Source organism: Mytilus galloprovincialis, chromosome 3 (assembly GCF_965363235.1).
Source record: "Mytilus galloprovincialis chromosome 3, xbMytGall1.hap1.1, whole genome shotgun sequence".
NCBI classification, from domain to species: Eukaryota; Metazoa; Mollusca; class Bivalvia; order Mytilida; family Mytilidae; genus Mytilus; species Mytilus galloprovincialis.
In genome coordinates, this window is record NC_134840.1 from 83,233,661 (window position 1) to 83,305,749 (window position 72,089).

Genomic DNA, 72,089 nt, shown 5'->3' on the forward strand with positions numbered 1-72,089 from the left:
GACAGATTGTAGATCCATGGACGTGAATATGTATATAACATTTTTTTTAGACTGCTTTTAATTTACTGATAACAAAATCAATATTAATACAAATAAAACAATATTCAATTAACTTATCAAAGTGTTGACTTGGAACCTTTTAGAATAAGTTTATCATTGAAGGATCGATAAGTTTACCAGGATTGTTTCTAAATTTCATGCCACAGTAAACAGCATCTCAGTTAAAATAATGATGTGCTACCCTGTTTGAAATAAGTTTAATACAGGTAAAACCAACATAAAACAAAATTTTTATATTTATGGAAGAATTTAGTAAAGGTTTAAAATAATTTGTGGTAACGAAATCCCTGGCTAAATAATTACCAGTAATACAATGGTTCACATTCGTTAAAAACAAAAATGTCACTCACAACAGACACGGCCATAGCGAACGAGTTGTGAAATATAAACACCGTACGATGTTGCCCAAGGAACATCAACATCCAAAAAGGGAAAATTAACATTGTTGGCAGCTTTGTCGACCGGTATAAACACAAACCACTTTCAATTGAAAGTTCTTGAAGTTTATTTCGTATTCTGAAAATAGACGTGTTATCTTCAAATTTCAGAATTATTTTCAAAATGTGATGTTCTATTATCCACAACATTATTTATTAATTATAATAGTGTTTTCAACGGTTAACCGAAAGGTTCGAATATCGAATATCAAAAACGCTAACCGGTTAAACGGTTTTTTTTCAATTTTAAAAGATTTAATATAAATGTATATCGAAAGCATTAAATAATTTTGTTCAATTTGAAAAATATCGACGTGGTAATTAATTTGATAGATTCATTCTTACTGCTCCCAAAGCGACTTTGATTATGTCATACATTTGTGACGTTGTAGTGTTGTTGCTGTTTTAAATAAAGAAACCGAAAAACACGCCACAATGTACGCGTTTGCAGTGGAAACCAACGAAATGTGGTTGATACGGAAATATATGACATACGAAAACATATGACACGACGATATATTTATTGCTATTGTTAATCTTAAAAAAAAACCATAAAACTAATTAGAATTTAGACAACTTGTCAATCAGCTAGTGGGAAGATTATATAATTGCAATACTGCATGCACATTTTGAGAGGCTAATTTCAAACACTTTTGTCAAAAACTCAAAAATAAAAACGTCAGGTGTATCTTTTTTTATTACAGAAATTTAATATCCGTCAATCAGCTACACAATAAATTTGATATTTTTGCTGTGATTATGTAGATTTTTTTTTATTTTGATTAAAATTAATATTTTGAGGTTTTTTGTAAGTGTGATTTGAATATATATAGTCGTTCTTTTTTGTATTTTCTGTAAATAAGTTATATTTTTTATGATTAAACTTTGTTTTTTTATAAAGAACCTATAAAAGTTTACCAAATCCTTCGTATAGGATTTTTTCCGGATAGTGCTGTTTATATAATCTAGTTCCAAAAGGAGAAAGTATGATAGCTAAGTGTGTGGGAAAAATACATTGTATGTCTTTTACACAGAGCAATCAATATGCATGCGAGCGGTTCAAGTTCTATTGAGGTTTCGCAAATCGTTTGGTGCCACAGGTTGGTGCTTCAACTAACTTCTCTTGATATTCTACTTTCCTTGGATGAAAGAGTTGTGTATCATCATCGATGTTACAAGACTTACTGTTATAGCCCACAGTGGGGTATGGGCTTTTCTCATTGTTGAAGGTCGTACGGTGACCTATAGTTGTTAATGTCTGTGCCATTTTGGTCTCTTGTGGACACTTGTCTCATTGGCAATCATACCAGATCTTCTTTTTTATATTACACCAGAAGGCAAAACTGTCTTCAAATTAGAAACAGAGTGCCAAATATGTGATAAATCTTATTCACATGTATATCCTCAAACCTAACACTTTATACGATCTCGCTATCCGTTTCCTCCTTATAGTTTGGATATGAAAACATGCTTTTGTGTAAAGCTAGGTTCACACTGCCGATCAGATCAACTCGGTGATCCCGATTGTCCAAATTCCAATGACCAAACGTAAAACACTGGACACTTTTAATTTGCAAAACACTCATTTGCAAATCCGCCGCCGCCTCAAACAAGAGCTACAATATCATGTATATAACCAAAATGTGCGGAATTACATGGGATTCAATAATTTCATTGGTTTTATACTGTTACTGTCATATTTATTTTGCAATTTGAATTATAAAAACATGGGATTTTCAATATCCCATGGGACAGGGCAAAATCCCATGGGATTTACCATTATCCCATGGGATTTTTTTTGGTCCCATGGGATTATTGTAGTCCCATGGGATATTTGTTGTCCCATGGGACAAAAAAAATCCCATGGGACTATAATTATCCCATGGGATTTTTAATATCCCATGGGATTTTTAATATCCCATGGGACAAAATAAAATCCTATGGGATTAAAATTATAAATATATATATATAAATATAAAGTTATTTGTATGTTACAATGAATGCTGTTTGGTAGTAAAATGTTTTAAATGTATACAAGTTTTTATATATACATATATATAATTTTTTTAAAATTTTGTCACAAACATGTTTTTTATTTGTTTATATGACAATAAATATTATTTTTATTTTGGAATGTATAATAATAATATTTTACAGTCAAAGAATAAAGTCCTTTCACTGAAACAAAATGATGAAATTTCTAAATAAATGAAAAAATATTGTTTTGAAATCTTTGTCTTGTTTATTCTATTATGAAAAATAGAACTGAAAAAATATTTCATATTCTGACTGAATAGTTCACTCTTTTCATGAGGTAAGATTTTCCTTGTTATAGGTTCATTGCAATACTTGTATAGGCAAACAATTTGAATTATATATAACTTTGTGGTGTACATAATAGTATGCTTATAATTGCAAATTTATAATATAAACACTTTTTGTTAAAGTTTTTGCTTTCTTTATTCACAGCTTGCTATGTACAATTATTCAGTCCACTATATAAGAGTGAAGTCAATAAATAATTTCATTCACTAGAATATTCCTGCAATTCTTAGACAAAACATTTTTTCAATCTGTTCTTCAAAGATCTTCCTCTGTACATCTTTATTGAATGGAGAGATTCAAATGAGAAGACAAAGCAAGTTTATTTGGACAACAACATTCTAATATCTTGTTCATTCGTTCCATCTTTCAATTGATAATTACATTGTTGTATTTATATGATCAAGTTCTTGTGCATCAATGATCGTGATGATATGACTCCTTTTTGTTTATAGTCATCATGTTGAAATTTCCTCTTTCAAATAAATGTAGGAAAAAACATGTTCCATTTCAAATTAATAAAAAAGTCGCACTATGGAGAAAAATATCAGCTTTAAGTTTTCCGTTCAGTATTGATCTGTGAATGATGACCATGAAAATCCAGATTTCTGACCTACAAATACACAAACTCAAAAATTATCAGTGAAGAGATCAATAAAATGGCTATTTTATCATGTTTATGATTAATATGATAAACTTTCATTTAAATATTCAAGTACTAAATTACAGAAATCGCTTAAATTTTATAATAGTTTAGTTAAAGTACAGCTTATTTAAAATTATAATAAAAAATATAGGCCACCGATGAGTTAAATAAGATATCACATTTTTAATGCCAAAAAATGGCTTTTTTGCACCAAAGGGAGATAATTTGGAGCTTTTTCAATGATATATGCATTTTAAAAGTCATCTGGGGCCAAACCGAATTGATTGTTTTGAATGATTTGGTGTACCATATGATAAAGATATAAAATAAATTGAGTTATGAAAAAAAAATATTAAAACATTTTTCTGAAATTGTTATACCCTAGAGCCTCCTTAAATGTCATTTGATCTCTATTGGAGAAATGTCTCATTGGATATCAGACTGCTAAGTGTTTCTTATTTTTATATCAACCCAGCCATATTATACCTGTCTAAAATCAGGAGCTTGTACATAGTTCAGTGGTTGATGTTGGTTCATACCCGTCATTTTTATTTTTCATAATTTTTTGTTTTTATAAATTAGTCTGGTATATTTGACGTTTGAATTGATGCTCTGTTTCAAATTTGGTTAGTGTTGACTTTTATAGATTACTATAACATGTATAGGGTATGGGTTTTCTCATTACTTACAGGTCATCAATGGCCTCTAATAAGTAATTACAATGCTTACATCCACTAAATTGAACTCTGATGGATAGTTTTCTCTTTCATCATACCACATCTTATTTTAATAAATATTTAATTATTATTCAAGGACAAAATTTTTTATAACAGTGGACTTACCATTTAGGCTTTGTTGACCTCTGTAAATCTTATTTTGTTGATAATTTCTTCTGTTTATAGTTTCCCCTTTATCTTTCATGTTCTTGCCCTACACATAAAAGGGTAAACATCATTTAATGACAAAAATAACTACTACATGTATTACATAATTAGTAGGCAACTGAAAATTTTGTCTTATTTGTATATAACATCAACTTACTCATCATTCTTGCTGTTCAATATTATCATTATTCTATGAATATGAGGTCACAGTAAAATTAACCTTGGCAGGCAGACATCTTTTTTTATATGATACCTTGTAGTCATTCCATACAACAAGTAGACCTATGCTTAAAAAATCTAAGGCCAAAATTAAAAATATGTTTGTTTCCCCTCCCCCCACACGGGTCAAAAATAAGCGCCCGGGTCAAAAAATTATTTTCCACAAAAAAATCGAAATTATTTTTTTCCTGAAAATAATTTGTTTCCATTTTTGGAAAGTGCTTGAAAGCAGAAGGATTGATAATCTAAATAAATACACTCAAATTGAGCACAAACAACTGATAAGTGGCCTGGACTGGACAAGTCAAACCATTCATGTGACCATGCTATGACAATCACATCCAGTTAAAAAAAAATAGAGGCTCTCAAGAGCCTGTGTCGCTCACCTGTTAATGTGTTTACTGATGTCAGCCATCTTCGTTGGTAGGCGGGGTCATTAGACACTTTTTTTTTTAAATAGATACCCTAGTTTTATGATTGTGGCCAAGTTTGGTTAAATTTGGCCAAGTAATTTTAGAAATGATTTTTATACAAGTTACAAAAATGACGAAAAGTTGATCAATATTGACTATAAAGGGCAATAACTCCTTAAGGGGTCCTCTAACAATTTTGATCATGCTGACTTATTTGTAGATCTTACTTTGCTGAACATTATTGCTGTCTACAGTTTATCTCTATCTATAATAGTATTCAAGATAATAACCAAAAACTGCAAAATTACCTTAAAATCACCAATTTTAGGGCAGCAACCCAACAACAGGTTGTCCAATTCAACTGAAAATTTGTGAGGGGATATATCTTATTCTGATGGACATTTAAATCTTGAAAGATTTGCCCTAAATGTCTTAGTTTCAAAGATATAAAGCAAAACCTGCATTTTACCACTATGTTCTAATTTTAGTCATGTCGGCCATTTTGTTTGGTAGGCTGAGTCATCGGACACATTTTTTTAAACTACAAACCACAATGATAATTGTGGCCAAGTTTGGTTAAATTTGGCAAAGTAGTTTCAGAGAAGAAGATTTTTAAAAAAGTTACAAAAAATTATGAAAAGTTGTTAAAAATTGACTATAAAGGGCAATAACTCCTTAAGGGGTCGACTGACAATTTTGATCATGTTGACTTATTTGTAGGTCTTACTTTGCTGAACAATATTGCTTCTACAGTTTATCTCTATCTATAATAGTATTCAAGATAATAACCAAAAACTGCAAAATTTCCTTAAAATAACCATTTCACAGGCAGGAACCCATCAACAGGTTGTCCGATTCGTCTGAAAATTTCAGGGCAGGTAGATCTTGACCTGATCAACAATTTTACCCCCATGTCAGATTTGCTCTAAATGCTTTGGTTTTTGAGTTATAAGCCAAAAACTGCATTTTACCCCTATGTTCTATTTTTTAGCCATGGTGGCCATCTTGGTTGGTTTGACAGGTCACGCCACACATTTTTTAAACTAGATACCCCAAGGATGATTGTGGCCAAGTTTGGTAGAATTTGGCCAAGTAGTTTCAGAGGAGAAGATTTTTGTAAAAGTTTACAGACGACGGACGCAGGATGACAGACGACGAACGCCAAGTGATGAGAAAAGCTCACTTGACCTTTTAGGTCAGGTGAGCTAAAAAAAAACTGCCTTCCTGGTCTGTTTACAAAGGGTAGACCTGGGGAGGGGAAACAGACATTCTTTTAAATGTGGCCTGATAAAATGACAAAACCAAGAAAACTTATCATTGACCAAAGAACAATAAAATGCGGTCATGGTTTATATATGAATCTGCCATTCAGACATGCACACCTTACAATTGTTTCATATCTACCAAATATAATCTACCTGTAACTTTAAACATATGATAAACTGACAAAACAATGCAGTGTTTCATTGACCAATGAACCATGCATGAAAATGAGGTCAAGTTCATATAAAATATGACAGACAGCTAAGTGCATCTTACAATTATTTCATTCACTAAATAAAGGGGCCTTATTGCTTACAGTATCCGGAAAATTGACCAAACCACAAAAACTAAATATTTTCAAAGTTCCTTATACCCTGCCAATTTGTTATGGTTGTGCCTGTTCCAAGTCAGGATCCGATAATTCAGTGATTGTCGTTTGTTTATGTGTAACATATCTGTTTTTCAATTTTTTTGTACATAAATTAGGTTGTTAGTTTTCAACTTTCAACTTGGCTATCATGTGTAAAATCATACAAGTGTTGGGAAAACAGGAAGTTGTCGAGTGATGAATCTGAAAATGCATCACACGGTATAGCTGACTTATTTAACCCTGAAACCAAATTTCAGAAATCCTTCTATTGTAGTTCCTAAGGAAAATGGGACGAAAAATATTCATCGGATGGACTGACTGACGCAAGGATGGATGGACAGACAGGGGTAAAACAGTATACCCCCCCCCCCCCTTTTTTAAAGTGGGGGCATAATTTTAATACGGGGCTATAAAAACCCATGCAAGATGTCAAAACAAAAAGAAGTAACCTAATTCTTACTTGTTAGGGGCTATTTATTTATTGTCGGTTATACATGTAACAATACAACATATTAAAACAAATAAATCAGTGCATTACCGGTAGGTTTGCGCACATTACCATTACATTTGCGCACAAAAATCATTACGTTTGTGTGCAGCTTTTGATTATATTTGCACGCATTTTTTAACATGTAAATATAAAAAAAAAGATATAGTATGATTGCCTTTTACAGCTGACTATGCGGTATGGGCTTTACCTCGGGCTTTGCTCATTGTTGAAGGCTGTTTGGTGACCTATGGTTGTTAATGTCTGTGTCATTTTGGTCTCTTGTGGACAGTTGTCTCATTGGCAATCATACCATACCTTCTTTATATTGGCTTATGGTTGAAGGCCGTAAAGACCTCTAGTTGTTAATGTCTGTGTCATTTTGGTCTCTTGTGGACAGTTGTCTCATTGGCAATCATACCACATCTTCTTTTTTATATTATGAACAATTTCCTAAAATTAAAAATGAATATATGTAATAAAAAGAAGATATTTCAAAATCTTTTTTCATTTATATTCAATCAATTGTCAACAAATTGTTTGTGACTTTTTGTCCTATTAACTTTGTTACTTTATGCCTGAGTTTGACATATGTGTTTGACTTTTTGTCGGAATGTCCTGTGACTTTCTGTTTTTGCAGAAGTCCAGGGAGTGTTAAAAAATCACATGTGCAAGTTGAGAGTCAACACTTACACAGGGACTAGTCTACACAATACTTTTTCAGAATGTCAGCAAAAAAGAATCACTGGTGACAGGGGAGTGTAACCGATGAATTGATCCTGAATCAGATAAGATTTTCCCGGTACGTCTAAACACCGCTCAGGAGGACCTCCTGGGTGCACACATGCAGGGCATACAAAGTGCACTCATGGCAGACCCTATATAGTCGCCGTCGTATCTGCACACATGATGGATGTATATATTCGTTATAGATCGTCATACACTTCTCATTTTAGAGTTAAATTTGCAAGCAACCTCTTAAGATTCTAAAATAATAATGCTACTAAAAATATATTATTTCCCCCAATTTTCGCAATTTTTTCGCCATATAAAATATTTAGGCGACTGTGCTTTTAGTGAATATAAACGATGACGAGGCCTCACGAATAAATATAAATATGAAATATACTGGAACATCGATTAGCATAGATCGAGCAGCAGAGTAAACTTCCACATAAATCTCGAAGTTATTTACGCCGGATAATATCACATAGACTGTGCTCCTGAATAAAGTTGTCAAATACATTAATTTGTGTTTTTTACTTCTACAAGAAATTTGATTCAAATGCTAATTACGCACCATTTGCTGAGCAGAGAATCATTCTAAGCCAGGAACCGTCTATACTAACTGATAACAGTAAGAATAGAAAGTCTCTGTAAAAAGGCAGTCAATACTAACAGAACTGTATTAACTTAATGATACATGTACATCAAGTTCTAGCACCTCACCAAGCACCCTTGCCTTGCATACTGAGATGGCAAACTGGTGTGTGTCAGTATTTTAATATAAAACTGCGTAGGTTCATATCGTTTGATTCGACGTTTGTTTGGTTATTTTTTAAGGATCGTTGTAAAATTATATCTAAATCTTTGTTAAAATACGATTTTAAATTGTTCAATTCTTTCTATTTCATAATTTTGTCAAAGTCTACTTTTTAAAGTTTTAAATTTTACAGAAAAAATGAATATTCCAATTTGATTTGAAGAAAATCTTTTTGAACTGTCATGACATGGTGTTGCAAAGCTGATTACAGGTAACTATATATATATGTTGTGTACAAGTTATCATTTTGTACAAATTATAATTTGTACAAAAATATTGTACAAATTATAATTTGTATTTTGACTTTGTACAAATTGTAATTTGTACAAAAAGTGCTTGTACAAATTACAATTTGTACAAAAACGGGCACAAAATCACTTATAACTTGTACAATAATTTATCATATGGATTTTTGTGAAAAAAGCATTGATACACATTATTGAATTGCTATTTAATGACCTCACAGTACATCTAAGTTACAAAATTCAAAAGTATTTCTTTATCATTCGTTTAAGCAGGTGATGTAGTGATATATGGAATCGGGTATTGCACAACATTTTTTTACTCTCAAATCGATGACGACCTGTTTTACAGGCAAATTTTAACTGCTTAGACAAATAAATATCCCAGAAAGAAAGCGAGATTAAACCCACCATTTGGTTAGGAATATGACTTTGCTAAAGTCAGGAATATGTCAGTTGTTTTTGTGTCGTTTTTTATCAATTTTTTTTTCAACAAGGATCTTTGTTTTATAAATATCTATGACTGTGCATAAAACCTAACGGAAATCAGTTGAGGCAATACAAACTTTAAAAACACAATACAACTTATGCAGAACAGACAGACAGACTTTTTTTTTATAAGAAAACTAGTTGGTGTAGTATTATAAAATCATCAGACCCAATGGCATTGAACCATTTATCTTTTCACAAACAAAATTGAAGTGGAATAAGTCATGTAAATCCAATCTTTTGATGTTCCAATTACAAATATAAATCATCTCTTTTTACAGAAATCTTTGATTGTTTCCTTGGACTTTTTGAAATAACGAATAAGTGACAACAAATCTTTTGAGATCATTTTCACGATCTTTCACGATCCATAATATCAAATTTTACAAATATACTCGTTTTTGCAAAGTTTCTGAATTTATAAAAAAAATATAAATAACGACAAGAACTAATTATGCAGTACTATTGAATGATACTTTTTTTCTAAAGGAAAAGTGATTTATGTATTAAAAATTTGAAAAAATCGTATTTGTTTACTTTTTTCTCTCAAAAATTTCGAAAATCTATCTGCTTTTGTAGTTGTTTGAAAACGGTGTGTTTTGTTATTAAGATTTAATGTGTGGTCAGTAAATTACAATTCTATCCTGTGAATCAATGCATTTTTCACCAAAATTCATATTTAAAAATGTTGTACAAGTTATAAGTGAATTTTGGTCAAATTTTGTACAAATTGTAATTTGTACAGGCACTTTTTGTACAAATTATAATTTGTACAAAGGCAAAATACAAATTATAATTTGTACAATATTTTTGTACAAATTATAATTTGTACAAAATGATAACTTGTACACAACATATATATAACATACAGTAATTTTCCATTACGACAGTGCGTGTATTCTCGGGTGTGTATAACGTATAGTTTTCTAGAGAACATCATGTCTACGTGTAATACAGATTGATGACATTATACAACATTTCTTTGGTTAAATGTGATAAGGTATCTGTATCCATTCCCTATTTCAACACCACTAATTTTTCGAAGAAAAAAATTATATGAAATTAAGAAGAAAAGTAGCAAATATAAACTTCAGTAATTGCGCATTGAGTAAACATAATTCCAATATTGCATGAACAAATCCGTGAGAAAACGTATATATACATGTATGAATAAAGATGTGTTTTAAAAGACCTATTGGCATTATTTCACACTAGGACCTAAGATAACTAGAACTAAGCAATGGTTGATCCAGAAATTTTCATATGTGGGGACTCATTGACTGCCTTAGAGGGGTCACGTCCAGTCATGCTTCCGTGATTCCGGTACGTCTAAACACTGCTAAGGACTCCTTAGTGCACTAAGGACTATACATGCCACTAAGGACTAGAAGGAGTGCTGTTGTGTGTATTATTTTTACATATTATGTTAGAGATTGATATTTCATGCATAAATTTCAAATTTTATAGAAAAATAATCATAAATAAACAAGATATTCAACATTATTTAGGCACGTGCCCGTTTTTCTTTGATATGCCGAAAATCAATGAACCGTTTGACACGTGCCAAATGACAAAACAATTCATTAAACAATCATAATCTTTTTATTTAAGGTAATATACAATTGTATCTAAAAAAATGTATGCTTAATATTTATAATTAAATGTGTTGTTCTTATGAAAAATGATTACAGAACAAATAATTTTGTTTTTGTTTTACTTCTTTCCCGACAAAGTTATTTGCCACAAGATTTCAAGATTTATTGATAACGCTCAGACACATAAATGTGTAACATGAGGTCAAAGTATAATACATAAACAATTGAATGACGAAATGAGCATGCAGTACTATCTAAACACATAGAAATACAATAATAATGGTAAATATTTTAGAATAAACAAGCAATTTTCTTAATAAAATATGACAATCGTTTGTAGACCTCCATATTACATATGGACAATAATCCTTCCATTTTAATATATTGAGGATTAATAGTATAATATTTAGGTAAGTATTTGTTTCTATAATTAACAATAGAATCATGTTGACATACAAATAAAACATGAAATTCATCACCAATAAATTTATGACATAAAGTACATATTCTCTCTGGTCTAGGTATATTTTGCCAACGGCCTGTCTCAATTGGAATACGTAAGTTCGATGTCCTTAATTTAGTTATCCACCCTCTATTCTGTTCAGATAGTCTGATCAGATATTTTTCTAATCCAAAGTCCTTTTTAAATGACCCATAAAATTGTCCCCGGGATGAATTTTCTATATCGCCAAACCATGAGGTAATAAACTGATCACTCAATATACGATCGAGATAAGTTTTATCACAAAAGCCAATTTGGTTCATGAAAATATATCCTAGACCAGTGTTGTTAAATATTGATTCGACAGAGTCAATCCATTTGAAAACATAATGGCCATGATTCTTCAGTGATAACATCAGCCTGTACAAAGAACTACTGAGTTTACTGCTATTGTTTACAACTTTACACCAATACGAAATCATTCTACATTTAACTCGAATTTGCAGAGGGAATCTTCCCAATTCTCCATACACCATAAAATTGGGTGTAGTATTTCTAACTTTTAAAATTCTTTTGCAAAATTTCAAATGCATCTGTTCAATAATTTTCAAATTCTCAAAACCCCAAACTTCAGAACCATATAAAAGAATGGGTTCTATCATGGAATCAAATAATTTCAGTTGTAAATCTATAGGAATGTTTTCGTTTCTAACAATTCTATGTATAAAATGCATCGATTTATGTGCTTGATCAATTAGTTTCTTTTTGGTATCTAAAAAAGTACCGTTATATTTAAAGATAACACCTAAATAAGAAAATTTTTCGACAATCTCAAGTTCTTTGTCTTGTAATAAAAATTTAAATTTCTTCTTACTTTTTCTCTTTCTAAAAATCATCACCTTTGTTTTATTTAAATTGACTTCTAATTTCCATTTTTCACAGTATGATTGAAAAATATTTAATGATCTCTGCATACCTTCTTCTGTTTCAGATAAAATTACAGTATCATCGGCATATAATATAACAAATAATTCAAAAAATATGTGCAATTCACTTTGAAACTTCTCTTTAACAGTTTCTAGTGGAATCCCATCTAGATTCTTAAAGTAATCTTCTAAGTCATTAAGAAAAATTGAAAACAAAAACGGCGATAAATTCTCCCCCTGTCTTACACCTGCTAAACAGGGAAAAAAATCTGACTGACATTCATTATATTTTACACATGATTTGATTCCTTGGTACATATTAAAAATAACTTTAAAGCACTTCCCTTTAATATTACTCAATTGAAGTTTTTCCCATAAACCAGATCTTGATACAGTATCGAATGCTTTCCGAAAGTCTACAAAAGTACAAAAAAGTTTTTTTCCAAATGAGAAATACAGCTCTATGAGTGCATGAAGCACAAAAATATTGTCTACAGTTGAATACCCCTTTCTAAAGCCAGCCTGATTTTCATGTATAAGTGAAATTTCATTTGCAAAAAAATTCAATCGAGTATTGATAATGGAAGTAAATAATTTCCCTATACAGCTAATTAATGTTATAGCTCTATAGTTATCTGGATCCTTTGGACTACCCTTATTTTTAAAAACTGGTATAATTATTCCTGCTGTCCAAGTTTCAGGAATTATACCTGTATCCAATATCACATTAAATAGTTTAGTGTAAATACAAATAAAAAATGGTGGCGAGTTTTTCAAAAACTCATTCAGTATCTTGTCAGTACCAGATGCTTTACCATGTTTCAGGTGCACGACTTTGATGTGCGCCTACAAAATGACTAATAAGTTAGAGTGTGGTCAGCTTGTTATGTAAGAGATATGAAGACAAAATAAATATATATATTGATAAGTGTTTTGTTTTTATTTTAATTTCGACAAAGATGCGTGTAGAATTTTTTTTTTAAGAATAAAATTGTTTATTATAGTGTCACATATTGATTGAAACAAGACATTCACACAATATTCATATACATACATACTACAAACAATATCCAGCCAAAAAATGACTTATGAGACACTGATCCTTAAAACCAAAATATATACAAAAATATACTATTTAAACTTGTAAGTAATCACATAAAAGTTTTATCTAAATGGAACAAGTAGCTTAAAATATAAATAATTCTTAGTTTAAAAAAAAAAAAAAAAAAGATATGTATTAACTATTATATATATATACAAATGGTTTCACTAAAACAATACGATGGAATTGAGAGAGAGAAAATTATTTGTCGTTCTTGGGGTTTATCCAAACCACTAGTTTTCAACCAGTTTGATATTTGTTTACAAAGGCTTCATACGGTACTTATTTGTTTGTATATTTCGACATTTTATTATTCTTCTAAAAGTAAAAGAAGTTAAAAAAAATCATTTCCCGATTTTAAGTCAGATTAAGTTTCATTTTCAAATATATAAAAGAGACAAATGTTTTAAAAATGTTCCACAGTTTTTAGTACAGTATTCACGAATTATTTTTCAGTATGTGTAAATTTAGAGCTAAAGATCGATATAATTCTGACAGAGAAAGAGAATGCTTCGTATGAATGCCTTGAAAATATGCCTTTACCACATGATGTGTAAATAATTACTTTTTGTAATGCAATATAATCAGAATATTTAAACCTAAATATATCACGCGAAAAAAAGAAAAAGCCGACAGAAATATTTTCAACTATAATTTCTTTAAATCTACTTTTCTTAAAGAAGAACAAGTATCACAGGCACTTGTCTCAGAAAAGGTATATAGGAATTTTTTTTCTGAGACAAATGCCTGTGGCAAGTATGTCAGAAGGAAATCCGATTTGTATTGTTTTTAACAAATTGTCTGCTTAACATATCGTACGAAATAATTTATGAAATAATGACTATGTGCTATGCGCTTTACTCACTGTTGAAGGCCCGAAATATATTACTAAAACGGGTCATATATGAACTTAGTGTGTTGTATGTAGTAAAAATGCATTATCTTATTGGTTTCGTTTTGTCCAGTTATACATTTCTTAAAATGTCTTCATATATGAAAATAAAATTTGAACAGTGCACCATAAGAAACAAACTAAAGTGTTCCAGCTCCAAACCAGTCTATTGTTCAAACGCATGTCCGTCGTCGCCTGTCACCACATTAAAGCACGCTTGCAAGAAAAAATAAACAGAATAGAGATACGGGTACAAAACACATTATAGATAATGTGTCCGACCACCTGAAAAATAAAATTGGTTCAAGAGACAAAGAACGCTACGAAATATTAGATTAATTTTTCGGTACTACCGGGCTTATCACAGCCCAATAACAAGATGAATTTAATGAAAACGCAACAAGCATCTGCCGGTTATCCAAACTTCAACACGTACTTTAAAAAAAATATATATAAATGTGAATTAAATATCTATAAAAATGTGTATTTCAGTCACTTATTAATATGAACATCAAATAAAAATCCGACATTAGATATATTTCTCTGGTGACAAATTTATTATTTACAAGAAATATACACTTGAGAAAATACTTCTTCATTCAGATTTTTTTGTTAATAAAATTTCAACAACAATTCATTTATTAGTATCCAACTTTACCAAAAGGATTCCCGTGTAATCAATTAATATGTAATTTGACACGTGTCAAACGGTTCATGGATTTTCGGCATATCAAAGAAAAACAGGCACGTGTCTAAATAATGTTGAATATCTCCTTAATTTATTATCATTTTTCTATAAAATTTGAAATTTATGCATTAAATTTCAATTTCTACCGTAATATGAAAAGACATTGCATGTAACAGCTCTCCATCTAGTTCTTAGTGGCATGTTATCAGTCCTTAGTGCACTAAGGAGTCCTTAATATAGCAGTGTTTAGACACACCCCCGTGATTCCCTATATAATCTACCATTTGTTTCCCAAGATTTAGGAGGGGGCTGGTACACACATATATATATAAATATACCTCTACGGCGGAGCCAGCCATTTGAAAAGAAGGGGGTCTCAACCCAGGACAAAAGGGGGAGGGGGTGGTTCCAACCATATGTCCCCATTCAAATACATTGATCGTTCAAAAAAAGGGGTGGTTCCAACCCCCGAAACCCTCCCCCTGGATCCGCCACTGATACCTAGTATGCATATAATTAAGAACAGCTTTGAATATATGCATATAAAATAATGGTACGTTTAAAAACCGTTCAGGATCTCCTGGTTGCACACAGGACATTAAGTAACTTAGGACATGTATATATAATAGTAAGAGTTCAGGGTATACATTCGATAACTAACATATTTTATAATTTTGTAATTTTTGTTTTGATAAAATCAGAGACATATAATACATGTATTGAGACATATATAATACATGTGTCTCTGAAAAAATCAAACCATCTTTAAAGAAGTTATTTCAGTTTGAATCGACTGTCTTTTGCATTAGAATTCCAAAACGTTAATGTTATTTAGAAATGCCAAAACCTGCAAGAAAGAAACATTTATATTCGGTGATTTTTACACTAAACGTTTTCGTAATTTGTTTTAAAAATATTAAAAAGTACATGTACATCGTTTTTTCAAGATTTGTATAGTAACTGGTTAAATAAGTCCCCTTGATGAAATTTAAATTGCGAGACGCTAATTAATAAACTATGATCTATGATCTATCGGCATGCGTCGTTATTTGGGATACGTCACGGATGACCGATGGTCATATTCAATACGATATACCAATCATCATTTGAATTTGGACAATTGATCTTTAATAATTAGGACTAATTGGTGATGGCAGAGAATAAGTCGCTGGTGATGGTTAAAAACATATAGAAGTAAACTTTGCAAAAAAAAAGGTTTCCTCGGAAAAAATTATGAAAATATATGAATATGCTAAATAATTTTTTTTTCCGAAATAATAATTAAAGACGTTTAGAAATAACAAATTTTCACAGTTGGGAAATTTTCAATTCAAGTTATTTCATTTTGAAAACGTTGAAAAATATAGATCTTATTATATGTTAAATGTGGGCCGCTTGGAGATCAACTTGTGAAACCCTGCATAATTAGGGTTTGTCTACTTTCGTCTTTTTATATTACCAAACATTCTATAATCAAGGATTTGTACAAGGCCTTGTTATAATGAATATTATCGCCAATATCACCATAATTAAATAAAGAACAGATACAATATTCGCCTAAAGAGTTTGCCATCTAACAATTCAAAATGAAATGTTGAGTCGAAACTGAGGTACCAAATCTATAAAAAGAATCACTATTTTAGTCGAAATTAAACTGTATATAATATTCTTTTTTTCAAAACTCCTGAAATAATTTAACATTAACTATAGAGAGCTTACATATGCAAATCTGTTTAAAAGTATGTGAGCGTAAATAAAATTTGTTTATTACCCCCCCCTTTTTTTCCTTCTATAAAATTTAATTGTAAACGATTTTCGTTCTTAATTTGTGTTTGCTCATTAACTGGGGTTCATGCTGTCAAAAAAAAAATGTCTCCTTGTGTAAAAGTTATTGATAAGAAAAAATTGAAGCTTCCAGAAGAATAACGGTACGTCTAAACACCGCTTGAAGGACCTCCTGATTGCACTCATGGCATACGAAGTGCACTCAGGACCCTTTATAGTCATCGCACACAGGATGGATGCATATATTCTTTATACGCTTCTTATTTTAGAGTTAAACTTGGTAGAATTTGTAATTCTTAGAAAATAATAAGGGCACGTGTCACTGATTACACAACTACTGAGCCATGAATTATCCAATCAACAAAATTAATTTGATTATCTTTATTGTTGTTTTATACATTGTGTTGTTAGTACAGTGTGACCATGCGGGAAGTAATATTGTGACGTCTAGAATGAATATCACGATGTTTTAAGATTTTCGTCTTTTATTAAAATTTCGTTCCATAAATTTTTAAGTTTTATTCTTAATTTTATTATCATGTCCTGGACCAGTAATTAATTCTTTGCACGAGTTTGAAAAGGGAAATAATTATAAATGTTCATACTTTAAAAGAATTTATATTAATTAAAGTTTTGTATATGGAATCCGTTCTAAACGGTAAAAGCCGTGTTTTTCAAACAATCAAACTCATATACATGTAGTTAGATGTTATTTCTCATTTTTATCGAACTTGTCCAGGAATTTTATTTTTGAGTTATACGAATATTTTAAGAAATCCGTTTTTATTAAGTTTTTTTCTCTAATTAAAGTCGTTTTGTCCAGTTTCACAAGCCTGAAACGAATTTCAATGCGAAAATAAATTCTGAAAATGAACTTGTCTCCGTTTTCGTCTCCGTTTTTTGATTGTAGTAGCGAGAAATTTTAAAAAAGAAGATGTGGTATGATTGCTAATGAGACAACTATCCACAAAAGACCAAAATGACACAAACATTAACAGAGAAAGACTATTTCGAAGACAGTTTATTGACACGAAATCCGTTCAAACCACGACTAAGTCTTCGTGCACAGATTTCCGTTAAGGTTAAACTGAATATTGTACATAATTGTCTTCTCTTGTATAATGGTTTGTTGAGAATAAAGATATACAAATGTAATAAAATTTGATATTCAGTCAACATTGTGTTTGTTTAAAAACTTGATTTAGAGAGAGAGATAGAGAAAAGAATCACACTGAAAAACAAAAATCGAACTTGTTACAGAAAAAAAACCGCAACTATAAAATAATTTTCTTTATTCGTGAACTGCAAAACACAACAAATTAATTTACCCGTCATCATGAAAAATAAACTGAAAAAGCACATCGAATGAGATATATGTTTTATTTTTTCTATATGCAAATTCATGTTAAAGGTAAAACTGAACTAAACAATACAATTCCTAAAAAACAATAAAGATAATCCAATCAATTTTGTTGATTGGATAATTCATGGCTCAGTAGTTGTGTAATCAGAGACACGTGCCCTCATTATTTTATAAGAATTAACATATCTATCTAAGTTCGATTCAGGCGCGGATCCAGAGGTGGGAGGGGGGTTCCGGGGGGGTTGGAACCCCCCCTTTTTTTGGCCGATCAATGCATTTGAATGGGGACATGTAGTTGAACCCCCCCTTTTTTTGCCCTGGGTTAGGACCCCCCCTTTTTAAAATGGCTGGATCCGCCCCTGCGATTTCAACTTCTACCAAAATTTAACTCTAAAATAAGAAGCGTATAACGAATATAAACATCCATCATGTGTGCAGATATGATTACGGTAATGGGTCCTGAGTGCACTTTGTATGTCCTGAGTGCACTCAGGAGGTCCTGAGCGGTTGTTTAGACGTACCCGAAGAATAAATCATTTCCTGAACCTAAAATACATTTATCTGTAATTAAAGAAAATTCGCCTAAAACATTCTCTCATATATTTAAACAATTAATTGTAAAATAATTAATTCAACGTCGGACTTTCTGTCTGTTTACTAATACTTTTCTTGTTCAGTTTAGTTTATACCCATAATAGATGAACGGAAATAAGTACTTTTTTTAGGAAAATTTACAATTAGATGAACGGAATTAAGTACTTTTTAGGAAAATTTACAACTCAAATTTTCAAAAACAAAATTCTACACTTTTTACCTGGATGTTTTTCTCTGTCTCGAAGCCGCAACCTTTGACCCCGTATCAAACGTAGCGACCAACACCTCACATGACGTATTCTCGATGTTGAGGTATTGACAATATACAATCACATTTATCAATCACATTTATCAATATACAGCAAGTAAGTAATTTGGTGTTGAATGCCAGTAGATCAGAATTTGTTAATTGAACTTTACCTGTTTAAGGGGCACTAGCTGCCAAATTCATGTTCTTCATCGATTTTAATAAAATTCACATAACGTGTATATAGTGTTGAATTGTTTATTAAAATGTTGCGCACAATCTTGGCTGATATGCATAAAACCATTATATTTCATGACACTGCATGAAAAAGAAATTGACTTATCGCATAATACCAGAACCAGAGACATATATATATTGTATCTAATATCTCTGCCAGAACTAAAAAATAAACTACAGTAAGTCCACATACACATAAGAGGGTATGGATGTGAATTAACAGAATAGAGAACAAAGGACAAAGAAAAATAAGGAATAAAGAATAGAGAAAGAAAGAGAATAATGGAAAAAAGTGTAAGTTATTAAAAATATAACTAAAACAAGAATGTGTCCCCAGTACACGGATGCCCCACTCGCACTATAATTTTCTATGTTCAGTGGACCGTGAAATTGGGGTAAGAACTCTAATTTGACATTAAAATTAGAAAGATCATACCATAAGGAACATATATACTAAGTTTCAGGTTGATTGGACTTTAACTTCATCAAAAACTACCTCGACCAAAAACTTTAACCTGAAACAGGACGAACGAACGGACGAACGAACGGAGGCACAGACCAGAAAACATAATGCCCCTCTACTATCGTAGGTGGGGCATAAAAAGAAGACAGAAAAAAAGACACCCCTCCGAGACGAGCCTTACATGCACTGTTATAACCCAAGGTTAATTTTACGGCGGCTCATTTTATTTTGGCTTAGAAATAAACATAATTGACAAGTTTCCTTCCCCTGCATTCTCGATCCCACATGTAAATAGCACGGTGATTTCAAAAAGACATTGATACATCATTACAACACTTGCCGTCAGTATTTGAATATATTGATTAAGAAGGTATAGAAGATTAATGCACGCACACTATCTTATCCACCACTGGCCTAAATAGTTAGTCCGCAAACAACGAGGGTCATAAAAACCCAGCACTTTGAACACAGCCACCGGCATGGTGTGAATCTGAAAGCTTCCCACTATCCATTTCTACCCATAGAAAACTTTTGCCTTTCATTTATCAAAAATGAAATATGTTGATATTAATGGTATATAAGAATTATTGGGGAATTCAAACCATTCCTATTGTAAGTGATAAAACTAAATTTATATCAGGGTGATTGAAATGAGGAAAAAAAAGGGGGAATCAGGAGTTCAGGGCCCCCTGTTTGGGAAAAGAATTGGTTGATTATATATGGAATCACTGAGTCATGGCAGGAGCAGGCCCCTCTTAGGCAGTCGGTGGGCCCCACTTATGAAAATTCTGGATCCACCACTGTGGTCATGGTGGTCTTCAGTTGTATTATCCTTTAAAAAAAAAATTACACCTGTATAGTGTATATTCTTTAGTGTAAATCAAGGGAAAATACTGTGAACTATCTGTGCATTGGGGCTTATTAAAAGGTATTTTGGGGGGAAGAAAGAAGGGAGGGTGAGTCCATGGGAGGTAATCCCCACCCCTTTCAATTTGAGAATATATATGCTATTATCTTGTAAACGGTCCAGATCCCCATCCCTAAACCATATATATTCTTGAATGGGACGATAAAACAAATCAAATGAAATTAAAAGGAGGTCTTTGGGGGTTACCCCACTCTGTTCAATTTGAGAATGTGCTATTATCTTGTGAACGATCCAGATCCCCACCCCTAAACCATATATATTCTTGTCGGGGACAATAAAATTAATAATGAAATAAAATAAAAGTGAAGTCCCACCCCCTCTAGTTTGAAAACTTGTAAACGGTCAAGATCCCCACCCCTAAACCATATTTATATATTCTTGTATAGAACAATAAAACAAATCAAAGGAAATATAGGGAGAGTCCATGGGGTTCACCCCCACCCCCACATGTTTGAGAAACTTTTAAATGGTTGAGATCCCCTGTCATCCAGTGGTTAGGTGAAAAAATTTCAGGATCCCTGATCCCCACCGTCAAACCATATATATTCTTGTATGAGACAATAAAACAAATCAAATGAATATAGGATCATCCCCTTTGTCTTGGGTTGGGAACCCCCCTTTTTAAAATGGCTGGATCCGCCCCGGCATACCATCTAGCTAGCTATAAAGGCTTTAAAAATATGAAATCAAACAAGGAAATTAACAGTGTAGGCAACTGTTTTGAATTTAAAAAAAAGTCTTTTACATATATATAACAATGTTAAATTTTTTGTGCATTTATTTTTGCTTATCGTATTTTCAATAATAGACAAAATTGCATGATTGAATATTGTAATTTAAGAAAAATCAGCATACATGATATAAAATGGGAAGTGGAAACTGGGAATTTGACAAAGAGACAACAACCCAATCAAAGAGCAGACAACGGCCGAAGGTCACCTATGGGTCTTCAATGCAGTGAGAAAAATTCGGCACTGGTCTTCAGCTCATAAATATGTATCAGAAATGAAAACGAGATACAGCTTTCAGTTGTATTAATAAAAACCTCACAATAAGTTCTGAATATCAGAATATACAGTATTGCAAGATTCTCTCAAAATGTACACATAGAGCTGAAAAACTGTCAGTGACTGTAAAATTAATCATGCTTACATTAAAGTCCATGGAGTCCATCTTAATATGCATACTCTCGTACAAAGGAATATAAGTATGCAATAGACATCAAGTTTTCAAAAATAAGAGTATCTATGCCATTAATTTACGACAAGATCTTAATCAAGTAATAATTTCGGTTTGTTTAAATATTTCGGAGGTTAGTATGACCTCCTCTTTGGTGATGATGTTTTCGTTTTAAAGTTGGGAAAATTGTTTGTACATGTACCAACAAAAATAAAAACACAAATTCAATCTAGAATTATGTTTTTATCATTTTTTTATGTTTAGGTTGTCAGCAAGATGAAAAGGACAAGTATGCAGTTCAAAATTCAAAATGTGGATAAGTTGAGGTTCTAGGTCTTACCTTTGCAGATTTTCATATTTTGCATGAATGAATTCAAAGGTTATATGATGGACAGCAGAGAAAGAAAAAAACAACTTTTCAATTATCCTGCTCCTGGATAAATGTAAAACATCTTGTTTTTCGGTAAGTTTTATGCTCTGTTTTGATAGTGTTAGTGCATTCATCTTTCCAGTCTTTCCTCTAAATTGTAAGTTTTTGGTGAGTGTTCACCATGAATTTCAGTAAGTAACTTGTGGATTTACATGTATATACTCAAAATTTAGTACTAATATTAATGGGATTTTAGCATGACATCCTGCCAAATGCTTGTTAATCATGTTTATGTTCCAGAACAAACAAGTATTTGGACTGTACGCATACAGTCTGCCCAATTTTAAGAAGTTGGTCAAGTTTATTACAAACAAATGTACAGTACAGATCAACATAACTGAAATCTTTAATAGATTAATACAAAAAGTTTAATTGCAGTTAAAATAAAAACACAGGTTTGGTTGAGCTGGTACCAGACAGTACAAGTATACTTAAATGGTCTGACTGTACACATATGGTGGGACTGTAAGTTCTGGACCATAAAAGTAAGATCCGAATACTGATATGGTCTGGAACATTTATACATGTCTTAAAATTAATATCAAACACATTGGTGTTTTTGAACTTGGTAATAAGTTATGTGATAGAACTATAATGTTTTGGGATATCAAAATCAAAAATATCCCATTTTTACTTTTAATAAAGAAGAAGATTATTGATGTATGTTTAAATGTATATTAAAATGAGACAGCAAGCCAACAACACAAAAAAAAAGGATAAAACATGCATATTTTGTTTGTTTCAATGTTATAATTTCCAATATGTTCAAGGTATTATTTTCATTGAAATAAAACACAAATTGAAATCTGTCTGAACTTCAAAAGCTTAAAGAAATATTGTTTATGTTGTCTGCATTTTGTATAATATATTGCAAATTCTTGTGAATAATGGAATGTTATTATAGTTGTCTAAAGTTTTAATTTTTAACATTGATCTTTATACTGTAAAATTCATAAATTATTGCGTGCATTTATTATTGCGATTCTGTCATTTTAGACTTAAATGCGATTTTAAATTTTACGATTTTGAAAAATCCTGTTTAATCCATATAAAATATTTCATAATACGAGTTTAAATTATTGCGTTTACAACTCCGTTGCATTTTTCGCAATAAAAAAAAACTTGCATTAATTCCGAATTTACAGTATATATATATATTATGTATATAACTTGGGAAAATACCCAAATTTTATAAAGAAGAATAAATTAATTGATTGTTATGTTATATGGTATTAGAATAGGAAGATGTGGTATATTGCTAATTTGACAACCCTCCATCAGAGACCAAAGGATGTAGGCCGTTAGCAACTGATGACACTGGACAACCTTTAACAATCAGTAAAATCCATACCGCATAGCTATTTTTATTGAAAATCATATTATTGCTACATGTATGAAAACAATTTTGTATAATCCATTACTTTAGATTTTATTGGTTCTTTTTCAGAAGGATTGATATTCACCACCTAAAATAAATGGAGAAAACATAGAAACAAGACCAGAATAAATTCAAAGAAAAAAGTTGGATCAGTTATTATTTTCATCACTCAGTCAATGATTTGAAGTTCTTTTAAATTCAAAAAAATATTGAAACCACAATAATGTCAAAGTTCTGTGCTGAATGTCCAAAAAGTGGACTATACCATCAAACAATGCTGGATGATAAGAAACTATTAATGTTTTTTGTTGAGGGATATTGTGAAAAAAATAGATTTACTTAAATAGCTACTAGTATGTTAAGCCTAACAATAGAGTTTTTATTGATTTCAAATGGCAAATAATTGTGTTTCAAGAAAGTATTCTATAATTCATGAATAAACATATATTGATACTTACATTATCTGCTTTGTTGTTTAAAAGTTTAGTTTTGAACAGTTAAAGAACAATATGCTAAATTAACATTTCCCAAGAAAAAAAGATATTCAATTAAAAAGATTCATCTTATAATAATTTACTACCAAATAGAATACATTGTAACATACACATTACTGTTTATTTATATCTATATATTTACAATTAGAATCCCATAGGATTTTAATTTGTCCCATGGGATATTAAAAATCCCATGGGATAATAAAAATCCCATGGGATTTTTTTTGTCCCATGGGACAACAAATATCCCATGGGACTACAATAATCCCATGGGACAAAAAAAAATCCCATGGGATAATGGTAAATCCCATGGGATTTTGCCCTGTCCCATGGGATATTGAAAATCCCATGTTTTTATAATTCAAATTGCAAAATAAATATGAAAGTAACTGTAGAAAACCAATGAAATTATTGAATCCCATGTAATTCTGCACATTTTGGTTATATACATGATATTGTAGCTCTTGTTTGAGGCGGCGGCGGATTTGCAAATGAGTGTTTTGCAAATTAAAAGTGTCCAGTGTTGTAACCAAATTATTTATCGAGCCTGTTTTCGACTTCTACCCGACCGTACATGAACTTGAGTCGACCATTCACGACTCCTTGATGACACCAGCACGACTCAAACCCGACTACTAATAAAATACATATTAGATGATTCCGAAAAATTCACGATCTTTACTCGAATAGCTAGACCAAATCAACTAAACTCGATCTCAGGCTGATCTCGGCCAGACCAGATCGACTTGATCGAATAGGGGTCGTAGTGATAGTCGGGCATTGGTCAGGTATGTACAGTTTCAGCATTAAAACGTCTGATTTTTTTATATCACCTGCTGCAGCGGAAGGGGCATTAAGTGTTTCCCTTGTCAATCCGTAAGTACGTATACGTACGTCCCAACAATTAGTTTGGAACCGGTTCACTCGATAGACTCAAATTTTTATTAGTCTTAACTTCAAGGTTAATAGAGCAAATTTATTTGATAATTGATTTTTACTTTTTTTTTACTTTACACCGAGCTCATGAAGGTCATTATATCTGATTTTATTGCTGTGTCCACAATTGTTATTCTACGTATTTCACCTGTATCGGTGTGGACAATTCCATGTTTATATCACATGACATTTCGCGGGAAATTCTTCTATTGAGACCGTACGAAGAGATGTAAATTTGGATTAATGCATATATGTATTGTGAAATATATTGTTCTCTGTGTATATATTTTTGATGAATTGATGATCACATTTTCTACAACATAGTTAGATGTCAGGTTTGTACACATTTAGTCTCTACTCTTAGTCTAGAGAGGGGGTAGGAGGGGTCCTGATCCCGAAATCCCGGGCTTAAAAACACCAGATCTCGAAATCCCGGGCTTAAAAACACGAAATCCCGAGGTCCCGAAATTCGAAAAAAGAATTCCCGGATCCCGAAAGGGTCAATCCCGAAATCCCGAGCTTAAAAACACCCGATCCCGGAGTCCCGATAAAGGTCATATCCCCCTCAGTCTATATTCAAACCTGAAGCCAGTGGGTCAGTGAAGGGATACATGTGCTGCATAAATCACATATCAGGACATTTCAACCAACAAAAAACTATTGAATATTTTATCAGCTGACATATCTATTTTTATTTCATCTAATGTCAGTCATACTATCACATTAAACTGACAAAATCAGCGGTAACCGTGTATTCGTGAATTCTATCACCTGCTATGGACGATTCTCTATAACAATTAACATTGTATTTTAGGGGTTGTTTACATTTTGAGTCGTATGATAAATGTATGTTGGACGATTCAATATAACATTGTATTTTAGGGGTTGTTTACATTTTGAGTTGTATGATAAACGTATGTTTGTGTGTGTTTCTAAATGAAAACAGCTCAATTTTATGATACTTCATTGATGGTCATTGAAATTAAAATTTATTATACAGAAACGTGACACGCAGTTTATTTACTCTTTGAGTCTGTCTAAATGACCTACATGTACATTACATCCATGAAAATGGTATATCCCAATTTAGGGAGCTACCATTTGATTTTTATGGGGGGGGGGGGGGGGGGGGGCTAGGATGAAATTTGAAAAAAATAGGCAGGACAGGAGTTTTGAGTAAAAAAAAAGGCAGGATGAGACACTTTGCAAAAAAAAAAGGCAGGAGGACAATTTAGTTAAAAAAAAGTCAGGATAAACTAATAAAAAAAAGGCAGGACCGAATAGAGTGAAAAATAAAAAGGCAGGACAGAGATTACAACTAAAAAAAAATGCAGGACAACATTTTTCATCCTAGCCCCCCCATAAAAATCAAATGGTAGCTCCCTTACTCATGGCATTCACGTGGGAATTCCGCAGATACCATACTGCCATATCGAATTTACCAATAACAAAACAAATATGTACAAGTCATGTATAATCACAGAAGTTTGAAATTCTAGCAATGACGGTGTAAAGATATGACAAACTCACTATCAAAGTAGAATCAAGAAATAGGGAGGTACACCCGAAGGTACATCGATCCCAACCCCAGCCTTATTTTTATCTAGAAAAGGATGGGGTGGGGGTGGGGCTTAAGGCCGTTCTACGTTGACGAATTTCATTCATATTCACATTGATAAATTACATGCGAGTATACGTCAATGAGGACCCAACATGCCCAATGTCAGACAAAGAAAACAAAACGACATATAGGACATATAGAGGGCAAAAATCAGTCTTTCAACAATGGACAAAATAAAGACGTAAAGCTAACTGTTTTGAGAGTATTATAATTTGGACTTTGTTAGATATTTTTCAACAAATTTATAGTTGTTTTTTTGTTGTGAAAATATTGACCTAGAACTGTCTTTACATCTCTCTCAGACAATCGAAGTTTCAGTTGGTATAACATGTATAAATCTTTTCGGTCCCAATTTGCAGTTTTGTTCATTTGTTTTGGACATTTCCATATAATGCAGCATGTCAGGCCAAATATATCGGCGTTTGGATCTTTGTATATGGCCATAAACCTGACGTCAATTCGAGAAGCTAAAAATTGGACGTCGATTAGAAGGGCCAAAAAAATGATGTCAAATTACCCTGAACAAAAATGTATAGATGTACCGATTCAATTCAATAGTCTGTTCTCAAATGCCTGAGATACACTTCAATATTTATTATTCATTGAAAATACAATGAATATATGTGGAATCATCTTTTAGAAAAGTTGTTCTTATGGTAAAGACCCCCCCCCCCCCCCCCCAACACACACACACACCCTTTATTTTAAAGCATCAAAATATTCCTCATTTTTTAGGGGGGATACTTTTCATGTCGGGACAGTTTTCCTCATATTTGAAGGCTGTATGGTTGCCTGTAATGGCAATGTCATCTGAACCTCTGTTGATACATGTAGTTGTCTCATCAGGCTCATTGGCAATCATATTGGATATTAGGCCAAAAAAATATATGTCTGTCTACGGTTACCCGACCCACCCTATTTTGAGTGCCGACCCCTATTAGTTATTTTATCTGTCATAACGCGAAAAATAAACTGAACTCATGTCAAAAGTAAAGATAGTGTTGCTTATTTCAATAAGTCCCCTGACTTAAAACAGACATATATTTTTTGTTGGCCTTGCTTTTTGTAATTTTTATAAGTATCCACCTTAAAGAAAAGTTGTTTAGAATGAAATGAATCCCCTCCAGATCCTCCTTAATTAGTTAAAAAGGCTTTATTTACTTCTTACCTTCTTTAGAACTTTGTTTTTTGGGGGTGTGGTGGGGGAGAGGTTGAACCTGTTGTTAATTTGAGCTTGTCTCACAGAAAACCATGCAAAAGTGTCCAGGAGTGATTATCACAGAAAGTCATGAAATTTGGTACAGACAATGCTTAGGCCATGCCAATATCACTTGTAAAATTTTTTGCTTGAATTTTTTTGGATTGCGGAGTTTTGCAGCGCCATCTATTTTTCACCATTTTTTACGGGAAAATTGGCAAATTTTAGTCTTTTTTAATCATTTTCAATGAAAAAATAAGCAATTATAGGCAGGATTAATATCCTTTTTTACCAATTCATGTGAAAAAACATTATAAAAGGAAGAAAAAAACAACAATTAATATATATTTATTTCTATGGCAGTCCAATTTCTCTATTCATAGTACTGGTGTACAGTGAATTGGCTATTTCAGCCAAATAAGCACCTGACAAAAATGCTAAAATGGTGAAAAGGTGAAGCTGTAATTAAAAGTTAACTGTATCAAAATAAACCTCTCTGATAAGTTAAAGAAATAAAAAAAATCCACCCACGGCAAATAATTAGAAATATCGGTAGTTTGTTTCTTAGTACAGCTAGTCCTCTATATATTTCAATCTGTATTTGTATACTATTTTCAGTGTATAAACTCATTCTTTTTCTAAATAAAGCAATAACTACTGGTTTAGATTTTACAAATAAAGTGTTTTATTAATACAAATGTTGTTTTCTGTAATTTAAAGCAATATTATACTGCAAACATAAAATCAAAGTGCTAAAAGCACTCATGGAAAGCTTTATAAAAAAAATAAAAATGACAAATTATTGATACAACATTAAAATCTACCAGGTGAATGCTAGTTTTCTACCACATTTCAATACAATTGATTAATTCAAATCAGAAAAATCCTGTGAACAAATAATCAAAGTACACAAAGAACTTTAAGAATGTATTTTTATATATTTGTATTGTTTCAGCTTTAACACTAATTTATCTGCATGATCTGATTGTTTGCACTCGAACCATTTTTGGATGAGAATCTGAAATGTTTATAAGCTTAATATAAAATACCATCTTTTATATAGGTATAATTCCATTAAATTATTTGTGAATTATTTGAAATAAAGGTAGATAACTCCTATTTGCAATGTGACTAAAGAAAATACACTATATTTTTATATAAGTAAATTCCAAATCATAATTTCAGTAAACATTATCAAATGATCAACCTTGCTAATGAAAATAAGACTTCTGAAAATTTACAAAAAAAGAAATCAGAAACTACTACAATATAAAACATCAGTCAGGATATTAATAACATAAATGAGTAAAACATTTAAGAATTGAATGCTTCTTTTTGTAAATTTATTGGGGTGTAAAAGCGTTGACCAAAGTACATTTTGTATGAGGCGCGGAAGCGCTTCATACTAAAAATGTGCGCACGGTCAACGCTTTTACAACCCTATAAAGTTACAAAAAGAAGCATTCAATACTTATAATTACATTTTTGAGCTATGATCATGAAAACACGAATTTTATAAATTTTATATTTTATTCACCTGTGCACTTTATTGTGGGACCATGTGTTATCAAGTACAGATGGACAACTTTAAATACAACACAGTTGTATCTACACAGTAATGCAAAATAAAACAAAACTTTCAATTCAAGTCATTATTCCAATGTGAAAAAGAAAATTATGAGAAATGATGTTATCTTCTTTGACACCAACTAGTCAAACTCAGATAATCTTTTACATTAAAAATTGCAAAAAAAAAGAGAATAAAAAATATATAATATAAGACTTATAGTACTTGCAGTATAAGTAAGAGGAATATTAGTTCAGGAACAAAATAGGCTAAACTCATCAATTCTTTATTGTGCTCCTTTTCCAGATATTAAATTAAAAAAAAAGTCTGACTCATACATTAACTTTATATTTGCATTTTTAGTACATGTATGATTTGGGTCTAAAAAGCAAAAGAAAATAAATTCAGAATCTGCTCAAACAATGTCAAAAATGATTTTTATATGGGATACCTTTTAAAAAAAATTAAAAAAACAAAAGAGTTAGAAAACTTTACACAAATTCCTAAACCTGTCCTAAGTCATGTAAGAACATCATTAAAGTAATAAACCTATGAAATATCTACAGTTCTGTATATATACTGAGACACTATGATTATGATTGTATGTTAATAGCTAAGAAAACATTGTCAACCATATTGTTCATATTTTCATTGTAGTCATCTGTTTCTAAAGCTGTCACAATTTCATTAAGTTTCTCGTCATCTTCCATTGTAACTTCTTCAAGCACACAGTCATTTCGAGAAACTGATTGTTTTTTAGATGGAGGAGGTGTAGTGTCATGATCAGATAACTTTGATTTTCTAGACAAATAGGATGCAATGAATCCTTTAATTTGTGTGCTGCTCAACCATTCTTCTTTTTTGAAAAGTTTTTCCCCATTTTCATTGCAAGCTTTCTTTATTTCTTCAGATAAAGAACCACAATCTGGACGTTTTCCAGTTTTGTCACAAGCTTCACAAATTTGAATTAAGTAATCTTTTACTTGAAGTGAGAATCGGGTTGATTTTCTCTTGTTTTTTATAGCCCATCCCATTCTGTCCTCTGAATTACTGTTAATATTAAGTTCAGTATCTGATGTAAGTGTTGACACTAATAAATTATTAGATTCCCTGAGTGTTTCACATTTTGAGGCATACATATTTACAGCTTCGTCCATACTTGTACACGAATTTGTGACATATGAATGATTTCCAATTGCTAAATGTCTTTCAAGATTGAAACACTTGGCAAATATCTTCTGACATGAAGGATCTGGACATGAAAAGAATGAATCAGTTTCAGAAATGTGGTCATTTCCAACTGTTTCAGAAACTTCGTTGGCAACACATTCATTAGTGGTGTTTTCATCGACATGGTGCTGGTGAAGTGAAACAGTTCCTACTTCATGTGCTCCAGGAAAAGGATCATTTATCTGAAAAACATGAAACATTTGTAGCTGCATTTTTAGGAAAACAGATTCATGCAACTGCATATGAACAAAAAAAAACCTGCAACTCTGTGGAGCCTGAAGAGCTTATCTAATGACTTCAGATAAGTGTGGCCTTCTTTTTTATCCAAAAAATTACCAGTAGTTTCAGAAGTGAATAATTTTGTTGATGGACCATTTGTTTTATCTTTTGAATGGTTTATCACTTATAACTTTTGGGGCCCTTTATATAGCTTGCTGTTCAGTGTGAGCCAAGGCTCAGTGTCGAAGGGTGTAACTTGACCTACAATGTATAATGATTTACTTTTATAAATTGTTACTTGGATTGAGAGTTGTCTCATTAGCACTCAAACCACATCTTTCTATATCTAAGACATCAACCTGGTCTTTTGAACGAGATGAGCCATAAGAGGATAAGAATATTATTTTTTAATTAACTATACTTATTTGTGTTGTTAGAAACAGTTGTCTGTTTTATATATAGCCTATATACATGATATATACAAGAAATCTATTAAAAGTAAACATTCATCAACTTCTTAAATTTGCAGCTTGCTTAATTCTGAAGGATAGAATTTTTTATAGCTGCCTGTGGTATGGGTTTTGCTCATTGATGAAGGCTTTACAGTGACATATATATAGTTTTTAACTTCTATGTAATCTAATATATATCAGTAATTAACAGGACTCTAAATTACCTTCAGGTTGTAAACTCTTTCTACTTCAAGGTTTTTATCTGTAAGTGTTCCATTACCTATCTTCTTTCCACTACCAACATTGTATGCTTTCTTCACAATAATTCCATCATCCAAAAAGGTGAAATTGTTGAAAGTACTGATTCCTGGAATCTTAGTTCTTATCTTAGGTTCTACTTCTTGATTTACAGAAACTATACAGGCTTGTGTCCCTTTTACACCTCCGTGACTTTCCAATGCTGTTTTCATATCATTAGTATTTAAAATGTCATGTCCTTCATTGGCATACTTAAATATATGCAGTCTACAACTGCCGGTCTTACTGTCACACAAATCTTTTCCGGCCTGAGCCTCACTGAAGTTGTACTGCTTGATTTTGATAGGAAAGTCTTTGTTACATTGTTGTATGAATGAAATAAGATTTGTGCAATGGTAGCAAGCAGCATTGTCACTTTTCAGGAATAATTCTTCTAATAAGGGTTTGTCACTTTTGAATTCATGAAGAAGGTGAACAAGTATATTAGCAATAGAGAACCAACCCTGTGATCCATCCTCTAAAATATGCACATAACAAAAAAGATCAAGTTTTTCTCTGTCTATTGGTGAACGAAGAACAAGGCATGAAAAATGCCAACTGATGCCTTTTTTACCAAAAAAATCTGACTGTGTTTCTCTATAGATGAATGGCAAAAATTTCATACCCCAGTCCATTATAAGCAGTCCTTGATTGTCCTTAAGATCACTTAAAACATCATTCCTGGCTCCATCTTGGTGAACTGTTCTCAATAGATGTCTTTTCCATTCCAATACATATCGAGCTCCATTTTCAAGTTCATAACTTATTTCATCAGATAATGTTTGTGGAATCTCTAAATTACTGAATGCCGTTTCAACAATGTCCACACAAGAGTCTACAAGTTGACATTTTTTGCAGGAAGTGGTGTGTGAATGATTACATTGTGCAGCAAAGTTCAGATCGGCAGAGTCACTTAGAGCGAAAGGTGTACAATGATCTGCACATTGATCATCCATTCTCAGATGTAGTTTATACTCAAACTTGAGGAACTGGTTGACAAGTTGAAGTTAGTTTATTGACATCTTCATTTCGCAATCCATATGCCTCTAATTTTGTGACAACCTTGGTCAAGTTATCAATGGCACCCATACCAGCAGCAGAGGTATTGTCCAGTCCCTGAAGTGCCTTTTGCTTAGATGCATTGCAAACTTTTAGGATTCTATATAATGAAGCTTTGCTGGAAGAAGAAAATCCAGTTTCAAGGCAGTATGTCTGATAACTGTTAATAATCCTAGCATGTATTAAATTTCTCACCACTTTTGGGACGGTTAACTTATCATTTGTTGACAGCTTCAGGACAGTCTGGCCGAATCCAACAATACTGGAAAATAATGGATTAAGTATATAATCAATGAAATGAGAAATCTTTGGTCTTGTTAATTTCATTCTATATATCTTTGGTGGATTGATGATGTTACCAGGGCCTGTTATCATAGCATGCTTTCTTGCAGCATCAATACGTGAAACTGTGACTCCTGGTATCATATTCCGAAGTTCTGATTTTGTGAAACTATTCACTATCAGAGATAAAATCTGTGTTTGTGTCCTGCTATTGGCAGCGTTGTTGTAAGCTTCAATGATACATTTATTTGTGGAATCAATTTCAACCTTATTTGTTTCGATGGAATTCAACAATATAGTTTCTTGTCCAGGAGCTATTATATTCAAAATAAGGAAGATTGCCTCTTGTGCTTTCTTTTGATAATACGACTTAGAGCTTTTACTAATGGTGGACCATGACAGACACAGCTGATGTTTTAGTGGTTCATAATCTTTTGACAGAATTTTCATAGCTGAGTTAAGCCTATCTTTAGGTGTCAATTGTGTATCCATCCAGTCTTGGCTGCTTGCTTGTGTGTAGTCTGATTGCTGAGATGGCTGAGAAAACTGGGACGAAAACTCATTTAAACCACCACCTGAAAGTAGGTTTAAAAGTGTAAATACATATTTGGTAAAGTCAATTAATTGACCGTGTATGTGTTTGTCAATTGCAAAGAATTGATGTAAATTAGCTCTGAGCTCTTCTAATCTTATAAAACCATGAAAATAGGTCAAGGTCAGATAAGCCATGTCAGGCAGCCATGTACAGCTTACAATCCTTCCATACAACAAATACAGTAATTCAGGGCAGATAGATCTTGACCAGATAAACAATTTAACCCCTTGTCAGATTTGCTCTAAATGCTTTGGTTTTTGAGTTATAAGCCAAAAACTGCATTTTACCCCTATGTTCTATTTTTAGCCGTAGTGGCCATCTTGGTTGGTTTGCCCGGTCACAAAACACAATTTTTAAACTAGATAGCCTAATAATGATTCTGGCTAGGTTTGGTAAAATTTGGCCCAGTAGTTTCAGAGGAGAAGTTTTTGTAAAAGTTAACTAAGATTTATGAAAAATGGTTAAAAATTGACTATAAAGGGCAATAACTCCTAAAGGGGTCAACTGACCATTTTGGTCCTGTTGACTTATTTGTAAATCTTACTTTGCTGAACATTTTTGCTCTTTACAGTTTATCTCTATCCATAATAATATTCAAGATAATATCCAAAAACAGCAAAATTTCCTTAAAATTACCAATTCAGGGGCAGCAACCCAACATCTTAAAATTACAGGGCAGATAGATCTTGACCAGATAAACAATTTTACCAATTGTCAGATTTGCTCTAAATGCTTTGGTTTTTGAGTAATAACCAAACACTGCATTTAACCTCCATGTTCTATTTTTAGCCATGGCGGCCATCTTGGTTGGTTGGCCGGGTCAAAAAACACAATTTTTAAACTAGATACATCAATGATGATTGTGGCCAAGTTTGGATTAATTTGGCCCGGTAGTTTCAGAGGAGAAGATTTTTGTAAAAGATCATGGAGATTTACGAAAAAAGGTTAAAAATAGACTATAAAGGGCAATAACTCCTAAAGGGGTCAACTGACCATTTTGGTTATGTTGACCTATTTGTAAATCTTACTTTGCTGAACATTATTGCTGTTTACAGTTTATCTCCATCTATAATAATATTCAAGATAATAACCAAAAACAGTAAAATTTCCTTTAAATTAACAATTTAGGGGCAGCAACCCAACAATGGGTTGTCTGATTCATCTAAAAATTTCAGGGCAGATAGATCTTGACCTGATAATCAATTTTACCCCCATGGTTTTTGAGTTATAAGCCAAAAACTGCATTTTACCCCTATGTTCTATTTTTAGCCATGGCGGCCATCTTGGTTGGTTAGCCAGGTCAAAAAGATACATCAATGATGATTGTGGCCAAGTTTGGTTTAATTTGGCCCAGTTACGACGACGGACGCCGGATGCCGGACGCCAAGTGATGAGAAAAGCTCACTTAGCCTTTTAGGCCAGGTGAGCTAAAAAGACATATGGTTGTATCATTTTCTGGCTTTGATGAATACCTATAAACGTCATTGCACTTTTTCTGCTCTTTGGTCCGGTTGTCTCTTAGATGCATTCATTCTCAAAATATTCATCGAAATATAAACCGAAAGGGGATATAACATGTTTTTTTTTAAAGTGATGTTGTGTAAAGAGCTCATAAATAAAGATACTATCAATGTAAACTTATGATTAGAAAACTTATTTGTGATATTTTCCAAATCAAATAACTTGTGTGATATTGCATTTTCTCTAATTCTTTGTTAATTTATCCCTTTTGCACCCATTGTATAAAAAAAATTTAATCAACATATGGTACGTTTCATTTCAGTACTTCATTGGTTAAAATTCGATTGTGACGTCGTATTTTCTTGCTTTCCTCTGATTTTCCTATTGTGACGGCATGAAAAAAGGCGACCATGCCTGACGATGTCACATAAAAGAACACATCTTTTTGCAGATCATTCGAAAAGAAGAAATAAGTTTGCCTGCATAATGTTAGAAAATCATTAGAGAAACAGATTCCACCACCAAATCTTGTGTAATACGATATTTATCCACTCTCGACAGTGAAATTATCAAATGAATAAATATCGTATTACACTGGATGAAGTGGTAGAATTTATGTTTCTCAGTCAGACAGAAGGAAAATGTGAAATGGTATAACCTTATGTCACTGAAATTGCCCATGAAAATATTGATGAAAAAATCATCAATAAAATTTAAAACTGAAGGAAATTTCATGGGGGCTATTCGAGAAAAAAATGTAAGGGGGGGTTGGAAGGCACATTGTTTAAATAATACATGGGTGATGGGTATCAGAGCAACTTTTCACACTATAATGCACTATAATTCTCAATTACAAGTGGCGGGTGCTGACAAAAACTGCCTTCCAAACCGACCCCCCCCCCCACATTTTTTACGGGAATAGCCCAGACTACATCTAATCAGCAGGCTGTGGATCGATACTTCAGGCAATGTGCAAGGACAAATATATAAGTACCTTGAGAAGAAATACATGCATCATTTCCTAATTCCATATCTTGACATTCATTGTCTTCTTCTGCTAAAAAAATTAACTCAGATGAAATTATTTCTTTACATACAATTACTGCAATGAATACTGTTTTTCAAGGTACATATTAAGATCATGCATTTGTCATTTCAAATATTGTATTATTTTTCATTGAAAGTTGTTAAAATAATTGGAGAATTGTCCCAAAGGAAACAAATGATTCCATTCTTGCATACAACATTATAAAGGGACATAACTCGAGAACTGTAAAAAGTGATGCTACGAAAATTTGTACTAGATCTGAGTTTTGTGGTAATAAGTAATGTTTATAGGTTTCATTTTGTTTGGTTGGAGCAAACTTAAGAAATAGAACTGAAACTATTTTCTTTTCAATTTTTCCATCAATAAAGGGGCATAACCTTCTATACAGTTTCTAAAGCGCATACAAATAAATTGTACATATATTGTATATGTTTTAGATAAAAAATTGTACATATATTGTATATGTATGTTGAAACCACACACATTAACAAATATATATATATGTATACAATATATGTATGTGGTTGGTAATATAAAATCTATTTGTATGAGCTTAAGAAACAGAACTAAAAATGAGGCTCCGCCAATGTACTTATATTGTGTTTATCCTGAAAATACTCCCAACGCTTGAAACCTGTTATCAAAAATAAATCGTTGTCTCCTATTTCTCAAAGAAATCAACGGAGTTGTAATAAAGACAGTGAAGAGATCCCGAAATGGAAAACAAAAAATTATTTGTATACCTGTTATTTGTATAACAGTTTGCCTATTGCAGGATAAATACTAATATATATATTTGGTGTCACAATATCTCAGTAGCATAAATTTGAATCCCGACGAGGGAAAAACAAAAAAATCGCAAAAGCAAATATACATATCTAACATTGTTGGGTTGATGTTTAGATGAACATAAAAAGTAACTTACCAGTTAGGCAACCTGTTCTTATATCTTTTAAATCAACTGAACTTTCTTGGACTTGGTAAAAGATTTCTATAAAAGAAAATATTGATACATTAAGTTTTATAACTTTTTAAATATAGAATGAAAAATGAGTTGAGATGCATGGCGGCAAATATGGGCCTTTTCTGGCACATAACAATGATTAATTATACAAAGTGGTGTGTTAATGTTGAAAAGGATTACAATGAAAAAGCAATAATGCGTTTATTTCCCTGCATATGATTGATTTATTTATTGTTGGGTGTTTAACGTCCAGTGACAACTATTTTATGCATGTTCAGGACGAGAACAAGTAAACAATAGATACAATAGCTAGGTAGGTCTAGGTATATCATTAGAGGCCCACGGGTATGATGGTGGGGGAAATTTGGACTGACACTGGAAAATGAGGGTAAACTGAATAAAAACAGAAAGTTTGCCTTGCAACAGACCACCCCTTAAAGAATTGTTGCAAGGGTTATTAACTTGCAAAGAGCATCCATCAGATTTAACATCCCCATTCTGTTCAGACGCCCTGCAAATGATACACATGTACGTGTACATTCTGTTGTTGGTGTGTACATGTAGTTTGAACTGACAAATCTTGTTTTTGTTTAATGTTTTCCTTTAACTACAATTCAATTTTTATACTAGGTCCAGCCAGTTAGATATATGAGTATTCAAAAAAGACTGCAATGTGACAGCAACCAAACAATTTTTTAAAATGACTTCTAGTGGTTGACATAGTCTTCAACTAAGAAAAAGCCTGGAATATTCATCTTGATCTATTTATCTTGCAAATTCAGTCAAACATTAAATTAATTATTGTTTTTATTATAAGCAGAGTATAGAAATAAAAAGTAATCTTTATCCTACTTCAATGTTGAGCAAAAGGTAATGCTAATGTCCATGCCAAAGATCATTTCAGGAACTCTTAAAAAAAGTAATAGTTTTTGTATTGATTTAGATTCTACATTCTCAAAGTGTTGATTTTTTATTTCTGTTTTATGCTATAGAAATGACATATAAAAAGTGCCATTTCATTTACAAAGACCTTAGTAAATAAATAATCTGAAAGTTCAAACATACCTATTTCTTTCTCAAAATTTATGTCTACACTACATAAATCTTTTCTCAGCTCTGTGACACACTTCTTGCATAATCCTGAAACAAAAAAGAGTGAATAAATGAATTTACTTTCAATTTATTTCTAGGTCCTGCCAATCATAGCCCCCACCTATTTTTTATTTATCTTTTTACTTGTCTATTATCAAGATCTATACAGCAAAAAAAGAGCTTTTAGCTTACTCTCATTTTTTTCATGATATTAGCCATTCTACTGACATTTATATGTACATGTATATAAAAAAAATATATTCAACCAAAATATTTAAAAATTTCTGTCTGTCCAAATGATTTTTTGGCAGTCAGACAGAGTTTGTGATACACTGAAAGGGGGAGTCAAGCCAACACTAAGAATGATACATGACGTCCTTGAAAAAATCAATGCATTTAAAAATATTTATTAACATATTTATTACACAACATATTTATTACAAAATGCATTGTTATGCGTTTACTTTTCTACATTGGCTAGAGGTATAGGGGGAGGGTTGAGATCTCATAAACATGTTTAACCCTGCCACAATTTTTGCGCCTGTCCCAAGTCAGGAGCCTTTGTTAGTCTTGTATGATTTTTAATTTTAGTTTCTTGTGTATAATTCGGAGTTTAGTATGACGTCCATTATCACTGTACTAGTATACATATTTTATAGGGGCCAGCAGAAGGACACCTACGGGTGTGCGGGAATTCTCGCTACATTGAAGACCCATTGGTGGCCTTCGGCTGTTGTTGCTTTGACACATTCCCCATTTCCTTTCTCAATTTTAAATGACTACATTTTCTTTTCAATACTTTTAAAGTTTAGAAATGACAACTACATACATGTATCATGCATGTGTATAATTAGTCCAAATAATTATGATGTCTCGGAAGTTTTTTTTATTTTTTGGCAATGAGATAGTCATGGGATTAGTCTTATTTGTAATTTTTAAACACTCTGTAGGCTAATCCCTACTACAGAATGAGTTTAATGTTCACAAATATTATAATAAATAATGATTCATATTTCATGCTTACCTGATCCTACTGGGATGGTCTGTCGTGTTTTCAGCCAGTACTGTTTGGAGAGTGATAAAGTTGTACCACGATCAGGTTTTGCCTTGCTTTTCTCATTGTGGTTGGGATAGCAACAGCTATGTTTGTTCCTCCTCCAGTGTATGCCTAATGCATCACGATGTGCTTGACAAATGTTTAGTTTTAAGGTTGTGTGGTCTATTGAAAAAATCCCACTTCTGTATAAAATCAGTAGTGCCTCAGGAATATCATAAAATTGCAAGCATTTGTCCGGAATTTTTTCAGAGCATTGATAGCTTGAAAGATGGTTTGAGGTATCTCTTGAACAATTATACAAACGGATAAATGTAGTGTTGGCTGAACAATCAGAATTACCCAAAACAGCAAAACTGCAAGTGTCTAGTGCAGATGCCATAATCCATAACAAATACCTTTTACCTTTTATCCTTTCTGTGAAGGAGATTTCCATTAGGGGAAATAACTCTTATTGAACAATATGTAAATTGTATCAAATATTATTTTATTTATGAAATTTGCATTTGAAAACATTTTTTGAGAAATATAATATTTTATTTATGCAAGATTAAACATTTTCATTGCAGTTATCAATAATTTCTGCCTAATTTTACTTGTAATCGATATTTAAAAAAAGGGGGGAAGTGCCTTAATAGCCATATTTTAATTGAAAAATTCCGTTGTTTCTACTGATTTGCCATGGGTGGATTTTTTATATTTTGTTAAACTAAGAACAATGTTTAAAATAAAGATAATTTCATGAATTTCTAGCTTCACCTTTTCTGGAACCAGTGACCCAAACTTTATTGAAAAACAGCATATGCAGAAGTAGGTTTCATATATAGCATTTTATAAAACAGTCAAAAGAGCAAAACATCTCATAAAAGTATAAAACATGATCTATTATAGTTGTTATTATAATATTATCAAGTTTTAACCCAACACAATGTGCATAACATTTTGTAGATGCTCTTCAACTGAATTGTTTTTATGGTAGAAAATCAAGCCATTTCAGTCAAATATGCAAAATAGGCTGTTACTAAATATAGACACAAATTCACGGAATCTAAAATGGTTTTTATTATTTCTAATGTACTTAACATCTTAAAAATCTAAATTGACCAGACAAGTTTTGACCATCCACCTGGGCGATTTTTTGAATTTTGCATGGTTTTCTGTGAGACGAGCTCATAAGTTGTAAATCAGGCCTTTACTTTTTCTCAATTTAATTGTTGCGTATTTTACATGTCTGGACTGTATTCTTTCTCTTTTTTGAAGGCTGTATAGATGCCTATATTTACTTTGTTATTTGAACCTCTGTGGATAGTCGTTTCATTGGCAATCATACCACATATATATATATATATAATACTTTGTTCTATATGGATTGCAGACCTGAAGAAGATGTGTATGCTGCAAACTTCAAATAGCCTACTACAACTTTTTTTACCATGGAACAATTGATCAGAATTGAACTATACATGTATACATTAATAATTGATTTCATCCCAGTCCTCATGTACTTGACCACTATAGCTATTAATCAACAGAACAAATGCAAATACTTATAGTTTTGATGCCATGAAAGTTGTTTTTTTTTTATAAATCTCTAATCTTTATATCAATATACATGATATATTAACTGTATCCCAATATGAACATGTTGGACTCTTCTACAGCAGAATATATATACAGTATAACGTTTTCTCATTTGTATAGGCCTGTTTACAGGATGTAAAATGGAATACTGTTGTTTGTCTGTCTGTCCGTCCGTTGTCAATTATGCCAGACATTAACTTTAAAAGGCTTTGATAAAATTGCATAAAACTTTGATGAATTGTTTATATCTATCGACGTGAGCTCCCTTTCTTTTTTTTTACTAATTTTAGAATTTATGTTTCCAAGTCCTAAATAAGGGGGGATATTCCAGTTTTCAAACTTTTAACTCAAAAATGCTTTCAGCAGTTCTCATGAAACATTGGTGAATTGTTGATATCTAGTAATGTAAGCTGATGCCTTTAGATAGAATCTTACAAATTTTACATTTCCAAGTTGTGGTTGTTTAATATATTAAAAAGGGGGAATTTTCAAGTTTCTGATAATGTTATCAACAATTCTTATTAAACTTTGGTGCATTGTTTATATCTATTGATGTAAACTCCCTGTTTGATTTTCATAAATTTCTAATATGACATTGTCAGAGATGTAACTTTATTCTTAGTACATGTGACAAGCTTATCAAGCACTCATGGCCCAGCTGGTTATTGAAAGTAGAATGCCTATGGATGACTTTTAATTTCTGGCATCCATTTTATTTGAATTTTAAGGAATAGTTGTTATTTATGTAAACAAATCCCACATTGATGTATAACATGTACAGTAATCAGACATCAACCCAAGCCAACCTGGATGTAATTGAAAGACATCTAGAGGTCAATACACAGTTTTAAACAAAAGACAAAATAATGAAAAATATCGCAAAGTTTTCAGAAGAATTATTATGAAATGTATTAGCAATGTTTAGAATATATCGTTTAAAATTTAGGTTCCACCTATCATTTTAAAACTGGTATTTCGTTGCGGCTAGTCTATCAGAGGGATATTTCATCGATATGGAATCTTATTTAAATTTATCATGAAGTCAGATTTGAACATGGACTTGGGAAATGAAGGTGGAGTAAAGCCCGAATGTCACTTTTAGTCTTATATATGTTTGTCAATTTTACTCTTATATACATGTATGTTTACATATATTATTGATTCAGTGGTGATGGTAAATAGAAACTCGCAAGTCTAAGACAAAATTTCATAGTTTTGAATGTTTCTTCATCAGTTAACTAAAATTAGGTGGAGATATGTTCTTATTTCCAACAGAGGGGCACTCAACCTATATCAATTTGTGCATGAAGTGATTGATAGTTGATAGATACTGAATGCTTTTACCACAAATTTGTGAAAGTTTTAACCGGTATTTATACTTTAAACATGTTAAATACAATAATAAAATTTATGTCTTTCACTTCAGGACTTCTGATCCAACCATGTATACGTAGTATGGCATGTTATTGAGATATGGTTTTTGTCGATGGATGGATATGAAGGACCTGTATATACATAGTACAAAGTATATCACTGGATTGAGCTCTTTGTCCAAGTGTATTATGAAAGTGCTTTGCTTTGAGCTCAGTTCATTGTTATGTAAATCATTCATTGGGAAATAAAGATTTGACAGACAACTCTCATGTACAAGGAATTATCAAAGTTTTATCCATTTTATGTACAATGTAAGTATAAATAGGGAGATAATAACATTTTATTTAGATTTGAATCAAACATTTTTGTCTGTTAGCCAAATTTATTTAAAAAACACAAATTTACCAAACAACGCTACTCTAGCTACTAGCTACTAGCAATATGATGCCTGATTGTTATGTTACACTTTATTTTATACATCTATACTGCCTACATGACACCTTAGTCCTGAGTGTAAATGGTCATCCAGTATGTTAAAAAAATTTATAAGGCCTATTTGCCCTAATTGAATTCTAAAACTATATTTCATTGTACATGTTCATGATGTTCAACATTTATCATTCATTTGTTTATTTCTCAATTTTTGTGAATTAACAGCAATTATCAATTACTAAAATACACTTTCATACCACAACAAAACTGTCTTACTGTATTGGTATTACCTATATTTGTATCCATATCACAAAATGAATTGAAAAGAGAATATTTTTGCAATACTTTTTTCATATTGAATACTATAACTTTTTAGATCTTTAGACATTATGAGATGACTTCTGTAGCAGTTATATTTTTTATGAGTCTTTGAATATAAAAAAGTAGATGTGGTATGATTGCCAATGAGACAACTATCCACAACAGACCAAAATGACACAGACATTAACAACTGCATGCTCACAAAGGTTCTTTTAATGATATCATTTTCATACTGGCCATTTTTTTTTTGATTTGACCTGCTTTAGAGGAAATACTTTCATATAATTGATATAAAATAAAACAGAAGTTTACTCTCTAGCTCATCTAGCCCCAAGCATCATGTCAGGCATTGTCATTACTAATGTCTTCTAAACTGAGTATATTTAATTCCTAAAACAAGAAAATATCTTCTAATCTGAGAAACAATTTCGACATTAAAACGAAATCTTTTACTTATGATCATGATGATCCTCCTCAAAGTTATATAAATAGAACCATACAAATAGTAAGCAAATACATGTTCTCGGATACCATCTCCCATATAAAAAAAATCACATCATGAAAAAATGAACCCGTTATGGTTCCTCTCCTAGCTTCAAAATGTATCCAAAATCAAAGATGTGGAACATATTCTATCATAATCATTTGACAATTAATGCAATTAGGGTCTCTTCCATGCCTGTTTTGAACATAAAAAAACTAAATATTAAATAAACAACACTACTAATGCTCAGGTTGGTTGTCATATTGTGCAACACAGTTAATAATATGGGAAAAACATAGAACTTCTTATGTCATACAAAACACTGTCAAACATCCAAACATACTATCCACACTGATCTGTGTCCACACTTGTAATATTTATCATATATTATATGTTATAATCTGTACATAATTTACACATGTCACTATGATAAATAGTTAACTTACTTTCTTACTTACTTATAATCCTGGTACCTTAGATAATCATTATCGTTCTTGGGTAAAGACTCTTTATGGCGTTATATGCATTATCTGTGTCCCATATGGACACATTCTACTTTTATTTTGTTAGATTCAGTATGTCTGAGAATGTCTAAGAATGTCTGACAAAAATTATACAATACAAAAATCTACATAGAAATAAAGCAGTTGGGTTATTTGGCAATGTTGTTAGAGTTCAAATATACAGATTAATAGATGTGACGGAGCTTGAAGAGAACGTAGTAGACGAACAACAAGTGATAGAAAGCAAAGGGTGCTAAGAATCAAGATGATGCAGTGGCTGAGACGGCGACCACTGTGTGGGCAGTATAAATTGTAATCACAAAAATACTGAACTTACTTTCTTTCAAATTAAGCCTACTGTTTGTGTCATATATGTGCATATATATTTAATCAGTATTTTCCATAGATATGATACCCAGTTATTGAATGGTTCAATATATGTGTTTTTGGTGTATCCATGACAACAACCTGCTTGTTTTTACAAATAGAATTGCAAAAAAGGGGGTAAAGATGTCACATGTTTTCCCAAAATTTTGCTTTAAAAAGAATTTCAATCACCCGGAGGGTCATACCTTTTCTGAAACTGTGTATTTATATTTATCACGAATTCAAATTAAAATCATTTGTCTTTCGTCTCATTTTTGTCTAAGGGAGCTACCATTTGATTTTTATGGGGGGGGGGGGGGGGGGGGGCTAGGATGAAATTTGAAAAAATAGGCAGGACAGGAGTTTTGAGTTAAAAAAAAAGGCAGGATGAGACACTTGCAAAAAAAAAAAGTCAGGACGACGATTTAGGTACAAAAAAGTCAGGATAAACTAAAATAAAAAAAAAGCAGGACCGAACAGAGTGAAAAATAAAATGGCAGGACAGAGATTACAGCTAAAAAATAATGCAGGACAAAATTTTTCATCCTAGCCCCCCCATAAAAATCAAATGGTAGCTCCCTAATGAAATTGCGTCAAAAATCGTATGAAAAAAGATTTTGTAAACATTTGACCGTACGGTGACATATAGTTGTTAATTTATGGGTCATTTGGTCTCCTGTGGAGAGTTGTCTCATTGTCAATTATACCACATCTTCTTATCTTTGTACTACAAAATTTTCATGACATACGGAAAATTCGGACAGTCAAATAAAAATGGCCTATTACATTTGTAAACAGGTAAAATATATGGATGTTCTTAAAAACTAAATTTGAAGGCTAAATTATTCATCAGCTGTCTAATAATGAATTTTGTTGTACAATAAATTTAATATTGGAAAAATCCTCTGGGGCTACTTCCCGTCTAGAACACCTGAGATCATCCTATGTTTTATTTGGTTTTTAGTTTGCTATGATGTGTTTTGAAACTGCTGTTTGTCTTCTGGTCGGCTTACGTTTTTCGCTATGGCTGTGTCGGTCTGTTTTCGACATATGAGTTTAATTGTTCCTTTGGTATCTGTTGTCTCTCTTTTAAAATGTTACACCTCTAGCAAAAGTATAGACGCGTACTGTACATGGAGGAACTTGTGTATAGTTACGAAATAAATAGTGACAATATAATTTTGCAGAAGCAAAGTTATAAAATTTAATCAGAACTGCACACATTTTTAAAGAATCGTGTGTGGCCGAGTAGAGATTGAAGAGTGGTCAATTGTGGTCACGTAGAGATCGGAGAACAGGTTGGCGTTGATCGGGGAATGATCGGATATAATTCGAGCAAAGATCGAAATAATCGAGTACTGATCGGTAAACTATTTGTATTCCGACCAAACTCTACACGATCTTTCCCGATTTATTCGACCGATACACGACAAATTCACGATCTGTTCTCGAGTAACTGTTTTCTCAATCCTTAAGCTAGGTTCACACTGCCGATCAGATCAACTCGATCAAGCCCGATCAAGACAAATTACGTGATCGGGTGACTGGTCTGACTCAATCGACACTGATGATCGGGATAGTCTACCCTACTCGTCATCGATCCGACTATCTACCCGAGAGTTTTTTACATGTCAAAAAAAAATCGAGTAAGGACCAAGAAGCAAGTCACTCGAGAAGAGATCGAGAATTCGTCGAGTGGTGGTCGAATTTATCGGGAAAGGATCGTGTAGAGATAATAATAATAACAAGAGGCTCTCAAGAGCCTGAATCGCTCACCTGAATTTTTTTGGTTTAATCTCTCATCAATGATTATTTTGGCCTTTCAATTTATTTAAATGTTCTTTGAATCGTCCTATTTTCTTCAAAAGCAAAAAAAAATCATTTTCTCCTATGTTCTATTTTAGCCATAGGAGCTATGTTTCTTGACATACAAGGAAATGAAATATAAAATTTATACTAGATACTCTGAAACTCTGAAACTCATTTAGCCTAAGTTTGGTTCATCTGAAAATTTCAGGGCTGATAGATATTGACCTAATGAACATTTTTACTCCATGTCAGATTTGCTCTTAATGCTTTCGTTTTTGAGATATAAGCCAAAAACTGCATTTGACCCCTATGTTCTATTTTAAGTAACGGCGGCCATGTTTTTTGACGGATCAAAAATCAAAGCACACACTTTGTGCAGGATAATCTAAGGAACAACCATGCTAAGTTTTAACCAAATCCATTCAGTAGTTTCAGAGGAGAAGATTTTTTAAAGTTAGCAAATATGATGAACAAATTGTGAAAAATTGTCATTAAAGGACAATAACCCCTTAAGGGGTCAATTGACAATTTTGGTCATATTAACTTATTTGTAGATCTTACTTTGCTGATCTTTTTTGCTGTTTACAGTTTATCTTTATCTATAATAATATTCAAGATAATGACCAAAAACTGCAAAATTTCCTTAAAATTACCAATTAAGTGGCAGCAACCCAACAATTGGATGTTTGATTCATCTGAAAATTTCAGGGCTGATAGATATTGACCTAATGAACATTTTTACTCCATGTCAGATTTGCTCTTAATGCTTTCGTTTTTGAGATATAAGCCAAAAACTGCATTTGACCCCTATGTTCTATTTTAAGTAACGGCGGCCATGTTTTTTGACGGATCAAAAATCAAAGCACACACTTTGTGCAGGATAATCTAAGGAACAACCATGCTAAGTTTTAACCAAATCCATTCAGTAGTTTCAGAGGAGAAGATTTTTTAAAGTTAGCAAATATGATGAACAAATTGTGAAAAATTGTCATTAAAGGACAATAACCCCTTAAGGGGTCAATTGACAATTTTGGTCATATTAACTTATTTGTAGATCTTACTTTGCTGATCTTTTTTGCTGTTTACAGTTTATCTTTATCTATAATAATATTCAAGATAATGACCAAAAACTGCAAAATTTCCTTAAAATTACCAATTAAGTGGCAGCAACCCAACAATGGTTTGTTTGATTCATCTGAAAATTTCAGGGCTGATAGATCTTGACCTAATGAACATTTTTACCCCAGTCAGATTTGCTCTAAATGCTTTCGTTTTTGAGATATAAGCCAAAAACTGCATTTGACCCCTATGTTCTATTTTAAGTAACGGCGGCCATGTTTTTTGACGGATCAAAAATCGAAGCGCACATTTTGTGCAGGATATACTAAGAAACAATCATGTTAAGTTTCATTCAAATCCATTCAGTAGTTTCAGAGGAGAAGATGTTTGAAAAATTGTTAACGACGACAGACGACGACGACGACGACGGACGCCAAGGGATGAGAAAAGCTCACATGGCCTTTTAGGCCAGGTGAGCTAATAATAATAATAATTATAATAATAATAATAATAAAATCTTTATTTAGAGAGAGTAACTCATTTGGATTACACCAATTTTCAATAAGGCTCTCTTAATACAATAATAATTACATTAAAAATAAACAATGCATCAATAATAATGATAAATAAAGATTATATAAAATTCAAAATAAAATAAACAAATACGAAATGGCTTAATTTACAGTACAAATATGATGGTAATGTTAAAAGAACATAGATTTGTATTTATGTTTAAATTCTGATACTGTATTTGATTTTTTGATTGAATTAGGAAGAGCATTCCACACTTTTGGTCCAGTGTACGAGAAACTAGACTTATACAACTCTGTATTTGGTTTTGAAATTATAAAATTATCTGAGCATGAAAATGTCGTATTATATTTTTGGTTTGCAGAAGCTGATAAAATAAGACTGGACATGCATTCTGGAGCTAAGCCATGTTTTGCCTTTTACATTAGTAATGATTTGTGATAAAGTATTCTTTGTGTGATTGGCACAATGTTACATTCGTGAAATAATTCTTTTTAAGGTTTGGTGTAATCAGGTTCGTCTAAAATCATTCTTGCTGCCCTTTTTTGCAGTTTTAGTAAACTATCTAATAGAAAGTTATTACAGTTTCCCCATATTGAACAACAATAATCTAAGTGAGGTAAAACATAAGCGTCATAGTACATTTGTCTAGCTTTGTGATTTAAATATATCTTTGTTCTTGTTAGTAAAGCTAAAGAAGAGTTAACTTTTTTTTATTATATAATTGACATGAGAAGACCAAGATAGTGATGCATGTATAAAACACCTAAAACCTTTTCACATGTACTTTCTATAATTTGTTGTCCACTTAAAGCAAAATTAATGTTTTCATTTGATGTAACGGAAAGCTTTTGTTTAGATCCAATGCATATAACTTTCGTTTTAGATACATTTACAGCCATTTTATTGTCATCACACCAGTGAAAAATATCTTGTAAAACCGTATTAAGTTTTTGACTGATGCAACTTTGTTTTGTTCAATGACTGATATGGTGCTAGCATCAGCAAATGAATCGGTGTTATGATTAGGATTAGACAAAGGAAGATTATTAATAAAAGTTAAAAACAACACCGGTCCTAATACGGATCCTTGAGGTACACCCGTTTTTTGTTTTTGTACATCTGATAATGTATTTGAAAAAGATACTTTTTGATATCTGTCAGCCAAATATGACGTAAACCAGCGTAATGAGGTATAAGCAAATTTGTATTTGTTTAATTTTTGAATAAGTAGTTCATGATTGAGAAGATCAAAGGCTTTTGCTAGATCTAGAAAAACTGCTCCAACAAGATCGCCATCATCAATGGCTTTAAGCCACTTATCTAATAACGCTGTTAACGCAGTTTGACAAGAATGGTTTGTACGAAAGCCTGACAATGCATTCTATACAATAACTTGTATTTATTAAGATATTTTACTAAGTGTGTTTTCACATGTTTTTCAAGGATTTTAGAAATGAGTGGTAAAATTACAATTGGTCTGTAATTAAAAACATCTTGTTTTGAGCCTTTGTTCTTATAAACTGGTATGACTTTTGCAAGTTTAAATGAAGATGGAAAAATACATTTTTTGATACTTAAATTAAAAATATGACAAAGTGGTAGTGAAATAGCATGAGAATACATCTTTACAAATTTTGCACTTATAGTATCAAGGCCTGTTGCTTTTGATTCATCTAGTGCTTTTAGTTTTAAACACACAAAATCATAACTCATAAGTGGTATCGAAAAGTACATGTTATCTGGTACATGACACGATATAAAATCCTCAAGTTTGTTAAAACAACTACTAGGATTGTTGATGTTTTGATCTATATGAAATAAGCATTAAAAACATCAGCAATGCCTTTTGGTTCTAAAATTTCCTTTTTGTTACAATCACTTATGATTTTTATACTGGTATAATTATCGGTACCGCTGACAGTATGTAGGTGCTTCCATAATTTACTGCTGTTGCCCTTTTGTGTTCTATGACATTTGTTTGGTATAATAATTTTGTTTAGAGTTTTCAATGAGATATTTCACTTTATATCTCCAGAGTCTATAACTGTACATATCTTTTTCTTAATATGATAAATATGATAGAAATGTTTGTACTAGTATAAACAAAGAAGATGTAGTACAATTGCCAACGAGACAGCTCTTCACAGAACACCAAATGACATAGAAATGATAAATAACAACTATAGGTCAAATTACTGTCAATTTTGGTTTTCATTCGAACCTTCTCTACGTAATTTTACACAAAAATTTCACAGACAAATATATTTTTCATTTGGAGCGAATTTCGTTCTTACACTTACGATACAAACAGTACAGCGAGCACACGTTTTGATCATTTGTTTCTAACATACTTTTGCAAAGTTTGCATAAACTTTGACAAACTATACACTCGCTGCTAATGCGTCTTCTGTTTGTCGTTTTTCGTTTTGTTAGTTCAAACGATGCATTTCTTTCTAACTTTAACATTAAATCAATTATCTAAACGTGTTCTTTCTTGTCAAAACTCAAAATATTGTCTAAAATTACTCAAAAAAAGACCAATACAACTACCATTACAGTGTCCACTATGAGAAAGTTTTTGTAAGCATTGGGGTCCTCTTTGTTAAGTTAGTGTAAGTCTCTCATACTGTCCACATGTGGTCGGCGTGTCAGCCACTGCCTCACTTAGATTTCTCGGCGCCCGTTGCTGTCTACACCTGCTTGTTCGTCTACTTTTTTTTTCACTCTCCAAGCTCCGTTACAGCTATTTACCTGTCTCTCTGAGCTCTTACCACCTTGCCCACAAATCTAATTGCTTTATTTCTATATAGATATTCAAAATGTATGATTTTTCTCGGACCTTCTACTGAATATAACCAAATATACGGAAAATGTGTCCATGGGACACTGATAATACCCCAGCTAGCATATATAACATTATAAAGGGTCATTACTCAAGAACGGCAACCTAAATTTGCATTTGAACTGTGTTTTATGGAAATAAGCATTGTGTATACGGCGTTTCATAAAATTAGCAAACTAAAATTAGAGAACTGAAACCAATATTGTGGGACGTACGCACATACGTACGGACGGACAAGGGTAACACGTAATGCGACGGGGATTAAAAGTTTAGGACGTTTTTATACTAAAATTGTGCATACTCGACCAATTCCCAATTATCCCTACGACCCATATACGATCAGGTCGATCTGGTCTGGTCGAGATTAGACTGAGATCGTGAAAAAATTGATTTGGTCTAGCTAGTCGAGTAAAGATCGTGTAAAGATCGTGAATTGATCAGAATTATCGAGTAAGCATTCATTTTGTTGTAGGGATGGAGTCCTGATGGGTTCGTGAATTGTCGAGTTAAGGTCGTGAACAGTCGGATGGCGGTCGGGTAGAAGTCGTAAACAGGCCCGATCAAGAATTTGGTTGAGCTTGGTCGTGGAAATTTGGACAATCGGGTTCATCGAGTTGATCTGATCGGCAGTGTGAACCTAGCTTAACTCGAATGTTTTTGAAATGTCAAAAACTCTCGGGTAGAAAGTCAGACCAATGACGACCAAGGTAGACCACCCCGAACATTCTTGTCGATTGAATCAGACCAGTCTCCCGATTGCTTAATTTCTCTTGATCGTGATTGACTGAGTTGGTCTGATCGGCAGTGTGAACCTAGATCAATCACGGCTGATGACTAATTTAGCCTTCAAAAGTAGTTTTTAAGAATATCATGATTATATTCTACCTGTTTTAAAGGACTATGTTTTATTTGACTGTCAAGACATTTGTGTAGAACGAGGATGTGATGTAATTGGCAATAATACAACTCCCCGCAGGACGCCAAATGACACAGAAATAAACAACTATATGTCTCGGTACGGTCGAATGTTTTCAAACACTTTTTTCACACGAACTTTTGACGCAATTTCACCCAGAAATTAGACGAAAGACTAATGGTTTTTATTTGAATTCTTGATAGATATAATTATGTAAATAGTTTTAGAATAAGCATCAGTTCATAATAAACTCATCATAGATACCAGGATTAAAATTGTATATATACGCCAGAAGTGCGTTTCGTCTACAAAAGGCTCATCAGTGACGCTCGAATCAAAAAAAGTTAAAAGGGCCAAATAAAGTACGAAGTTGAAGAGCATTGAAGAAATTAATGATTACTAGCTTAAAACAATAATACCGAGAACGTAAGTGTAGCTGCATTAAAAATTTATAAAACAATTTTATTTATTTATTAATAGTTTCCTTATTTAATCCCCTTTCAATATATACTAGTGTTATGGAAAGCTAATTATTCTGAAACTGAGTAGCTAACTTCCTTAACTAGCCCAATTTGAGCCAAAAGCAGCACCCGTACCTTGTTGAATAATTTTATGGCGAACGTACCTAAATAATGGCAAGAAGACAATTTACGGCTTAAACTACAGTAACGTACAATAGTTTGAAAAGCCATAACGGTTAAACAAAATTAAAAGTCCATCAAATGCCTAAAACTGATCTTAGAAAACCAGAGTATTTTTGAATTTCAAATTTAATCAATTCCATTTTTTTTTTATTTCACAAAAATAATTCAATTTTAGTAACGAAACTAGATTACAGCACATATTCTGCCTCCTAAGCTCGTGGATAGATAAAACATATATATGTAGGTAAAAAAAACCATAAGAAGATGTGATATGATTGCCAATTAGACAATAAATTATACTCTCCAAATGAAACCGAATGACAAATAAATCAACAAATATATGTCACCAATGAGTAAAACCCCATACATGTCCTGCATAGTCAGCAATTTATTCATTCAAGTTCAATATGACAGGAGCTGACAGATCATGATACTTCACATATATTTTGTGAAAGCTATAATGAAAAACAAAACCCTTATAACTAACATTGTCAACTACTACATAAAATATAAAATTTAACGATTGAAACGCTAAGATGGAAAAAATATAATTAGCAAACATAGACAATACAATAACTAAACTATATAACTTGACAAGCTTACTGTATGAAATGGATAAAACGGGAAAAAGCTGACAAAAAATCTTTGGACTCTTTTTTTAATTCAGTAATGAAGATAGTTGATATACGTATTCAACATTTTAAAGAACATTTTACTTTTATTAACAATAACCACAAAAAACCGATTTCTCGTATCAAACATAAACTAAAAGAACTAGCCAAGAAATTTGTTTTTGTCCCAGCCGATAAAGCTGCTAATAATATTATTATTGTTTGACGTAAATTTTACATTGAGGTTCTGAAAAAAGAAATCACCAATTCACCAACATTCCAACTGACTCCATTTTCAGAAAACGACATCTGTAACAAACATAAACTTTTAGCTACCGCTTTACAAGCAGAGCCAAATACATTGAAAGTCCCAACTATGTACTGGTTTCCGAAGCTACACAAAACACCTTACAAATATAGATTTATTTCGTCTTCAAGCCATTGTTCCACTACTAAATTGTCTATTCTTCTTACCAGCACACTTGGTACAATTAAAAACATCATAATAAATTGTTCAAATAAGGCCTTCGAAAATAGTGGAATTAATTACTTTTGGAGTGTCAAGAACTCGTTGGAAGTACTTGATAAATTGCATGCTTATATTGGTGATTTTAAATCTGTTCAAAGTTTTGATTTGTCTACCCTGTATATTACATTGACTCACATTCTCATTAAGAAAAAATTCACACACCTAATTAAATGGGCATTTAAAAAGTCAGAATGTGAATATATATGTTCAAACTCTTTTAGGTTATTTTTTAGTAGCAATAAACAAAAAAACTATGTCAATTGGACATGCTTTGATACTATATATGCCCTTGAATTTTTACTAGATAACATTTTTGTTCGCTTTGGGGATTCTGTATATCGTCAGATTATCGGAATTCCAATGGGGACTAACTGTGCACCACTTATTGCGGACCTGTTTTTGTATTGCTATGAGTTACAATTTATGACAAAAATAAGCAAAGACCCATCGAAACAACATCTGATAAACAAGTTTAATAATACTTTTAGATATTTTGATGATATTTTGGCTCTCAATAATGACGACTTCAGTATGTATATTAAAGACATTTATCCTGTTGAACTTACTTTAAATAAAGCTAATACTAACAATGACCACTGCCCTTTCCTCGATCTTGATATCTATATCACTAACGGAAAGCTGAATACTAAAATTTATGATAAAATAGATGATTTTTCATTTCCTATCGTTAATTATCCATTTTTAGATGGTGACGTTCCCTTGTCACCATCTTACGGTGTTTACATATCTCAACTTGTACGATTCATTCGTGTATGTAACAATGTTTTAGATTTTAACGAGAGAAATTTATGTATTACTGAAAAATTATTACACCAGGGTTTTCGATATCACAAACTAGTCAAAACATTTACTAAATTTTATCATCGTTATAAGGACATCATTCGTAAATATAGCTCAACATGCAGACTTCTTATACGTTCAGGTATTTCACATCCAATTTTTTTATGGAAATATTCTTTATAAAGCACAAAGATGTCAGTATTCACCTCAAAAAATAACAAACCTTTGAATAGACTTATTAAGAAGGGATATAGTTACGATACTGTTGTCAGGTCATTAAAGATTGCATATTTTGGCGTTAATATTGATTCACTTATAGGGTCTTTGCATCGGAACTAAACACATTTATCCAAAATCAGTTGTTGGCATGACACGGGTTATGTTCTTCTCATATATGTTATGATGGTATGATACTAAACCCTTAACGGGAAGCATTGTGCCTGATGTTCATATGATGAAATCATAATCTTTCAGTCAGTTTAATTGAAGTCTTGAGCTGGCATGTCAGTTAACTGCTAGTAGTCTGTTGTTATTTATGTATTATTGTCATTTTGTTTATTTTGTTTGGTTACATCTTCTGACATCAGACTCGGACTTCTCTTGAACTGAATTTTAATGTGCGTATTGTTATGCGTTTACTTTTCTACATTGGCTAGAGGTATAGGGGAGGGTTGAGATCTCACAAACATGTTTAACCCCGCCGCATTTTTGCGCCTGTCCCAAGTCAGGAGCCTCTGGCCTTTGTTAGTCTTGTATTATTTTAATTTTAGTTTCTTGTGTACAATTTGGAAATTAGTATGGCGTTCATTATCACTGAACTAGTATATATTTGTTTAGGGGCCAGTTGAAGGATGCCTCCGGGTGCGGGAATTTCTCGCTACACTGAAGATCTGTTGGTGACCTTCTGCTGTTGTTTTTTTCTATGGTCGGGTTGTTGTCTCTTTGGCATACACTACAAACCATTAAAAGTCTGAAATGGCCTATATCTGTACTCGACTGTACTGATTTTTACTCGACCAGTCTGAATTCGTCTGAGATTTACTTGATAGTACTCGACTGTAGTCTGAACCATACTTAACAGTCTGAATGTGTACTTAACCATTTTATACGAGTCTGAACCGTACTCGACCTAGTCTGAACCGTACTCGACCTAGTCTGAACCATACTCGACCAAGTGTTAACCAACCTAGACCTATTCTTTGTATCTATCAACTGAATTTTATCAATTTAGGAATTCTTTTAATAAAAATGAAATTTGAACAGCAACTTGAAATTAAAAATGTATTCAATACAGTATTGAAATCAAAATTTCACAATAATCAATCATAATATAACTTCAACTCAATATTAATCAACACTTACATAATGATGTATATGTATATGTATATTTTATAAATATTTCGGAAGTATTTTATGGTAACTGGACTATTTTCACCATTAACTTAAGCCTAGTATAGATATATGGTGTCAGTTGAGTTCAGGTAATAATGCAGTGAATGTTTTTATTAAGATATATATAAAATAGTATATAAAACAACTTAATAAATTTAAAAAAAATGAGAGCTTAATTGTTTTGTTTTATTAAACCAAGAATTTAATATAATCATGATAACAGAATTTCCATAGCAATCCTTGATAACCTTTTTAAAAAAGGAAATGTATTCCAAAGTAACAGTAAAAAAATATTTCAATTAATTTAAGTATTTTTTTTTGTCAAATTAACATGGCATATATAAAGCACTTTAATATGTTCTTATTACCTCAGTACATGTGTGTTTTACAGGTAAAAAGAAAACCCTATTTTCTAAAATTCGTGTATTACTTATCTAGTACATACATGTATATTCGAAAGGCCTTGTTATTTAATTTAAACAGGATGTTGCAATTTTGAATCAATGTTATTTAGAATTTAATACCTCTGGCCAGGTGTGATCTTATTTATGAGTTTGCCCCCAAGCAGAGGTTATACTTTATATTTCACCACTAATCAGAAAAACACTTTTATTTATTTATTTAATTTTATCCCTTTTTTATATAAGCTATATATAATATATTTTGTTTTTATCCTAAATATAATCAGAGATATATTTCTTTTATAAGGTTATTTTTTTTATAAATTTTGTTGGCTGTTGTTATATATATATATAAGTTAAAAAGAAATTTATTTTAACAGTTTTTTGGTCTAGTATGGTTCAGACTGGTCGAGTATTGTTCAGACCTTTGGTTAAGTATGGTTTAGACTGGAAAAATAGGTCAAGTACATGTCGAGAATGGGTTAAGACTGTTTCAGACTGGTCGAGTAATAGTTCAGACTATTTTCAACGGCAAAGATAAGGGTCAAGTACGATTCAGTACAGTCAAGTATGGTTCAGACTGGGGTCGAGTAATGTCAAGTAAAAGTCAGACCAATTCAGACTGGTCGAGTAAAAATCAGTACAGTCGAGTACAGATATAGGCCATTTCAGACTTTAATGGTTTGTAGTGATATTCCCCATTTCCATTCTCAATTTTATTTATATAGTTGTATAAAAGTTTATATTGTCTTCATAAAAAAATACTTATAAAAATACTGATATAAAACTATTCGAGATAATACTACACAAAGGCATAATAACTTATAACGTAATTCAACAAGGGAACTTGTAAATTGAAATGCTCATTCTTAATTTGTTCAAAATTCTTTCAAACTAGTCGAACTGTCTATAATTAAAAAAAAAAAAAAAACTCACACACAACAACAAATCAGATTGCACATAAAGAGGGATAACTCTAATTATGATATTGGCATTACATATATTCTATCAAGGGCGCATTTTGAAAGAACTTATAATTTTATATATATCTAAATCAATTTAATTATTAAAATTCAGTACTTAGGCCACACCAAATTAATTCCTTGTTCGACGGACCCGCCCGCACCTTTTTTTTTCAAAGCAGATTTAAAAAAAAAATTTTATATTCCCGCATCCGGAAATGTAATCGTGTCCATTTCCCGCGCCGTTTTTTTTTGTAAATATTATAAACAGATATTTGCACTTGTTTTTAAATGTATAATTTAATTACGATTTATAACTATGTTTTTTTTATGTTTATATTTGTAATTCTTCACTGTCTGTATTAAATGTTGTATTTGTGTTTGCTTGACCCATATGGGTGTATTTTGCAAATAAAAATTATTATAATCACAATCTAACATGTATTTATAAAGATTTAAACATATAAGCATCCAAGTACACTGTGTCAATGTCTGTGATAATATTTGATTCAGCATGAAACCCATTTATCCCAAATGGGAGTGCTCCGATATAAATAGAAAACAGAAGAAAATACCTGTACAGAACAAAACATTGGTTTCCTTCCCCCTACTTATATTCCCTATCAAAATATGTTCGTTGTTAGAAATAAACTTCAAAGAACTTCAAAAAGGAATGCCTTCAACTGCAATATGCTGGCGATACAAAACTACCCATACTCCCTGCATGTTTATGCACCTGTCCTGATTGATTCAGGGGCCTATCGTCCAGCAGTTAGATATCGTTCGTTGATGTTCATAAATATTATTTGGTATTTTCCCGTTTGTATATATATAAATTAGATCGTTGGTTATCCTGTTCGAATTGTGTACACTTATAATTTTGGGGTCCCTTGTAGCTTGCTGTTTGGTCTGGGTCAAAGCTCTGCCGTACGTACTATGACCTGTATTTGCTATTATCCCTCAGAAGGGCACATATGGGGGCATTTTACTGTTGTAAAAAAGAAACTTGAAGAAATACCAAGGATTTGCATAGTGTTACTATACAAATCCTTTGAAGAACTTAAAAAAATTAACTAAAAGAGAGGAGAAATACATCATATTTAAATAATTTTAAACAACATTACTATATTCTTAAAGAGAATTATTTATGATATTATTTATTTTGAATAATATTAAAGTAAATGTGTTAACATGGCCTGAGTCCAGGAATATTACAATAGTCTTGGGCATGTTTTGACTATTTAATACCAGATAGATATATAGTTCTTTGGGCAAATATGAGCTCTTTTGTACTTAAAAGTTTTATTTACAAAAAAAATATATTGTAACTTATATTGACCCCTCATAAAAAGGATATTTATAAAATAAAGAGGTTGTTCCCAACCTGATTATGACTTGGATGGAGAATTGTTTCATTAATTGGCACACATACATATACCAAATCTAATTATTCAATTATTTATTGGTGAACAGGGAAAAATACTTCATAAATTAAAGAAAATTTAACGTCAAAGTACAAGTGATAAATTAAGTTTTAATATTGTCAAAACCTACTATTTTATGTTTACAAAAAAAAAATATAATCGCTCGCCTTTACTTTTCAAGCTTCGCTTCAAAAATTTGCAAAATAAATATTTTTTTATTAAAATTTTCAAATCGCTCGCTCGCCCCAATTTTTGGAGTCCAAAAATCCGTAGAACAAGAAATTAAATTGGTGTGGCCTTACAATAATTATCGAAAAATGCAAATTTCACTTAAAGATGCATTACTCTAGTAGAAATCACAAAAACGATAGTTAACGGAATTTCAGTTGTTTACGTAGTAATGAATTCGAAAGTACACAGAATAGACAGTCAGGATTCTATTTCGTCAAAATTCTCCCCACATAACGCCAGTTCATTTTTACAATCGTTAAAATGGAAACCATAGTAGGTTGCATTTCTGTAAATATTGACAATGCAATTTTCCATAGGAACTCCTTTTACGGCTAAAACTGTACCACTTTTACTAAGAAGTTTTGAAAAAAATCTTATCCTAGAATTGAAAGTTCATATGCACCACAATTTTTTTCAAAGGTTAAAATATAGGGCTGTGCGGCATATTTTCAACGTATATATGCCCTGAACTTCTCAGAGTTTAAACTAACACTAATTTTCTTGACTACCCCTACCTTGAATGAAATAAAATTGAGAAAGGAAATGGTGAATGTGTCAAAGCGACAACAACCCGACCACAGAGCAGACAACAGCCGAAGGCCACCAATGGGTCTTCAATGTAGCGAGAATTCCTGCACCCGTAGGTGTCCTTCAGCTGGCCCCTAAAAAATATGTATACTAGTACAGTGATAATGGACGTCATACTAAATCCGAATTATACACAAGAAACTAAAATTAAAAATCATACAAGACTAACAAAGGCCAGAGGATCCTGACGTGGGACAGACGCAAAATTGCGGCGGGGTTAAACATGTTTATGAGATTTCAACCCTCCCCTATACCTCTAGCCAATGTAGAAAAGTAAACGCATAACAATACGCACATTAAAATTCAGTTAAAGAGAAGTCCGAGTCGTCCGATGTCAAAAGATGAGGTTACCACAGACTAATGTATCTACTAGCTAATGCGCATCAGTTAATGTACTTGTCTGCATTCAGTCAACTTAAAACTGTTGTCTGATCGGTTGTAAGGTAGAATTTTCGAAAATTTATTAACATTTAAAAAATATTCTTAATCAATATTTCGTTGAAGGGCAGACTAAACATTTCAAGGGGGTGGAAGACTATGAACCATAGATATCACACACAAAAAATAAGTCTTTTTCGAAGAAATGCATTTTCAAGAACCAACTTAAAAGTCGTCGTCAAGTACTTTTAGTAAAAATTTGCTATTCGAACACACCTACTACATTTTCAATATTATAGGTTGCATTTCTGAAAATATTGACAATGCAATTTCCCATAGGAACTCCTTTTACGACTTAAACTGTACCACTTTTACTATGAAGTTTTGATAAAAATCTTATCCTAGAATTGAAAGTTCATATGCACTACAATTTTTTTCAAAGGCAACTTAACTACCCCTATCTCGAATGAAGGTTTACCACAGATTTCAATGTAAACAATATGCACATTTATATTTACTTGTAACATTCCCAAGTTATGTCTCTATGAGATGGAACACAGAGAGAATAACTGGAAACCATTATGTAAACAAAATTAATTTTCTATGAATATTCTAAATCTCCCCAAAAGAGGTGTGGTTTGAGAAACAGCTGTATTTACAAAGTGCAACCTATAAAGTCAACCTAAAGCCTTGATATATAAAAATTATAGAATCTGAAGCGGGATAATGCATCAAATACGTTTGCTTTTTACGTTTTTTCAAACCAAATATTCAACTCAAACACACCCTATCATAAAACGGTGCTATCGATTTTACTTTTCGATGCAATTATCACCTTTTTTTTTTTTAATTTCTTGAGTCACATAATGGAAAGGCAGAAACGAAAATAAGGGAAAAAAAAGATTAATATGTTCTCCGTCCGTGGTTTTTTTTTTAAATTGGAGGTTATGCATTTTTTAGATCCATCTAAATAGACACCTATGTTGTTGACTTGATATCTAACTGTTCTGATTAATTATGTAATAGATGAATTGTGAACTTATGCAAATGGTGTTTAACATTTTTGATTCGAGCGTCACTGATCTGTTGTAGACGAAACGTGCGTCTGGCGTAAATATAAAATTTTATTCCTGGTATCTATGATGAGTTTATTTATGATAAAATACTTCATTATTTATCCGAACACTGTCATTTTATTTGTTTCTATTAACTTTTATATTTTGTGTTTCTTTAGTAAACATTACTTTAAAACCTGATGTTCTTAACGAAAAAGACACAGGAAAGATAAAGATTGATTTAGTACACAGCATCATATTTTTATTCTGTAATATTTGCAAATTGACATTGCAAACCTCAACCACCTATTTTGTAAATAATCTTGAACTTCTTCCAAATTGTGAAATATTTACTAGGCAGCTAAATGCATGTCCAACATGCATGTACATTGAGCTTTACAAGTTTCTAATCATGATTAGCTAAACTTGATAAAGCTAGTTTGTCTAGCAAAATATTGCGTTTATTTTTATCGTTTTGTAAAAATTTAAACATTCTAATATTTACATACTAAATAGTGTGTAAAAATTGCATTGTTAGGTCATCTTTATGTTCAGTATATTTGTGATTTTACTTTGTATAAGATAAAATTGCCAATGAGAAAGCTATCCACCAAAGTTCAAAGGAAGTGGATATAAATACAGACAACAGTAGTATATTATTATCTTGATTATTATTGAGTAGTGTTATTTACATAAAAACACCAAACACACTCTGTATATATAGATGTACAATGCTCGTTATGAATAAGAGAGTACATAGTCAGAGAACCTTTTTGATATATAATTTATATGTGTCAATTAATTCCAAAAAGAACGTTACTCTAAATATTCATTAATACAATGTACTCGAACATTCACGGAAAAAAAGTGAATACTGGCCAGCCTTTTGGAAACTATCCAAGTTGAAGTTGAAAATAAGTGTCTTGAATAATAGATTAATAATTATCAATCATCTTTTTATCTTGTTCAAATTCAAAATATTTTTTAAATAAACCGACTTTTGCTTCGTTTAAGGAGGGGTCAAGGGGGGTCCCAATAACAGCAAAGCAACAAATTGATTTGGCTCATAACAGATAACAAGGAATTAAAATGGGCAAAAACAGATAACAGTAAATGAAATATTAAAATAATATGGTCTTTGACAAATCAGTATCTTTTATTACGGATATAATCCTTTGTAATGCATTCCATTTTCTATGACTATGTTTTTAGTATTAATTCATGTATCTAGAATGTGTTTAAATTACTACTCAATATATTATAATATTTTTTATACGCGCGTTAACGGAACGTATTATGGTATACTGTTGTCCGTCTGTTGTCAACACGTCGGATATTAACTCAAAAACTCTTTAACCAATTTGCATTAAACTTTGGGAAATTGTTTATATCTATTGACGTGAGCTCCCTTTTTTTTTCTTTTTTTTTTTTAATAAATTGTAGATTTTAAGTTTCTGGTTTTTATTCAATTAAACTGGTGGTTTTTTTTCAGTTTTCTGATAATATCTCAAAAATGCTTTCACAAAGCAAGGAAATTTGGTGAATTGTTTATATCTATTAACCTGAGGTCACTTTCAATTTATATAAATTTTAGGTTTTACGTTTCCGAGTTAACGGGTTTTATTATTTAAACTGAAGGGGGGATTTTCCAGTTTTCAGACATTAACACAAAAATGTTTTCAGCAGTTCTCATGAAACTTTGCTGAAATGTTTATATCTATTGTTGTAAACTCCCTTTCGATTTTTATTAATTTTCGATTTTATGTTATTGAGATAAGGGGTTTTATTCATTAGAAAAAGGTGGTATTATCTCGTTTTCAAAAATAACTCAAAAATGCTTTCAGCAGTTCTCATGAAACGTTCGTCATGTTATTGTTTATATATATTGACTGAAGCTCCCTTTGTTGCTAATAAAAAAAATGACCTAAAAGAGTTTGAATATTCTGACTTTTTCTAAATGACCATCTAATGAGGTGTGTGAATTTTTCTTAATAAGACTATGATGCAAAGTGGTATATAGGGTAGAAAAATCAAAAGCACCAATTATAAGCATGCAATTTATCAAGTACTTCGAACGAATTTTGACACTCCAAAAGCAATTTATTCCACTATATTTAAAGGCCTTAATTTGAACAATTTTTTATCAGGTTTTTGATTGTACCAAGTGTACTAGTAAATATAATACATAGTTTAGTAGGGAAACAATGACTTGAAACGAAATAAATCTTTGTTTGTAATGAGTTATGTCACCGTCACTCACCCCCTGCCGCATATGGCAGAATTTGTTTCATTTAAGCGAGATAACTCGTACAGATTAAAAGGGAGTTAACTCTACACAAAAACACTGGGTCGGTTCGTTTCTGGTATCCGGAACATACCCGGATCATCCGGAGCAACAGGTTTTACGTTCGTTTCTAAAAAAAATATAAACCGGAATAATCCGGAATGCACCGTTTGAACTGAAGCGACGATTCATGTCCAAGATGGCGGAAAAGTTGTAAGTGTGGGAAAATTTGACTGAGAAAATAAGAATAAATCGGAATAATTTGTAAATAATTCATTTTACATGTATCTGAAGTAAAATTTATTGAATTACATGTAAAACCAAAGAACGAAAATATATTTAACAATAGAATCTTGATTGTGTTGGGTGCATGTTGCATTAAAACATGATCAAACATGATCATACTGAGCAGTGGTGGATCCATGGGGGGGGGGGGGGGGGGGGTAGCACCCCCTTTATTTTGGCCAATCAATGCATTTGTATCGGGACATATGTTTTGCTCTCCCCTTTGTCCTGGGTAAGCACCCCCACCCCCTATTTTATGCACATTGATAATAAAAACAACAAAAAGTAAAAAAAATATAAAATACCAAAATAAGTAAAAAGAAATCATTAGAATAATAATGTAAATAGAAAATATCGCCTCCAGAGGTTATATATTAAAGGACTAGCAACCCCCCCCCCTTTTGAAAATTGCTGGATCCGCCCTAGACCAAATAATTATGACGTCTTGCAAGGCTTTTTTATAACTTTTTTATGACATAAAAATATAAAAAAGCCTTGCAAGACGTCATAATTATTTGGACTAGATCCGCCCCTGCTGAGGATCACACATACATGTGCTGAGTTAAAGCATAAATTTGTGGACTTACACCCACATACCTTTAATTGGGAAAGCATATACTGTAATTTAATTGCATGACATCTTGTTTTTGTACACAAATTATCACAAAGACTTTTCAATTTTCTTCTTCTTTTTACAGCCCCTTAGAACTGCAATTAAATTGTGGATCCGCCCTTCTCTAAACAATTTAAATTTTAAAAAGAACCTTTTCTTTGAATTCCAGAGTTCTTCCAAAGTTGCCGGCCAGGAGAGAAACTGCAATCATTTCTGTTGTCAAAGATGGAGAAATATTCCGAAAATTCATAGTAAGAACAGACATAGTAACGTTGCTAAAGTTAGAAAGCGGAGGTAAGTTGGTGATGCTTGAAACAAATTGGTTAAATTATTATATACAAAATAACCAAACGAATACACACCTTAAGAATATATTTTTAAATGAGCAACCGTGGCCCCACTAAAAACCAATAATGTAATTACTAGGTTCTGTAAAGATGATGCCACAAACGTGGCCACAAATGGATTTTATAATAAGATTTTTGTCCTTGATGAAATCATCAATTTTTCTCTGGAGCCATCAGGTGCAAAATAGAACTTGTGCAATATAGGAATATTTTTACCTTGCTTTTTATGGGGAATCAATATTGCTATACAATAAATATATACCACTTGCTTACATACATGTCCGAAATACGACTGCAGTGTGCTTGCATTTTATTTGTTTATCGGTTTTTGTACTTTTAGATGGTCAGCGTTGTCATCAAAATATTTAGCGTCATTAACTTCAATGATTTAAAATGTGTTTGAACTTTGCAGATGAAGAGGCTATGTCCCGATTTTTGGAAGAAAGGGATTATGTCGATGGTCAGGTAACTGTTAGTATCCTGAGAGTGGAATCTAGCCAAGCTACGGATATGCCTAGTATGAGCACTCAAGCCAGCACAAGTGCCACTAGCCAAGCCAGCACAAGTGCCACTAGCCAAGCCAGCACAAGTGCCACTAGCCTAGCCAGCACAAGTGCCAAACAGATACCATCGACAAGCTCAACATGGTCTAAAGATTCTGAAAAATTTTTGCTTGATTTGTATGATAAATACGAGAAGAGTAAATCCTTCATAAAAAATAAATGGGTGAGAATATCCCAAGAGATTGCGGAAAAACTCTCAATACAAGTTACTCCAGAGCAGTGTAGGATCAAAATAAGAAGTATGAAGGATAGATTTGAAAGAATGAAAAAGAAACTAAAAACAAGTGGCGAGAGTAACATTGAAATCCCAACAGAATTTACAGTGTTTGAAAGCCAACATGATGTACAACCAAAATATCTGTTGGATTCCAGTAAGCCTAAAAAAGGTACTTTTTTTTATTATGATATCATTTATATACAGAATCAACCTTGAGTTTCACACAGAGTTGGGTTGTATTTCATATATACATGTATTGATTATTTAGAGGTAAATTAATATAATATATTCATTTTATAATCTTTTGTCGTAAATTAATTTGTATATGTATTGATATTTAGAATTGCACCAACATAGGTATTATGACTTCTTTAAAAAAAAGATGCAGCAATTAAATCGAAATAGAATTCTTGAAAAATGATTCAAAACGTTGAACTGCTTATTGCTTGGAAATAAGTATCTTATTCTTGTTTTGCAGCTGAAAGTTCCAGTGAAGAGGAAGAAACTAGTAACCCAACGCCTTCCAAGAGAAAAATGAAAGTGTCTACTTCATGTCCTGAACCTCAAGGTAATAAAACTGTAAAACAAATGACTTTTTACCATTTTACCTTACAACAAAAAACCTACTATTATGGTTACATTAAAACACGTCATGTAATGACTTTTGAAAATGTATTTAGTATTTTGAATTAGAACATGAATTCTTGAAAAATAATTATTTTTTACCAGTTTACTTTACAACAAATAAACTAAACTATTATGGGTACATTTAAACACATGCAATGACTTCCAAACGTTGGACTAAAACGTGCTAGCTAAAAATTATATTTGCAAAATTGTAATCCAATATTAGTGGCATAACACACAACACTTCTTACAGAATAGATGTCAAATTCCTATGTGAAAATGCTGTAGAAATGAAATTATTATACACACCTTCTTTCAAAATGTCTGGCTACAACTTAGAATAAGGTTTTATGTAGGCAAACATCTGTAATTGGATTAAAAATTAAAAAAAAAATATAGAAATTTGTATATTTCAGTTGACCTCATGACGCCTTTCACTAAGAATTCCTGGAGGGGGTATCTTTTACATCAGTCGTGTAACATTGCTGGTCATTCATGCCGAAATAGCATTGTAAAAAGCATAAACCAAAGGGATATGGGAGGTTTTTTAGGAAATCCTTTTGGATTTATTAGAGTTGCTTACCTGACTAGGTTTCCAACCACTACGCCAAGATACCAAACATGTGACAAGATGACGAAACAAATCGAGTTTAAATTTCATTCAGGATGTCAAAATGGATGCTAAAGGGTAGGGACTACATGCATGTACATTAAATTATATACAGCAAAAAAAAATCAGAATTACATGTATTATACAACACAAATTTAGACGTTTTGATTCAAACAACAAAAATAATAATACCAGAAAAATATGAAATTATGAAAATTATGATAAATATATTAACAGCATCCTTACTTTCTATGATAACAACCACTTTTGTGACTAGTCAATTTACACGACTGAAATAAGTACATTACCATATGATTGGAATCGATGTAATTTTGAAAATATATTTATAAAATCTATGATTATTTTATTCTTAATAGCTAAAGAAAAGAAGAAAAAGAAGACAACTGATCGTTTCGAGTTATTGGCTGAGGCATCAGAAAGGCGACACAAGGAAAAAATGGAATGCTTCAAAAGTCTTATAGATGTCATGAAAGACATTGCAAAAAAGTAGATCCAGATGTAACTCTGTATCAGATCTCATTTCTTGTTGACACTTTTTTTATGTTTAATTGTTTCCACACAGATATGTGTTTTATTTGTTTTATTGTTACAGAGTATACCTGAAGAATATACTTATTATTAAATATACACAAACTGATGATTTTATTTGATTTTTATGAAATTCTTGAATCCAGCATTTCAGCATCAAGACAAACATATGTTGCATCTTTTTTTTTTGGTTTCCTATTTGAATTTTTGAACACTGGTAATTTTGGGCCTTTATAGCTTGCTGTTTAGTGTGAGCAAACTTGAAAGCTTTGTGCTTAAGACCCTACTGTAACCTAAATTTGCTTATTCATCCGAACTCATACCATATCTTCTTCAGTATTTTTATTGAATAAGAATGGAAACGGGGAATATGTCAAAGAGACAACATCCCGGCTAAAACATACAAAACAACTCAAGGCCACTAAAACCAATAAAATCTACATAATGTACTTTAATCATGGGTGTATTTGTTTGAATAACATTTCAAAGTTGAAATAATGTTTATTGTCATTTATTAGCTGTTGACTCTGTTTAATTCGATAGTTAGATTGTTTCTCTTCAAGATACCTTCTCCATTGTCTGCATTCACTGGAAAGTTCTCCCCTAAATTTGCGTCCAATTCATCAATTTCTGCATCAATAAATTCAGCAATGTCTTCATCACTTTGTAGGCAGATATTATGGAGAACACAGCAGGCTGAAATTATTTTACAAATACACTTGATATCTCTAATGCTAACGTATTTCAAACGACGAAAACGTCCTTTTAACAAAGCAAAGGCTCTTTCAATTACCTGTCTTTTGGATGACAGAAATTTGTTGAAATTATATTGCTCTCTTGTTAAATTTCCATTGTCGCGAAATGGTGTTATAAGCCACCTCATTAGTGCGTAAGCCGCATCGCCTAGAATGTGATATTGTCCTTGCCTGCAGAGTTCATCTCCAATTTCAGATAAATGAGAATGCTTAAACGCCTTAGCGTCATGGCATCTTCCTGGCATACCTACACAAATGTTAACGAAACTAAGATCGTCTTTGCATACGGCCTGTAAAATTACAGAGTGAAATTTTTTTCTATTATAGTATGAATTGGGACATTCCAATGGCTGCTCAATCGGAATGTGGCTTCCATCGATTGCCCCTATAATGTTTTGAAATTCGTATGTCCCCATTTCATTAAACTTTATTGCGACAGAATCCAATTCTTCAGGCCACTGAACAAATCTGGGGAGAAGATCATTTATTGCGTTAACAACCTTTTCTCTGTACTTGGTAAATGTTGAAACAGTTATATTAAACCGATCGCTTATTCCTAAAATAGTTTCTTGTGATGCTAAATATCGCAAAACGATCATTACTTTTTTCTCCAATGGTATTTCTTGTCGTCCCCCTCGATATGTTCTTTTTGCCAATTGTTCATTAGCTCCTAACAGTTGACATACAAGTTCAAAAGACTGAAGTGAAATCCTAAAAAATTTCTTGAACATATCTGGGAAATATCTTGGAACTGTCCACTCGAAAAAGTCCTGTGTTTTATGACGATCCTTTCGATCACTGAAATTAAGAAAATAAAGATGTATATTTTCTGATACATACAATTTAATATTCAAAATATCCAATAGGAAAACGATTAAGTTGAACAGTGAAGAATTGATATGCTTGATAAATGTATTTGATATTATTTTTAGTACAATTGTTTATTCTGAGAATGCTGGCTTTATAAACTGCCACACTTTTTTATGAAGGGTAATCTGGTAAACTTGTCCAGGACCGAATTCATAAAAAAATAAAAATGCCGAATCTCGAATTCACGAAAAAAGTAAGGAAAAGAAATCGGCCAAATCCCGAATTCCCGAATGATGTTATTTTTATAGCAATATAAATGAAGGGGGATGGTATACATGCCGGTCACGCCCCTTTACACACATGCTTACACATACAAACAAATAGTAGGAAAAATCAACAAATTAGCTCAAGGTAGTATATTTCTTAAAAATAAAATACCTTTCCAAAAGGAAATTTGACTCATCATCTGAAGATTCCATCAATTCCATGGCAACACAAGTTGCCACACAAATAGCACTGCAATCGGCCATATTGTATATAGTCGGTTCGTTCGTTTCTACGGTTGGTCCGGTGTAGATCGACCACGTGGTCGGTGTATACCGAATTAGTCAGAAACGAATCGACCCACTGCATCGACTATAATAATAGGAATAATCGATCAATATCCGTTCATCTCGAAAAGTTATGAGTGTTAACTTGTGTTTATATAACTTCCAGCTACATTCATGATTGAGTTTAAATGTGTGTTTTTAAATCTTTTTCGTTTTTATCCGTTTTAAATATTTGTAAGAATGAAATAGATTTCAAAGAGACACATTAGTAACCTGATTTTATTGCTATTTATAAGATTTTTGTTAAATTGTTCTTGTTTTTTTTTCGATTGTTTTTTGGTTGGACGCTGAATGGTTCATTATTATTTGTTTTCGTTTTCATCTGGGTTTCAATTTATTTTCTTTACTTTTTCTTTTTGGTGTTTCGTCAACGATTTACTCATCATCTTGGGCTCATTATAGTTGTCAGTTGTTAGTATGTTGTGGAACGACACACATGTTTCTTGTTTTATAGCTTGCTTAATGATATTGTGCATGTAATGAAATCCTTAAAAAATTCTTTTGGTCTGATTTAAGTGGCATTGACTACTAGACTAGCTTTATAGCTTGCTGTGCGGTGTAAGACAAGGCTCCGTGTTGAAGACCGTACTTTATAACCTATTATGATTTACTTGTATAAATGGTGACTTGGATGAAGAGAGTTGTCTCTTTAGCACTCATACCACGTCTTCTAAGATCTAGTATATTAAATATGATTAATTTCGACATTTTGTCAAGTCCAAGAATGCAATTTGCATTTTACACTCTTCAAAGAATTCAAGGTATGATATATTCGATCTAACTTCCATTAATAAATTACTAAAAATTCGTAAAATAGAGTATTGTTTAATAAGAGAAATATGAAATATGAACTATTTTGAATCACAAACATCATAATGAGATACATATTTATAAGTATTACTAGGGGCAAAATCCTAACGGTATCTACTTGCACCAGTCCTATAATCCTATAGATAAATGATTACCAGACTAGTGTCAAAATTATCTGTGTTTGAATAGAAAGACGTAACGATCTGGTTTCATGGTTTTGTTTCATGTGGCATTGTTATCGATTTTGTAGCATATATAATCCATTATCCATTGCATTCGGCAAATTGCAGAGACAAAAAAAGGGGGCAATAGAAACACAAATTATTATAAAATAATAGCATACAAGTATATGTAAAAAAACAACAATTTATTCATATAATTCATTTATATTAAGGGTTTTTTATTTTGCTCCTATGGTCCACACTTAAAAGTGATGCATTGATTTTACTATTGCTTTATAAACATAACGTTCAACACTTTGCCAATAAAAAGATAAACCATATAACATAATAATAACTTAGAAATTAGTTCAAAATAACGACAATTGTATATATTAAGATGGGTCTGTCAACTTGAATCAATGACTTAGTAATACGGCGTACTATTAGTCACTTAAAAGAACTTTCTTCAACATTTCAATCAGCTTTTCGCGCTTTCGAACTCTAGTATTTATTCTACCGTCCTTCAATTTCTGTTTAATTGCAATGTCGGTCATTTTGTGGAAGTCTGGAAATTTCTGTTTATTGTGAACAGTGCTTGCTTTCTCCATTTCTTGTAGAATTTGCCTCCTTTTGCGAACTTGGGTTTCTTGTTTTCCATTTTCCTAAAATTGGTCGTCTGTTTTGCGATACTTTCTTTTAGATCTTCCGGAATTAACAGTTAATTCAAGACGCTTCTGCACTTTCATGGCATCAACAGCACAATCGTGGTGATTTGTCTTTAAATGGTACACCGCTTTTATGTTGTCATTGATTTTCTCCGTAGGTTAGCCACTGTATTTTCTTAGAGAACCAATTTGTGAAATAAAGAAAGGTACATGATATAACAAGCAATGCATGTAAGGGGTTACATTCGAACTTAAATATCCTTTTGGCTCCGTTAAACCTAGTTTAAGAACTGCTTTGATAAATGATTTACATTCAGAAAAGATGTGTTCGGCTGTCCTCCTTTCGACTTCATCTGAACATACAAATGCATATATTTTCCAAAACATCTTCCATAGTTTTACAGTATCATCGTGTGTATCATTGTGTACAACGAACATTAATTTATCTGGCAATGTTTGCGTTTACTTACCCTTTTCATATCATTGCCAGTTAATGATGTCCACTCTAAATCGCCTCGGCCTTGACTCGTCCACAAACTAAAAGTTACACCACAGTCCCGTATACTTTTAACGAGGGAATCAAGGTAACCCCCATTCTCTCCTTTCAGTTTCGCTTTGTCGTCTTTTTCAATCACATCGTCGATTAAATTTCTCATTAAAACGTCAAATATTCTCATGAAAAGATGAAGCTCGTCTGGAATTATATGAACAGGTTCTATTGTCATCAAAGGCAGATGTTTCACTCCGTAATTGGGTTTCAATGTGCCCATGTAAATTTCTTTAATTTCCGACGTAGTTCTTACATTTTCGTTTAAATGGTAAAAGTTCCAAGGCTTCGATACGTCCCCTCTGTCCTACTTATGTACTTTACACCACGGACATGCGTATTGGCCGGTCGACGACCCAAGACCTAAGCAAATTTGAATAAATTTCATGTCGCCGCCGAAGAAAATTTCTAGAGTCAACTTGTATGTTTTTACATAAATACATTTCATTTATCTCCGAAAAAACTGGGGAAAGGCATTCTTCAAGATTTTCATACTTTTCGGAAGATCTAACGATGGCAAGTACTACAAGTTCTTCAGCAGATAATTTTTCCGATGACAAAACTGCAAACGAAATGACAATAAAGTTTGATATGCGTGTATCTTTTGTACCATCTCCCGAAATTTTTATTTGTATTTTGTCTTGTTGATCAAACGCCCTGGTCTTGATAATATTGATCAGTTTGGACTTCAGACTAACATAAGCACCAGGAGTGTTACCAGGAGTGCGATGGATTGCAAACGTGTTATTTGTTTTTCCCCAAAGCTGACAATAGAGTGAAGCTTTGGTAGATCTCCTGTTTTCATAACTATTTCATGAAAAGCGTTGTCACTTATTTTAAACTTGTCAAGAATAAATAAAATTTCGTTCATTCTTTCTATATCATGAGAAGGTACAGAATTGCCAAGTGGGACGCTTACTGGATCACCATCAGAATTTAATAGTTTGACACCCGTTGGGCGCAAACCGTAAGAAGCCGCAAACCACAGTCCTTTTTCCATTTTACTTTTAAGTTTTCTGGTAATTCGGTACTTCTGAGTTCTTGACATAGCTTCAACGTTTTTACTGGTATGCTCATAGGACACTGGTTCCACTGTTTGAACCCCTAAAAATAGTTTTAAAAAAACATTTATTTATGTAACATCAAAGTATATTTGGCTCGTGTAAAACATAAAAAATATTTTATATATGTTTGAAACATTTTCA

General features: G+C 32.1%; 2 protein-coding genes and 2 long non-coding RNA genes across 10 annotated transcripts; 2 read left to right on the plus strand and 2 right to left on the minus strand.

The window, feature by feature from the left end:
• Nucleotides 1-2,932: 2,932 nt before the first annotated feature.
• LOC143069159 (uncharacterized) lies at nt 2,933-19,343 on the minus strand. 4 transcript variants are annotated; one of them, XR_012976335.1, is made up of 3 exons: nt 18,983-19,343; nt 4,308-4,395; nt 2,933-3,432 (listed from the first exon to the last, which is right to left on the minus strand). It is a non-coding gene; the product is annotated as an uncharacterized LOC143069159 (long non-coding RNA). The 4 variants fall into 4 exon arrangements; XR_012976336.1 differs by lacking the exon at nt 18,983-19,343 and adding an exon at nt 8,402-8,425; XR_012976333.1 differs by lacking the exon at nt 18,983-19,343 and adding an exon at nt 7,795-8,285.
• A 580-nt stretch (nt 19,344-19,923) lies between these two features.
• On the plus strand, nt 19,924-24,083 carry LOC143069158 (uncharacterized). Its single transcript, XR_012976332.1, has 3 exons — nt 19,924-20,079; nt 22,081-22,279; nt 23,694-24,083. It is a non-coding gene; the product is annotated as an uncharacterized LOC143069158 (long non-coding RNA).
• Nucleotides 24,084-29,092: 5,009 nt separating this feature from the next.
• LOC143069161 (uncharacterized) lies at nt 29,093-39,783 on the minus strand. 3 transcript variants are annotated; one of them, XM_076243646.1, is made up of 6 exons: nt 39,164-39,783; nt 38,113-38,187; nt 37,009-37,074; nt 36,030-36,089; nt 32,893-33,554; nt 29,095-30,852 (listed from the first exon to the last, which is right to left on the minus strand). In XM_076243646.1, exons 1-6 carry the CDS (start codon nt 39,627-39,629, stop codon nt 30,034-30,036), a joined length of 2,148 nt encoding a protein of 715 aa, XP_076099761.1. In that variant the 5' UTR covers nt 39,630-39,783; the 3' UTR covers nt 29,095-30,033. The 3 variants fall into 3 exon arrangements, with proteins under 3 accessions (XP_076099762.1, XP_076099761.1, XP_076099760.1); XM_076243645.1 differs by having other exon boundaries at nt 36,030-36,092; XM_076243647.1 differs by lacking the exons at nt 32,893-33,554; nt 36,030-36,089; nt 37,009-37,074; nt 38,113-38,187; nt 39,164-39,783 and adding an exon at nt 31,566-32,639 and having other exon boundaries at nt 29,093-30,852.
• A 22,992-nt stretch (nt 39,784-62,775) lies between these two features.
• On the plus strand, nt 62,776-66,634 carry LOC143069162 (uncharacterized). 2 transcript variants are annotated; one of them, XM_076243650.1, is made up of 5 exons: nt 62,776-62,927; nt 63,782-63,906; nt 64,372-64,908; nt 65,218-65,307; nt 66,354-66,634. In XM_076243650.1, exons 1-5 carry the CDS (start codon nt 62,905-62,907, stop codon nt 66,485-66,487), a joined length of 909 nt encoding a protein of 302 aa, XP_076099765.1. In that variant the 5' UTR covers nt 62,776-62,904; the 3' UTR covers nt 66,488-66,634. The 2 variants fall into 2 exon arrangements, with proteins under 2 accessions (XP_076099765.1, XP_076099764.1); XM_076243649.1 differs by lacking the exon at nt 66,354-66,634 and adding an exon at nt 65,783-66,057.
• Nucleotides 66,635-72,089: the final 5,455 nt, after the last annotated feature.

Bases quoted from the DNA above. Each gene is read 5' to 3' on its own strand.
- LOC143069161 (XM_076243645.1), bottom strand. From the start codon at position 39,629: ATGGAAATCTCCTTCACAGAAAGGATAAAAGGTAAAAGGTATTTGTTA. The intron at 38,188-39,163 runs GTAAGCATGAAA...TTTTTGTTTCAG, and splicing joins GACCATCCCAGTAGGATCAG to GATTATGCAAGAAGTGTGTC. The intron at 37,075-38,112 runs GTATGTTTGAAC...TTTCTTTTATAG, and splicing joins AAATTTTGAGAAAGAAATAG to AAATCTTTTACCAAGTCCAA.
- LOC143069162 (XM_076243649.1), top strand. From the start codon at position 62,905: ATGTCCAAGATGGCGGAAAAGTT. The intron at 63,907-64,371 runs GTAAGTTGGTGA...TGAACTTTGCAG, and splicing joins GCTAAAGTTAGAAAGCGGAG to ATGAAGAGGCTATGTCCCGA. The intron at 64,909-65,217 runs GTACTTTTTTTT...CTTGTTTTGCAG, and splicing joins TTCCAGTAAGCCTAAAAAAG to CTGAAAGTTCCAGTGAAGAG.